Source organism: Helicoverpa zea, chromosome 21 (genome assembly GCF_022581195.2).
Source record: "Helicoverpa zea isolate HzStark_Cry1AcR chromosome 21, ilHelZeax1.1, whole genome shotgun sequence".
In the NCBI taxonomy this organism is placed as follows: Eukaryota; Metazoa; Arthropoda; class Insecta; order Lepidoptera; family Noctuidae; genus Helicoverpa; species Helicoverpa zea.
In genome coordinates this window covers 2,302,120-2,374,208 of record NC_061472.1, presented here as the reverse complement: position 1 = coordinate 2,374,208, position 72,089 = coordinate 2,302,120, and the positions used below count along the sequence as shown (strand labels likewise).

Genomic DNA, 72,089 nt, shown 5'->3' with positions numbered 1-72,089 from the left:
ACGTCTTGGATTTCAATTAAGGTTAGGCCAGTGAAGGTATGTACCAGTAAGTAACACCAAACTAATTACCACAGTATTTGTGCCACAGCTAAATGATTATTATGTAAACGTAGTCTAATTAGACAGCTGGCTAATGAAGATCTCACTGATTAGTGCGTATTAATATCAAGGGCGACACCCAAGTATTTGCTAATTAAGTGTTTCAAGCATTCCAGGTGAATTTGGCTTCATTTTGTAGGGCCCAACGATGTTTCAAAGTTTTTTGTAGTTTTATCAACACTGTAATATTTTGATGGTAAACAATCAAGTAGGTAAAAATTTACTGCGATTTGATGCAAATGGAACGTAATGCAGTGCGGTATATTTTCACGTGAATAAAAATCGCGTTGTAAAAAAATGTCGGACAGGGCCCTAAACATCACTAATTTCCCGATAATTTTTCTCCTACTTATTGGTGACAAAGATATAAGTCATTATTGTTCGCTGTACCTATCTTTGAAGTATCAGTGTATGATCTGAACTACAGCTTTGAAAAATTATTTCGGAGTTAGATAGCTCACTCACGGAGTACCTAACATAGCTGTTTTTCATCCGGTTGGTAAAACCGCCAGTAATACACATACAATACAAATAAATAAACTAAAAGCCCTTCTATTAACACTATCACACTTAAACAGATGCATAGACAAACTCCTTTCAGAAACATCTTAGCACTCAACCAATTACGTACAGAGCTGAACTAGGCATTACCGCCAAGTTCTCAAGTCGCACGAAGTCGCACGATATCGCACAAACTCGTACGTATTCGCAATTTGCACAAATTGCCGTCCTGAACGAATTGAGAACTTCTGATAGTGTTAGCTCTGAAACTGCCTAATGTCGTTTGCGAAACCGCGTTTTAATGTTCAGTTTTGTTTATATCTAGTGTTATGTTAGGGCTTATGAGTACCGGAACGCTTTAGACTTCTACAGCCAGTTTCTTCATCAAAAGTAAAAGGCAAAGTAATGTCACAAAGTAAAAGTAACGATCAAATTAGTTTTTTCAAGGCTAAAGTAACAGCAAAACTAATTGATAAAACGAATTTGACCGTTACTTTTGCTTTATGACATTACTTTGGTTTTTACTTTTGATAAAGAAATTGGCTACTAGTCGGCAGATAGTTTGTAAATAAGAAAGGAACATCTTTATTCCAATCAAAGATTCCGGTCGGTCGAAGGCCGGTTCTCGAAGGAGTCGGTCTGTCATCGGTTATATACCTACCTGATTTTCATAATTTGCGCACATTTATCTACATGCTGATTTATTTACAATATTTTATATCGTTAGATATTTTTAGATACATAATGGGTACCTTATGTAGAAATTAAATACCATACCTCAGTTACAATATGAGATTTTTATCGGTTATGGTATATAGGTAGGTAAGGTATACTTTAAATCTATAATTAGATAAAATATGAACTCAAAAAGTGTATTTTCAAGTAACGATCAATAAATCCCAAAATAGTACAGCGAAAACAGTGGTAGCCTCGAACCTTCCTACCGTACGAACGTATCTTCTAAAACCATGGAAATCAAATCGTCTAGTTTTTTCAAATCATTTCAAAAATGTATGGGCCCTTTATATTTTTATAAAGTGCTCATTTTACTTCAAGTGTTGCTCGGCCGATATTTCAGTCTCAGCAAATCTGAGTTGACCTGTTTCTTTACAAAATTGTACTGCGTTTTTATGTATATTCACATGATTTACAAATGGTATGATGTTGTTTTGGTTTCTCATAAATTTGTCCTCCCACCCTTCCTCATGTCTGAATACACGGGCTACTTCGTAATTTCCATAATATTATCAGAGGATTACTTCTTTAATTTTTGCGACAATCTTCTTACCATTGACAGAGTAATGGGTTTTAAGAATATGCCTCATGTTCCACCAAATGTAATTGGATTTATGATTATAACTGTGATTTCGAGAGTAGCTTTTGTTCTAACACGACATTTTGCTGTGCCGTTACCTTCAGTCCATTTAGTTTATGTAACAGTATTGTTAATAAGCTTAGACTTGAGTCACATTTACACATGTGTAATTTTCTGCATGATCCAACTCCGAATGAAAGTCTTAAGGTGTTTTTTGGAAAACAATCATATCCCTATAAATATTGTTGGTGGAAATGAAGTAGCAATGAGTATCAAAAATGTACGGAAAAGTCTGTATTATTATAACAATTTACTTGATTCAATGGCGGCTATTGATAAGCACACGCAATGTATGGTAAGTAAGCCGTACCTACATCAACTGCTCCGTAAGTTTCTTTCTTAGAAAACGCTTGGAATTTTAAAGCATTTCTTAGCTGTTGAGTTTCAAGGCGTAGTGCCTATGTATGTACCAGATATTAATACGCTTATATCTTTCCCACGCTCTAGAATATCTGAGTCATCATTCATCATCATCACCAGCCTTTTTATCGTCCCACAGCTTGTCACAGGCCTGGTGGTGATTTCAGACATTACAGTCCAGGTTACCTCGAGATGTTTTCCTTCGCCTTTTATCAGTCATTGGTGTTTGGTTCTGAGTACCAAATTCTATTTAAAACGCTTCAGTCAAGTGGGCTATTGGCTCAAGTGACTCACTTTTGCATTTTTAATATGAGCAAGATTCTAATTGAGATACCTATTATTGCAATCAAACTCAACAATAATTTACAGATGGACATCTTTTTCATTTAACTTTTTGTTTCAGTTGCTTATCAAGTTTCTTTCGAACTTTCCAGTATTATTACTTTTGGTATACAGGACGGCCGTAATAGTTTTAGAACAAGTAAGTCATATGTGATAATGATATTTTTATTTGACTTATTCTGTACTAGCTTCTGCCCGCGACTTCGTACGCGGATCCTGTCCCTTATGCCAGCGACTATGGGGTCAGCAAAATCAAAGATCTGAATAGTCGCAATAGACGTGACCATAGGGATAAAAGTAGTGATTCTAATTAGACCGCATTTAAGTTGTGTGTGGCAAAAATATTACACGTAGGTATTATTTCGTAAAAAAACATTAAATAGATGACAAAGTCGTGGTGACTTAGTGGAATTCGTGGTGGTTTAGTGGGTAGAGAACCAATCTCTCAAGTATGAGCGTGCGTCTTTGATTCCAGGTCTGGCAAGTGCCTGCCAATGCAACTTTTCTAAGTTCGTATGTACTTTCTACGTATATTTTGGATACCAATGACCGTTATTTGGAGGGGATGTTAAACTGTAGGTTCCGACTGTCATTGAACATTCTTGGCAGTCGTTATGGGTAGTCAGAAGCCAGTAAGTCTTACCAAGGGGTAACCGGGTTGTGGAGGTCAGATAGGCAGTCGCTCCTTGTAAAACACTGGTACTCAGTTGCATCGTGACTGGAAGTCGACCCTAACATAATTGGGACAAAGGCTCTTGAGATAATAACGACAATAATAATGAGATATAGGCACCGCAAGACATCTGAGGCTGATGACGGGGAGTAGCGACCCCGCGGGGCTATATATACTGAGTTCTCCAGGGAGAGTATACTGTCCCCCATCTCCGGCCGGTCGGAGTGAACCATGACGGGGGTAGGTCTCACGCCTCTGGCTTGGCTTGGCCGTCCAGAGTGGAGTCGCTAGAGCAGGATTAGTGGCCCTGCTCGGAGGGTAGGTGCCTCATGGTAAGCACAGGGAGCGCGTAATCCGCGTTTAAAGTCCGCCGAGGTATCCTCACCCTTCAGCCGCTCATGTCCCTATTGCCCTCTTGTTGCTATTCAGTGACTGGTTACAGTAAGTGAGGTGGCGAGTCTCCACCTGCCGTTTTTACATGTACCTAATACATTGTCATCCACTAACATCCCATCAAAATAGCCCAAGTAGTTTTCCTCCATAGTTAGCAATAGTTTAGCACAGAACCGGGGATTGTCTTTTTTTTAACGACGTCCACCGGGGATTGTCCTTGGGTTCATTTCTATAGTGTATAAAGGGATAATCGTCGGTTTTGTGTCACCATTTCATTAAAGTTGTCTCAAAAGGGCTTCAGCGTGTTGGCTTCGACCCCACGTTTGCCTCCCAAAAATTTGGAACTCTGTAGTCCCGAGGTCTGGAAGAGATATACAAAATAATAATGAAGATAAAACGCAACAAAGTTAGAGAGTGGAGGCTCGTGACGCCACGTCTAGGTATGTAAAATTTGTACTAAGCAGTGACTTAACACGAAATTCAAGCGTTGTTGTATCTTCGTTATTATTTGTTTGTGAGAGAGAGAAAATAAAAATGCGTGTCCATTATTTTAGGGTTATCTAAAAGACGGACTAATTACTTATTTTGATTCACTATACCTATTTCATAACATTCATTTCTATACATTTCAAGTGTAGTATTGCTCTTGAAGTTCCACATCAGGTGTTCCAGATCTTCGATGTTTACACGTCAATAGAGAGTGCTTATCAGATTGAACCACTTTTGCTAAAACGTCATATCTTTATAAGCTATAGTCTAGCTGGGCTCCTGGGTTTCCACATTAGGTGTTTTACATCTTCAATTTTTATAAGTCAACAGAGAGTGCTTATCAGATTGAACAACTTTTGCTAAAACGTCATACCTCTATATGCTAGTCCAGCTGGGCCCCTGGAGTTCCACATCAGGTGTTTTAGATCTTCAATTTGTATAAGTCAATAGAAAGTGCTTATCAAATTGAACAACTTTTGCTAAAACGGCATACCTGTATATGGTACAGAGAAGCTGGGCTCTTGGGGTTCCACATCAGGTGTTCCAGATCTTAAAATTTATAATCTCAGCTGAAAATGCTCATCAAATGAAACAATTTTTGCCACGGCACCATATTTGTATCTCTTATAGTTTTATTGGTCTGTTGGAGTTCTGCATCAGGTCTTCAAGTTTCGAAGATAAATTATAGCCTATATGTTGACCAGGCCTAATACTGATACAACAAAGAAAAAATCATTGAAATCCGTTCAGTAGTTCGGAAGATTAGCGTGTACAAACAAACAGACATACAGACATACAGACATACAGACATACAGACAAACAGACAGAATTTTTTTTTTGGATTTGTGCTCCATTACTGTTTCTAAACCCCACCCAATTATTATTTTTTTAATATATTCAATGTACAGACACAGTTTTTTTACAGATTTATTATATGTATAGATAAATTCTGGTTCTTCCAACCTAACAGACAGAAATGTGTTGCTAGGGAGTTTGTTGCGCCACTTCTTCTTTACAGCAAAAACACATAGGAAGTGGTGAAAAGCGGGCGTTTTGGGGGCTGTCTTTTGTTTTTGACGTTCGAAAAGTGCTAATTTATCAGCCTAATTTGAATAAACGTTTTTGAGTTTGAGTTTAAGGATAAATTCTTGCGAGAACCTTTGATTTCCTTCTTTGACCAGTTTACTTTTTACTTTGTAGAAGTTTGAGACAATTCCTACTCCAATTTTAATGACTGCCGCTGAATGTATTCTGGTAGTAGCATTATTGTCTTACCCGGCGATAATTGTAGAAAAAACTGCATCTGAAGTGGATAGAATTAAGGAAACGCTTATAACCCAACTTGTTAGATGTTCAGGTAAATATTATTTTTCCAGAGTACTTTTTAATGACTTATGACTATTCCCAATATACTATCTATACTTAATACTCTATTTTTAAATCTATATGTGATTTTGCTTACTAGAGATAGGAATTTGACATTACTTGTATGGAGCTTATGTCAGAATTCTATGTGTAGTAAGTAGAATAACAGTTAAGTAGAATATTGAGACCGGCCGTTATTCAATTGAACTTTTGCTCATTGGATTCACACGCTTCCATTAGGATCAAATAGGACAGATTTTTTAAATCGAACGTTTCGAACAAACTTTTCAAACTAGTTACTATCTGTATCAAACTAGATGATGATATAAACAAAGGGCTTATGTTTAACTGATCACCAGATATAGTAAGAAATAGCAGACAAAAATAGTAAATGATCCCCAAAATGAAACTCGCATTTTAATGTAAAATTATAACCAAAGTTTTAACACTTTGCCACCTATTTAAGTGAAATTACTCCAAAATAAATCATGCGTAAGCCAAAAATAGTAAATGATCACCAAAATTGAACCACCATTTTAAAGTAAGATTATAACCAAAGTTTTTAAATTCTGCTATCCTATTTAAGCAAAATGAGTCCAAATAAATCATTGTTATCAAAAAAGTAGTAAATGATCATCAAAATTATACCAGCGTTTTAATATAAAATGATAATCAAAGTTTTTACTTCTTGCTATCCTGTTTAAGTAAACTGACTCCAAAAAAATCAGTTCGGCCTGATACAATAAATGTAATAACATTATGGGGACGCTTTTCCTGCACTAGGGTGGAAAATTTGTCTAGGGCATGCCTCTAAACAGTGCGATAAGAGTATGTTTTCGAGGGAGTGTATTGAGAAACACATTCTTCTTCTTCTTTCTCCTGCCCTGTTCCCAATTTTACTTGGGGTCGGCGCCATATGTCATTTTCTTCCATTTTCCCCTGTCACTCGTCATACTGACACTCACTCCCTTCCTATTCACATTATCTTTCAGGCAATCCATCCATCTTTTCTTAGACTGACTGACTGGGGATCGTGTCCGGGCGGGCACAGCGCGGCGTTCGCGGTGTGGTGGGAGGGTCGCATATTTTGATAGCGCATGCATTACAAGCCGGACACATAACTTAATATGGCATCATAATACTTTATTTGGTAATAAGCCTACATTTTATGGCAATCACAGTGACTTATTTAGGCAAAAATAATACCTTAATCTGGTCGTCAAGAGTTGGTGATCATTTACTAAATTTGGTGGTCGAATACAATTTAAAGTGGTGTCGTGACTAAAATAGCTGGTACTATTACATTTTTAGACTTTTTTTTCTGGTGTTCAGTAGATATTTTTGGTTACAAAACTAAGGGTATCAAAGCATTTTATGGTGGTCATTATATTTGTTCCCTAAACAAAGTAGCCGTGCTTCGTGTGTGTTTTGAGACCAATAAATGAAATAGGTGTCATGTTTTCCAGACGAGTGTCTCCGGTTCGAGCTGCAGACGGCGCTGCAGTACGTGGGACTGCGTCCGTTCCGATACAAGATTTGTCGCACCGTGCCGCATGATATCAACCTGTTGTTCAAAATTATATCTCTCTGCATTACATATGTCATTGTAGCTTTGCAGCTAACGCATTTTAGTATTTAACTCTTTGTAAGCCGATAGTTTGTTTAGGCTCATAAATCAGTACGAAGATTAATGGTAGCACGCACATTACAAAGATCTGGTATGAAGCCGGTATCAGACTGACTGAGATTGGAATTAAGTTCTTTAAAAAAAAAAATTGGCAACCACTGGGTCAACTGTCGGCCGATTGTTTAGTCTGCAGTGTTTTCTTAATGTTCGGCAAGACAATAGATTTTAAGGTTTTAAAATTGGTGTCGTTTATTGGTTTTTGTGTTTTAATGTTAGCTACTTATATTTATGTATGTGTTAACTTCATGTTGTGGTTCTTGAGTAAGACCCGCGGTGGGTGCCCAATTTTATACTTGGCGCCCAACGTGGGACCAGACATTGATGAATGTGAAGAACTTGGTTTCAAAATATTTTATCTTGACAATGTTAAAGATGATATCTCTATTGTACCTATTACTTAAATATTATATGTATTTCGATATACTTTGTTATCTGTTTTTGTATAATCATTATATGACATAGACCTTGTAAACCTATGTAGTTATATCCGTCACATCAGTGTTTCCACGTGGAAATTGTTCGTGAATAATTACTATCAAAACATTTTTAGAAGGACGATTGAAATGATAACGTTATTAATTACATAAAATAGAAGAGTGTATTTTTACGCTCACTTATTTATACTATTGTACCATACTGTACGATCAACGAATTCAGTGCTGTCGTGTACCTTTTCAATAATCAACAAATAAAGAAAACAAAATGGGAAAGTTTTTTAAATCGTTCCAAAAAGTAATCCGATCCTTTAGTTCATTAAAACTCATCATTTTACTTCAAGTGTTATGCGGGCGTTACTTTACCATCACCAATTCAAAGTTGCTCCGTCGTCTAATAAAATTATATTGCATGGTTATTTCCCCCATAATACTCTATAATTGTTATTCATTTTTTCTTGTTTCACATGGTTTGAGCTTACCTCCATTTTACATGATTGAATACACCGGCTTCGTTGTAACGTCCTTAATTTTCTCCGACGAATTCTTCAAAAAATATTGCAATAATCTCAAAACCAATGACAGAATAATGGGCTTCAAGAACAAAGCTGATATTCCACGTCATTTATCTGTAATTTTTTCTTTAAATATAATTATAGATATATGTTTGAGTGTTTTGAGGTATTTTAATATAACAATAAGTTTACTTCATCTATGCTGCATGACGGTTTTAGTAATAAGCATCGATTTGAGTCATATGTACATCGTCATAGTTTTTAACATGATAGAGCGTCGCATACAGTGCTTGCGTTTATTTTTGGAAAGGAATCATATTCCGATAAATATTGTCGGTAGAAATGAAATAGCAATGAGCATCAAAAATGTAAGAAAAAGTTTGTTTTATTATAACAACCTGCTGGATGAGTTTACGACAGTTGATAAACACCTTCAATATTTGGTTAGTAAGTTGTATTTACATAAATATCTTTAAATATTTGGTTTTCGTTTTATGGTACTTTTATCGTTTTGCATTTTGTAGAGAATAAATAGAAATAAAAAATGTAAATTTAGGGCTTTTTAATGATTTTTTTTTTGTTCCAGTTAATGATCCAGTTTCTTGGCAACTTCCCCAAACTATTAGTCGTAATATATGCATTATCTTCGCTTGCTTTTGAAGGAGTAAGTTTGAAGCTTTAAATGATTTCTATTACCATATTTCTTTAACTATTGAAATTAGAAAAGGGTCGGACTTTCAAAATAATTGGCATCTACAGTTTTTTTTTTCAAATTCAGATTTACTAACGATCTTTTTCTTCAATTTACTGCACTCTTTTAGTTTAATTCTTTCTCTTCAAATGTAGGTTAATTAAGTTATAATTTTAATATCTTACAATATTACAGGACCCGGTGCGCCCTCCACTTATTTTCATATCTGTACCCGAGGCAGTTTTAACAGTATTAGCTTTGTCTTCTGCGGCATTAGTCGTAGAAGGAATCATATCGGAAGTGGACAAAATAAAAGAAATTCTAACTGCGCAGCAATTGAAATGTTCAGGTGAATTATGGTTTTAAGACCTCAACTTCAGTCCTAAAAGTTGTAAACAGTTTTTTTAAGAAAAAAAATGACGTTTCTGTTGTCAGTGCACTTAGGCTTAGTGCAAACTTCTTCTTCCCAGTAATAACAAATAGGAAGTGGTGAAAGATGGGCGTTTTTGGGGCTATAAGATAGCCCCAAAAACGTTTTCAGTAGTAATCCTAACATTCCAAAAGTGCTGTTTTCAGCCTACTTTGACTAAATGATTTTTGATTTTAATGACGCCTAAACCAGGCGTATTATTTTGTTTGCCTTCTTAATGAATGTGTTTATTGTTTTTTTCATGAAATCTTTCACAGACGAGTGTCTTCGGTTCGAGCTGCAGACGGCGCTGCAGTACGTGCGCCTGCGTCCGTTCCGATACACGCTCTGCCGCGCGATACCGCTCGATGTCAACATGCTGTTCAACATTATATCTATATGCATCACTTATGTCATTGTGGGTTTGCAGCTGACGCATTTTAGTCAGCAAGGGTAATAGAAAAATTTCAAAATTTCTGTTGTTCAGATAGTAGATTTTTAGTTCCACGATTTTATCAGTGCAGTAGTCGTTAATGTTTATCTATATTAGCATCTATTTTATTTATATTATTATGATCAACTCACATTGGTATTAGAATAATTTTACAGCTTTCGGTGTTCGGCTAGAAAGCGGATTGTAGTGTAATAGTTGTAACGATTTGTTAAATAATAGCTTTTTTGTGATTTGTATTGATGTTTGTAATTTAGTATTGTGCAGTTATATAATATTCTCAACCCAAAAGGGCTGTCAGTGTTTGGTTTGAATCAATATGATTATTGTTATATAAAAAGTCAGTCCCACTGTGGGCGCCAAAATATTTTCTTGGCGCCCTATCTGGGACCGGACAAAAACTTTAGGAGTAGTTTTAACGTGTTTTGTGCTTTCGGTATTGGTTTTTGCACAAATTGTATTTTTTCTTATAGCACATTAAATAAGACACATTTTAAATGAAACTTCGACTTTTAATTGAGTTGTATTAGTATTACGTACACAAGTAACTGTGTGTGTTAGTTATTAAAATGTACTGAAAAATGTATATTGCATTTTATTTAACTATTTCCTTTGAACAAGAATTGTGAGCATCATGTACATAAAAAAAAGCTTTTGACTTCTGTCACATGAAACTTGAAATACTAATACATTTACTACATCCCAATACCTAGATAATAGATGTTACAAAGCTAATGAAGTGACAATCATAAATCATAACGGCGGCCATATATTAGCACGGCTGTGTATTGACAGCAAGCCAAATACATTTATCATTGGACACAAGACATGCACAACTATTGTATCAACTGTAGTTACAAACAAACGTAGCATACAAACTATGTATGTATATCTATGGAGTTAGTTTAATGCTTAAAGTCAACAGAAAGGCTTTATAAAAAAGTTGTGTTCAAAGATTTTTCATGTTCAAAATTAGAATCGATTCTACTTTCATTTGTTTAAAGGGTTACCTTTTATTTTTTGGTTCGCCTGCTTTGTTTTACGACCGAGGTACCGAGATAAAATATAGCCTATGATGCTCGGGAAGAGTGTAGCTTTTCAAAAGGCAAACAATTTTTTCATCAGTTTAAGACCAAGGATACAAACAAAAATATATTTCTTCTTTACTATAATTCAATTAGTACAAAATACAAGGAATTTTGCAGAAGTCTGTTTCAAAAAGAACATAACAATATATCAGTGCAGTAATTACTTAATCACACAAACAGTTGTCATTCGCGTTGCTTACCGATATTTCATGTCGACATAATCTCTTTATTAATATCGACTGCATCGAAATGTTACCGAGTGTAGACTTTTAAATTAATAGAAACGGCAGAATTTTGTGCACCTTTCATTTGGTGAATATCATTATATAGAAAGAACTGTTTTATCGCTCTTTGGTAATGAAATACAATATGTTGATAATATATAGGTACTCTACCAAGTGTAGAGGAATGCATCACAAAGGCTAACTATTGAACTAATTTCACTGTCTGTAACTAAGTAACACTATTTGCGCTAAACATAAGCTGTATTTATCATTTAACAATAGTTGCAGTACATATTTGTTTATGTAACGCCACAGTAAAGTACTTAAAATATAACATTATTTTTAAGTAATGTCTACTCTACTTCATTGTTGAGTCTGCAGAATGAGCGTGCGGTCTTGTCTAGTGGAATTATTGGCAATTGATTTATTTACCGGCGCGTACGTTCCGAGGTAGGATTCAAAGTTGACTAATATCATATTAATGTGGGTTTGTCTCGACGTTCTGCAATATACCACAATTTCACATACCAAACCACAAATATATTCACAAATATAGAGGTTCATAATAGGCTGAGTATAGTAAGTTGTAGGTATTGAATATGTAGGTACATAGTAAACTAATACGGATCGTGACGTATTAACTTGCTACAGTTTAAGTTTAAAAATAATACAAGTAACATTATATTCTTCCCCAACATACATATACGCCCAGATTTGTAATACAGCTGAAAGTAATAAGACAATAAAATGAGTATCTAAATCTAGGTCATATTTTGAACCAATCTGTATTTATCTACAAATAGATACAACCGCATGAACTTCACAACTGTATTTCAAAGAAAAAAAAAATACATTTTCAATCAAAACTCAAAACTAATTTAGGATTTTATAAACAGTGCCACCAAAGCAGATGAAACTTCGGCCATCGATCAAAGTCAAGTTGGTCCCAAAGGCCAAACCGCTCGGTCCTCAAGTTAAATTGTTACCACACTGTCGTTTCATGAATTAATTTAATTTCGGACTTGCCTGGGAGAGTATAAATTCGATTTTGTAAGGTGGTTAGTATTTTAACTAACCTAATAATGTTAAAGTTAGGTTGTCTTGTCTATCTCTTTCTGATAAAATTGATGAATTGAATATCAGGTGATACAAGCTGAAGGAAGACGCAAAAGACATGCAAAAATAATATCTATAAACTCTAATGAAGTAACGTTTATGTAAAGCGTATCATCATTATGAGCATTTTTATCGTCCTACTGCTGGACACAGGCTACCTCTCACACAGAGAAGGATCGAGCGTTAGTCACCACGCTTGCTCAATTGCGCGTTGGTAAAGCGTATTATTTCAATACAATTGAAAAGTTTTTTTTATGTGTATGTACCCACCTGATTAGAAGCCAGCCAATTTCTTAATCAGTTATATCTACAAAATTCAACCCGATGAAGCCAGATGTAAAACAGAATAGACGAAGGGTTAAAATTAGCCCTTCATATAATAAAAAACGCAAGGGGCGCAAAGATAATCCTTCTAAACACTTCTTAAGATTTTATGTCTCCTTCACTGTTAAACTTAAAGATTTTGCACATGTAAAGCGATTCGATACTATAGGAAAGTTTCGCGGAAATCATGTATTTATTTATTTACAAATTTTTGTACACACACATAATAAAGAAAGAAGACAGGAAAGAAAGAATAATCTACAAAGACCTTTTTAAACTCTCAATAATGAATTGAATGTCTATTTAAGATCAATCACGACATTTTGTACACTAACATGCTTAAGACTAATGCTAATAAAAATTCGTGGTTCAGAAAAACACAAAACAATTCGGCATCAACATCATTTTCCTGCTTTTATCCCAATTTTATGTCTATTATTAGTGTTTGACAAATCGTCTTTCACATAATATGTCCATCCTTACTTATTTGGTTCTCCTCCTTCATTGTATCCATACCCTATAATCCTAAGCATTTTTTCTTACAGTAATAATACTTTTTGTCTTCATAGCTTAGCTTGACGGTAGTGCACCAACCCTACGTCGGTTCAATTTTAATATCGTCGTAAAAACAGGATTATATTCATAACAGATAAAATATTTTAACTGCCTTTTTGAGTTTTATTTGTTTATATAATCCCAGTTATTGTTCTTAGGCAATTTTATTGCGTGCGCTATGTTTAAGTGGCCGTTTTCTTAAATCGCTTGAGCTAGTTTATTTTCATCGTTAGGTGAGTATTCTAATATAATTGCAGAAATAAGGTATCTATGTGAAAAATGTCTAAGACCTAATAAAAATAAATTTATTATTCAATATTATAATTTGAGAAATTAAATACTTGAGTGACTTTGTAGGGGATAATCTTTGGATAACCGAACCGACTTACAAAATTATGTTCATATTTCGTATTTATTTGCATACCATAATGTTACAAGGAGCATAAAGCTAGGTACATATTATAGACCCTGTTAGGGCACAGCAAAGAAGGCAAGTTTAATTACACAATTAGGTAGATACAATATAATTCGATGTTAGGACAAATAGAACGCTCTTTTTAAGTGTCACATGTTTTATTTGAATACTGAAAGTAGATCCCCAGGGACGTGGAAAACTGCTAGTATTTTATACACAAAAAACATAAAAAATAAAAACAAAGTACATTTCACAAAACGTTATTAGAAAAAAATCTCATTAAAATTTTCACATCCTGCCCTGACATGACGTCACCGCTGTAATCTTACCCTGATTGATGACATCCTACTGTATACCACCAATGAGATTACACCACCAATACAAGAAGACCTCACTTACAGAACAAGAGCCTAAACCTTGGGGGTCTTTATAACTTGGGCGATTTAGCGCGAAAGCATACACCAGATAACTTTGAGCTCTGCCGTAGAACATTTGTGAAGGTCTCAAGGGTCTATCAAAATTTGTTTATTGTATTGTTTGGGAGGGTCTGTATGAATAATTCATATAATATCGTGTAGATATGCTCAGTTTGATGAGGTGTCACATTATTCACAATTTGCGACTGATACCTTAATACGTTTTTGTGATTATGTATAGTATGTAATTTTCGGATAAATCATGTTGTCATCGATATACGCATACAAGGCTGGGTAGCCTTGTATGGGTATAATGAGGAAACGTGGTGTCGCTATAAATCTTATGTGATTTAAGTATTTTTTTAATAAATTTAAAGTCAGGTTTTGATTTAGTACAAGATTGTTGTTGCGACTACTTATGGTTTTACTATTTTTTGTTTCACAAGTATTTGGTGAAAACCTTACAACCAATCCACTTTCTGCATCCATTGATGTTAAAGTAAGAAAATGCACCAGGAATGCAGAAATACTGTGGCTTGAGAAGATAAAGCCACTAATCCTCAAGCCACTTTAAATTTAGTACTAGACTGCTATATTTACCTGGTACACAAAGAATCAACAAGTCAAATCTGAGCTAGAATAATAAAAACTATGCTAAAACCAGTTTTACGACGGGAGTCGTCTTCACAGTGCGTTTGTGCAGTCCACAGGGATAACTTTATTCTTATCTGTGATGCAAAACCAGGATTTACTAAAAAATGAATAGGTATTTCCTATGCTTTTTGTTTATCTCTACTATTTGCTTACACCTACTTGAAAACTAGCTCACCTAGGTTGAACTGTCTTAAACGTTTCATAGTATTCAAATTTCATGGCATTCGGGGGTACATTGTTATCGGGAATATGAATATAAACTTTCACATTGAGTACATTTAGTATTGGCAGCTTCTTTTCTCATCAGTCTTTCTTCATAGGCCGTTTTCCGAAGCTACACTGTCCTCGGGTAACATGGGTAGATGGGATGTTTTATCTGGGTACGAGAAGTTCCCTTGGGTTATTGTAAGAAAAATGCTTTTAAAATCTGATTATTGACTACTCTGTATTATAGAGTAATAATTTTCTTAAAAAGTTTTATCTTCCAAATCCAGTATCCTTGCATTCTCACATCCTGGACGATTGTAGTAATAAATTATGTATTCGTGTTATAAAACCATCCGCGCCAATGGCTGAGATTTCACTGATCCAGCTTGTTTTAATGGCGTACTCCGGAAACCTAGCTTAGACGTGATATAGTGCTTTAGAAACTGAAGAGCATGTTGGGTGTTATTTATTTTTGTTCCCTGCTTTTGCTCAGAAGATGGTGAATATAGTGAGCCGGATATACAAAATTATTAAAAAAGATTTTGGACGCAATAGATTGATACAAATGTTGCATTTATATATTTTTGGTGCTGCTGTATATATTTGGTTCTTGACTATGTGGAGAATTATAAATGCATTAAGTATTTTTGAGAAGACTCTAAATTCAACGCCGGGAAAACTATACTAACCGATAAATCGATTTTTTTACTTTTCTGTTTATTTTTTGAAGCCGTGTGTGACTAATGTCACTATGCATGCGCTCGCTTCAGAATTATTCATGAACACTTCAGGACTTCGAAAATTTGATTTGAGTGTTGTAGATAGAATGGACATCTTATTTTCATATGCTTCATAAATTAGCCTTTCTAACTTTGAGCATAAAACGTAGATACATGCTAATAAATTACTTCTTCAGTAAAAACTAATTACCAACTCGCATTACTGCTCAATTCTTTTCTGTGTGATAGGAGCCCTGTGCCCAGCAGTGAGATGAAAGAAACATGCTGCTGATGACGATGATGATGAACTAATTAATAACACAGGTAATGCTGTGTATTAGCAGCTTGAGAACCTGTCTATTGTAGCGAACTAAGGACTCATTAAAACTATAATGACAACGATGATGAATCATTTTAGTATCGAAAGGATCTAAAATTGAACATTTTATTAAACATGCTAAAACTTGAAAAATATGCGCAAACAAGGAATATATCAAAATGAAAGCTTATTTCTCCATTATTTATGACATCATAGAAGTAGTACAATCTAACTTTCTGTTACATTAGCTCAGCTTCGCAACCTCGGCCTTGCCCTTCAGAAGTTCTATGTCAAGGAGAAATGCATCCGCGAGCCACGCCACGTGTAACTTGTTCTAGAATATTATTGCGTATTATTTTAAACATTGTTCAGTACTTTGGTGAATGAACATTTTCTTATTGTTGAATTTTGGATTTGGCGCTAAAATTACATTGGTTGGTTAGGAGCGATTAGAAAAGTCAACGTTATGTTTAAGTGTCAAAATTAAGTAAGCATGGAAGTAAAATCAACAACAAGGTTTCCACCATGAGTCATGGCAGGATGCCTTAACTAATGATATAGAACAAATCAGTAAGTCGACAAAAAGTGATAGGTAGTGGTAAAATATTTATTAAAATAAACGGATAATATAACACGGTGCAATTAAATGTTTTTGATAACGTTAAACCCCACACAGACGTATTAACAGAAAAAGCAGAATACAAACTAGAATTAGGCTTTTGATTTAGATTTTAAAATAATAAAATATTCACTAGAAGCTGCTGAAGTGAATCAACTGAATGATAACAATGACGTAGGTAACGCAGAAACTGATTATAGTAATCGGCATGTTGATATCGACGGGCACGGCTCTGCAGATCACGATTTTGAACGGCCGAATGTGGATGTAATGCAGAGCAACCTCCAGCTCAGACGAGAGAGACGGATCTGAAAGCCATTGCAACTGTGTTGTTATTTAGCTCTTGTATCCATTTGTGAAGACGTGGTGGCCTAGGTCTCGAGTATGAGGGCGCGGGTTCGACTCCAGGTCAGGCAAGTACCAATGCAACTTTTCTAAGTTTGTATGTACTTTCTAAGTACCTATGTCTTAGACACCAATGACCGTGTTTCGGATGGCATGCTAAACTGTAGGTCCCGGCTGTCTTTGAACATCATTAGCAGTCGTTACGGGTAGTCAGAAGCCAGTAAGTCTGACACGAGTCTAACTAAGGGGTACTGGAGTTAAGTTTTGTTAAGTTAAGTGTTAAGGGGTACGGGTTGAGGAGGTCAGATAGGCAGTGGCTCCTTGTAAAGCACTGGTGCTCAGCTAAATCTGGTTAGACTGGAAGCCGACCTCAACATAGTTGGGACAAAGGCTCGGAGGATGATGTGTCCGATTGTGCACCCCATCTTAAAAACATGTTACTTGTAGTTATAATTGTGTTACCTGAGCAGCGAACCAACTGAGTAACAAGCGTCGCCTTGATTGCGTCTATTTCGTTACTGATCAATTCTGAGACAATAGCTGGAGACGTCGACACAATTAAAGACGCCATGTTGATAATTGCCAAAGTTAAGCCACGCATTGGGTTACTCTGTAATTGAGTTAGCTTTTTTTAATATGCCGGATTTGCTGAATAATGCTGTGGTAAATATTATATGACCTCTGCACTCTTGTTAGTATTAAGTAAATAGTTTATTCAATTAAATAAATAAATTAACGTGTACTCAGAAAGAGAAAAGATAGAAAAGTTGTCTTACTTGAGTTTGCAGCCAATACTGTACTGAATAATAATATCCAATTAAATAACATGGCACGCGGCAGAGCAAAAATACTGCTACCTACAAAATACAACTACTATTGAATATCTGGCTGAACCGCATAACAACTTCGGATCCTGAAACTTTGGCTTATTATATTAAAATAGAACCCGTTATATAACCCGTTACAACTTTCATATATTATAAAATCACTCACCGCAAATTGAAACTCTAATTGAATAGCGTCGAGACTATCTAACAGGTTGCTGTAATAACCGACGCATTTTCTGACAATCTTCACGTTTTTCTGCAGCTGATCTTTGCCGACAATATTGACAGGAACAAAATTGTTCTCCAAGGCGTTTTGTATGACACGCATCTAAATATATAAAACTCAAAGGTGACTGACTGACTGACTGACTGACATAGTGATCTATCAACGCACAGCTGAAACCACTGGACGGATCGGGCTGAAATTTGGCATGCAGGTAGATGTTATGACGTAGGCACCCGCTAAGAAAGGATTTTGATCAATTCTACCCCCAAGGGGATAAAATAGGGGATGAAAGTTTGTATGAAACTTTGTCAATTTTAAACCGATCGGACTGAGACTTTGCATGCATAAAGCTACTATAGCGTAGGCAACCCTTAAGAAAGGATTTTGATAAATTTCATCCCTAGGGGATAAAATAGGGGATGAAAGTTTGTATACATCTTCTTAGATTTGTACACGCTAATCTTCGGAACTACTGAACGGATTTCAATGATTTTTTCTTTGTTGTATCAGTATTAAGCCTGGTCAACATATAGGCTATAATTTATCTTTGAAACTTGAAGACCTGATGCAGAACTCCAACAGACCAACAATACTATAAGTGATACAAAAATGGTGCCATGGCAAAAATTGTTTCATGTGATGAGCATTTTCAGCTGAGATAATAAATTTTAAGATCTGGAACACCTGATGTGGAACCCCAAGAACCCAGCTTCTCTATACCATATACAGGTATGACGTTTTAGCAAAAGTTGTTCAATTTGATAAGCACTTTCTATTGACTTACACAAATTGAAGATCTAAAACACCTGATGTGGAACTCCAGGGGCCCAGCTTCTCTGTACCATATACAGGTATGACGTTTTAGCAAAAGTTGTTCAATTTGATAAGCACTTTCTATTGACTTATACAAATTGAAGATCTAAAACACCTGATGTGGAACTCCAGGGGCCCAGCTAGACTATAGCATATAGAGGTATGACGTTTCAGCAAAAGTTGTTCAATCTGATAAGCACTCTCTATTGACGTATAAACATCGAAGATCTGGAACACCTGATGTGGAACTTCAGGAGCAATACTACACTTGAAATGTATAGAAATGAATGTTATGAAATAGGTATGGTGAATCAAAAAAGTCATTAGTCCGTCTTTTAGACACGTATTTTTCTTTTCTCTCTCTCACAAACAAATAATAACGAAGATACAACAACGCTTGAATCCACTGCTTAGTACAAATTTTACATACCTAGACGTGGCGTCACGAGCCCCCACTCTCCGACTTTGTTGCGTTATATCTCATTATTATATTGTATGTCTCTTCCAGACCTCGGGACTATAGAGTTCCGAATTTTTGGGAGGCAAACGTGGGGCCGAAGCCAACTCGCTGAAGCCCTTTTGAGACAACTTTAATGAAATGGTGACACAAAACCGACGATTATCCCTTTATACACTATAGAAATGAACCCAAGGACAATCCCCGGTAGACGTCGTTAAAAAAAAGACAATCCCCGGTTTTGTGCTAAAATATTGCTAACTATGGAGGAAAACTACTTGGGCTATTGTGATGGGATGTTAGTGGATGACAATGTACCTATTAGGTACATCTAAAAATGGCAGGTGGAGACTCGCCACCTCACTTACTGGGCCCCCGGGAACCAGTCACTGAATAGCAACAAGAGGGCAACAGGGACATGAGCGGCTGAAGGGTGAGGATACCTCGGTGGACTTTAAACGCAGATTACGCGCTCCCTGTGCTTACCATGAGGCACCTACCCTCCAAGCAGGGCTACTAATCCTGCTCTAGCGACTCCACTATGGACGGCCAAGCCAAGCCAGAGGCGTGAGACCTACCCCCGTCATGGTTCACTCCGACCGGCCGGAAATGGGGGACAGTATACTCTCCCTGGAGAACTCAGTATATATAGCCCCGTGGGGTCGCTACTCCCCGTCTCCCAGCCTCAGATGTCCTGCGGTACCTATATCTCATTATTATTGTCGTTATTATCTCAAGAGCCTTTGTCCCAATTATGTTAGGGTCGACTTCCAGTCACGATGCAACTGAGTACCAGTGTTTTACAAGGAGCGACTGCCTATCTGACCTCCACGACCCGGTTACCCGTTCAACCCAACACCCCTTGGTAAGACGTACTGGCTTCTGACTACCCATAACGACTGCCAAGAATGTTCAATGACAGCCGGAACCTACAGTTTAACATCCCCTCCAAATGACGGTCATTGGTATCCAAAATATACGTAGAATGTACATATGAAAAGTTGCATTGGCAGGCACTTGCCAGACCTGGAATCAAAGACGCACGCTCATACTTGAGAGATTGGTTCTCTACCCACTAAACCACCACGACTTCCACTAAGTCACCACGACTTTGTCATCTATTTAATGTTTTTTTACGTAATAATACTTGTGTAATATTTTTGCCACACACAAATGCGGACTAATTAGAATCACTACTTTTATCCCTATGGTCACGTCTATTGCGGTTCAGTTCTCAGCGTTTTGTTTAGTCTGCTGTGCCTTTGCTGTTAAAGTACAAAAATTAAGTATATAGAACGTTTCTCTTCGGTCCCTTAAAATTCAATATCAGACTATTCAGATCTTTGATTTTGCTGACCTCGTAGTCGCTGGCATAAGGGACAGGATCCGCGTACGAAGTCGCGGGCAACAGCTAGTTCGAGAATATAATCCAAAAAGAAGTAAGCTTACTGTCAATAAAGGACAATGGGCGATTCCGGTCCAAATGTCCACCACGAACGAGTCCTATATGGCTAGATAGTCCGTTAAATATAGAACATTTTTTGTTATGAAAGTAAAAAAAAATATAATGCCAGAAAAAAGTTATAGCAAAATCAAATAAAACATTTTTTAGATTTTTTCAATTTCATTTTTTCAATTACTTTTCGTGATGTTCGATTTTCGTACTTTCTGTAACTTCTGACAAAATAGAATTGTTCATTATTAGAGAGAAGACACCACCAGTTACATCGAACTTTCTTAGATCCAGGCACCGCTGAGTATATTCAAGCACTTCGCCTTCGCCGGCGCTTCTGGCGCCTAAATTGGTTAGTGATTCGTACATCCATCGGGCAAAAAATATGGGTTGTTTATATGCAAATGTGTTTTACTCATCTTAGTTTTAGATAAAGTGCGGAAATGGAAGTGGAATAAAACAAAAAATAATAATGATAACATACAAAAAGTACCGAAAATTAAGAATACATTTTTGGCTATAACTTTTTTTTGGCATTGATTTTTTTTTTACTTTCTTAGTAAAAGTTACTCTAAATTAAGTGGACTATCTAAATATATAAAACTCAAAGGTGACTGACTGACTGACTGACTGACATAGTGATCTATCAACGCACAGCTGAAACCACTGGACGGATCGGGCTGAAATTTGGCATGCAGGTAGATGTTATGACGTAGGCACCCGCTAAGAAAGGATTTTGATCAATTCTACCCCCAAGGGGATAAAATAGGGGATGAAAGTTTGTATGAAACTTTGTCAATTTTAAACCGATCGGACTGAGACTTTGCATGCATAAAGCTACTATAGCGTAGGCAACCCTTAAGAAAGGATTTTGATAAATTTCATCCCTAGGGGATAAAATAGGGGATGAAAGTTTGTATACATCTTCTTAGATTTGTACACGCTAATCTTCGGAACTACTGAACGGATTTCAATGATTTTTTCTTTGTTGTATCAGTATTAAGCCTGGTCAACATATAGGCTATAATTTATCTTTGAAACTTGAAGACCTGATGCAGAACTCCAACAGACCAACAATACTATAAGTGATACAAAAATGGTGCCATGGCAAAAATTGTTTCATGTGATGAGCATTTTCAGCTGAGATAATAAATTTTAAGATCTGGAACACCTGATGTGGAACCCCAAGAACCCAGCTTCTCTATACCATATACAGGTATGACGTTTTAGCAAAAGTTGTTCAATTTGATAAGCACTTTCTATTGACTTACACAAATTGAAGATCTAAAACACCTGATGTGGAACTCCAGGGGCCCAGCTTCTCTGTACCATATACAGGTATGACGTTTTAGCAAAAGTTGTTCAATTTGATAAGCACTTTCTATTGACTTATACAAATTGAAGATCTAAAACACCTGATGTGGAACTCCAGGGGCCCAGCTAGACTATAGCATATAGAGGTATGACGTTTCAGCAAAAGTTGTTCAATCTGATAAGCACTCTCTATTGACGTATAAACATCGAAGATCTGGAACACCTGATGTGGAACTTCAGGAGCAATACTACACTTGAAATGTATAGAAATGAATGTTATGAAATAGGTATGGTGAATCAAAAAAGTCATTAGTCCGTCTTTTAGACACGTATTTTTCTTTTCTCTCTCTCACAAACAAATAATAACGAAGATACAACAACGCTTGAATCCACTGCTTAGTACAAATTTTACATACCTAGACGTGGCGTCACGAGCCCCCACTCTCCGACTTTGTTGCGTTATATCTCATTATTATATTGTATGTCTCTTCCAGACCTCGGGACTATAGAGTTCCGAATTTTTGGGAGGCAAACGTGGGGCCGAAGCCAACTCGCTGAAGCCCTTTTGAGACAACTTTAATGAAATGGTGACACAAAACCGACGATTATCCCTTTATACACTATAGAAATGAACCCAAGGACAATCCCCGGTAGACGTCGTTAAAAAAAAGACAATCCCCGGTTTTGTGCTAAAATATTGCTAACTATGGAGGAAAACTACTTGGGCTATTGTGATGGGATGTTAGTGGATGACAATGTACCTATTAGGTACATCTAAAAATGGCAGGTGGAGACTCGCCACCTCACTTACTGGGCCCCCGGGAACCAGTCACTGAATAGCAACAAGAGGGCAACAGGGACATGAGCGGCTGAAGGGTGAGGATACCTCGGTGGACTTTAAACGCAGATTACGCGCTCCCTGTGCTTACCATGAGGCACCTACCCTCCAAGCAGGGCTACTAATCCTGCTCTAGCGACTCCACTATGGACGGCCAAGCCAAGCCAGAGGCGTGAGACCTACCCCCGTCATGGTTCACTCCGACCGGCCGGAAATGGGGGACAGTATACTCTCCCTGGAGAACTCAGTATATATAGCCCCGTGGGGTCGCTACTCCCCGTCTCCCAGCCTCAGATGTCCTGCGGTACCTATATCTCATTATTATTGTCGTTATTATCTCAAGAGCCTTTGTCCCAATTATGTTAGGGTCGACTTCCAGTCACGATGCAACTGAGTACCAGTGTTTTACAAGGAGCGACTGCCTATCTGACCTCCACGACCCGGTTACCCGTTCAACCCAACACCCCTTGGTAAGACGTACTGGCTTCTGACTACCCATAACGACTGCCAAGAATGTTCAATGACAGCCGGAACCTACAGTTTAACATCCCCTCCAAATGACGGTCATTGGTATCCAAAATATACGTAGAATGTACATATGAAAAGTTGCATTGGCAGGCACTTGCCAGACCTGGAATCAAAGACGCACGCTCATACTTGAGAGATTGGTTCTCTACCCACTAAACCACCACGACTTCCACTAAGTCACCACGACTTTGTCATCTATTTAATGTTTTTTTACGTAATAATACTTGTGTAATATTTTTGCCACACACAAATGCGGACTAATTAGAATCACTACTTTTATCCCTATGGTCACGTCTATTGCGGTTCAGTTCTCAGCGTTTTGTTTAGTCTGCTGTGCCTTTGCTGTTAAAGTACAAAAATTAAGTATATAGAACGTTTCTCTTCGGTCCCTTAAAATTCAATATCAGACTATTCAGATCTTTGATTTTGCTGACCTCGTAGTCGCTGGCATAAGGGACAGGATCCGCGTACGAAGTCGCGGGCAACAGCTAGTTTAATTATATAGGTCTCGTTCGTGGTGGACATTTGGACCAAACTTCATACATTCTTGCCCAATCTCCTTTACATCTGAGGCTACGGCTAAAATATATCTTGGAAGATATGAGGAATCAATCCAAAAAAGATAAACAAACAACATCCATAGAACAACAGTAATATGAATGGGCACTAACACAGCTTTACTAACGTACGGCAAATTCTTAAGGCCCATGATAGCATCGCTTGTTTTAACGCTAGTATATAATCTTACAACATGTTTTTCGGATGTTACAATACTGTAAATAGCGTGCACACTATATTGTATAGCCATGAGTAGTAGTACCACATTAAATTTGTGCCAAAATAAAGATCCAGTAGTAGAATATATGAAAACAATGACGGAGTAAAGCTTAGCGAAGAAGCAAACGTATTTAGAATCACTAATTCTAGAGTAACATCCCAAACCAAGTCTTAAAGCTGGTAGAAAGTATTCTACACATGTTGAAAGAAATAATTTTAGTTTCAAAAATGCCTCCATTTCGTATGATCCAAACGCAGACTGCTGTGTATTCAAATTTAGGTGCACGTTAAATATCATGGCATAGTGCGTGTATTTCAGTCCTTTCCAATTATGTAATGAAAATACATATATTAATTAAAAAGACTTCAGAATTTTCTAGAGCCAAATATTAGTTTTAACAGTGTATCTACGCGATGAAAAAAGTCATCGAATCTAATAATACGCGGCATCCATTTCGAAGCAGGCAAATGTTGTGTGTGACCGACGATGAATATAGCTCACGTCAGATGCCTGTGTCGACAGGGCTTTACTTATGACCTCAGACAAAACCGTAGAAAGTAAAAACAAGAAGATAATATTAGAGCAATGTTTTATTGAAATACACACAACAAATAACATGAATACATAACACATACACTCGTGCTATTTTGATGTTGATACTAAAAAGCAGACAGAATTATCAATCGACAAAGCTTAGCACAATTGCAAGATAAAAATAGATTAGAATAACACAAGTGTTAGAAAAAAAACTTTCTTACAACACAGGCACAAGTAGACATCCTTTGATTCGGATATCTCTTTTGGAAACTCGACCAAAAATTCAGCAGCTTCATAATAATTATGCGTGTGAATAAAAATTGAGACCGTAAAAGAGTAACATATTCAATTACAAGTTGCTAAAGTGAATAAACTGCATGATAACAATGACGTAGGTGATGCAGAAACCGACTGTAGTAATCGGCATGTTGATATCGACGGGCACGGCTCTGCAGATCACGAACTTGAACGGCCGAATGTGGATGTAATGCAGAGCAACCTCCAGCTCAGACGAGAGAGACGGATCTGAAAGCCATTTTAACTGTGTTGTTATTTAGCTCTTGTGCACCATATCTTATAAACATGTTACTAGTAGTTATAATTGTGTTACCTGAGCAGCGAACCAACTGAGCAACAAGCGTCGCCTTGATTGCGTCTATTTCATTACTGATCAATTCTGAGACGAAAGCTGGTGAAGTTGTCACAAATAAAGACGCCATGTTAATTAGTGCCACAGTGAAGATATCGCTTGGGATACTCTGAAATTTAATTTCAATATTTAATACGCTAAATTTGCTGATGAACTATTAAGTGGGCTCCGATTGTACATTTATGTGACATTTGTACACTTGGTAATACTCAACTAAGACGACTTATTTGAATGAAATAATATTACGTGTTTTCAGAAAGAAAAACAATAGAATAGTTGTCTAACCTGAGTTTGCCAGTACTGCAGTACTGCATCATAAAATCGAAACACCCAGGATGGCACGCGGCAGACCAGCGATACTGCTAACTAAAACATAATTTACATAACTGTCAATACTAAAACTTATTCTTTTTAAATCCAACCCAACAGAAAACGTCGGGTCAAGAAAGAGGTATTGTACTTCTATACATAGTAATGTTAGCTGCCAGTAGTTACAAAGAGGGCAGCAGAGACGAGCGACTATAGACACCTCGCCATTCAGCGGCGCATCTATGCTTGGAGGATTCTTTTTTCGAACGTCATTGTGACAAGACATGTTATAGATTGACGGAATAAGATTTTGCCGCGTTTCTGATTAATCTTAGTTGTTTTTCATGTTAAAACTACTTCTTGTTATTTCCACGTTAAACAAACCTGCTTCTAGTTTTTAAGAGTAATATATCGCGTTTAAGTGACGGTTATTAAGAAATAAGTTATATTATGCATAATTCATAAAAACACTCACCGTAAATTGGAACTGTGTATGAATAACGTCGAAACTATCTAGCAGGTTGCTATAGTAACTGATGCATTTTCTGACGATCTTCACGTTTTTCTGCAGCTGATCTTTGCCAACAATTTTGACAGGAACGAAATTGTTTCCTAAGGCGTTTTGAATGACACGCATTCGAGAAAACAATCCAAACACGGATAAGCTAACTGTCAATGAGTTTAAATCTGAGCACATGACCATAATATATATTGAAAGATATGTAGCATCCACCCAATAGTGATATACGATGAATATCCATAAAAGGAAGGTAATATAAATGGGTACTAACACAGCTTGAGTAATGAACGGCAAATTCTTAAAGCCCATGATAGCATCGCTTGTTTTAACGCTGGTAACATACCTTAAAGCTGATTTTTCGGATGTTACAAAACTGTAAATAGCGTCCACAATGTATTGTGTAGCAAGGAGTACAGGAATTACCTTAAAGCTGTGCCAATATAAAGACCTAATAGTTAAATATATGAAAATAATGACAGAGTAAAGCTTAGCGAAGAAGCAAACGTATTTAGAATCACTAATTCTAGAGTAACATCCCAAACTAAGTCTTAAAATTGGTAGAAAATATTCTACACATGTTGAGAGAAATAATTTGAGTTTCAAAAATGTCGCCATTTCGATCGATTTGAAAATAGACTGATATTCAAACGGTAGCACCGCGCTTCGTATGGTACCAACACAGACTGCTGTGTATTCAAATATAGATGCTCATTAAATATCATGGATTAGTATACGTATTCAGTCCATGAACAATTATGTGATGTGAACATCAACAAAAATTATACCCTGCAGAATGTTCTAGAACCATACATTATTTTTAACATCATAAACAGTATAAAAAGAAAACTAATCTGGTAATTGATGTGTCCTGATGGATCGAGGAACTAGTTTCGAGTGTCTGTCTCGTGTGTATGTAGGGTAAATTCCAAATTCCAGGTTGTCTTATACATTATGTGATTTTGGACCGTCGGAGCCAGGAAGAAAACCCACTCTTGCTTACAGCAGTCGCGCTATGTGACTACAACGAAGCAATATACTAACCATACAGGTCTCAAAATAGTCATGTGGTTACAGAAAGACTGAGATAATGAAACAAAAAATATTCAGAAGAAGCTGCTGAAGTGAATCAACTGCATGATGACAATGACGTAGGTGACGCAGAAACTGATTATAGTAATCGGCATGTTGATATCGACGGGCACGGCTCTGCAGATCACGAACTTGAACGGCCGAATGTGGATGTAATGCAGAGCAACCTCCAGCTCAAACGAGAGAGACGGATCTGAAAGTCATTTCAATTGTGCAATTATTTAGTGTGTCTCTTTTGTATCCATTTGTGCAGCCCAGCTTATACATAAATGTTACTTGTAGTTGTAATTGTGTTACCTGAGCAGCGAATCAACTGAGTAACAAGCGTCGCCTTTATTGCATCTATTTCGTTCCTGATTAACTCTGAGACGAAAGCCGGTGTTGCCGTCAAAATAAATAACCAGACGTTTTCTGTTACCAAGGTGATGGCATTAAATGGGATGCTCTGTAACGTATATCAATAATTATAGTATCATTAAATATCATTTAATAAATCCCGTACAGTATTAGATCTGGCGTTTGAACTACTAACATTTATTTATGTGTATGATATGGGCAAACGAGTACCCGGATCGCTTGACAGTAAGTTAGGAAAGTGATGGCAAACTCTTTTTGATCTTTCCCAATTTCATACTTTGTACCATAAACGTTATTAAGAAACACAGATAGATATAATACAGATAACTCACTTGTGCTTGCAGACATAAGTGTACAGCGAAATAATATTGTATCAGCCAGCACGGCACGCGGCAAAGCAACGATGCTGCCATCTACAAAATATATCACGTACACTCTTGTTGACCTTCATACCCACTGGCAATTTATACTTGAAACAGTTACATCTTGCATCAGTACCAGTTACAGTTAGCATCAGTTACAGTAATATCTTGTCGAAAGAAATAGTGATTTGAATGCACAATTCGCATTTGTGGACACAAAGGAGTAATATGAAATTAAATTGTGGTTAAAAACTCACTTTAATCTGAAGGTGCGAGTCAATGAAATCGAAATTATCCAGCAAGTTACTGTAATAACCGACACATTTTCTGACAATCTTCAAGTTTCTTTGCAGCTGCTCTTTGCCGACAATATTGACAGGGACAAAATTGTTCTCAAAAGATTTTTGTATTAGCTGCATTCGCGAATAAAGTCCAAACAGAACGATGCTTACAAAAACTAAAGTGAAATCTAATGACATGGCCATAAATATCGTTGTTGGGTGCAGATCTTCAATAAAAAAATAGTATGCGAAAATTATCCGTAGCAGGAGAGTAATATGAACGGGTATTAACACAGCTTTACTAATGTATGGCAAATTCTTAAAGCCCATGATAGCATCGCTTGTTTTAACGCCAGTGTAAAACTGTAAAGCGTGTTTTTCGGATGTTACAAAGCTGTGGATAGCATTTGTACAGTACTGTATAGTTACGAGTACATAGACGTCGCTATATCCGGGGCCCCAATAAAAAAAGCCAGTAGACGAGATTATGAAAATAATGATACAATACAACTTAGCAAAGTAGCAAACGTATTTAGAATCACTAATTCTGGAGTAGCATCCAAAACCAAGTCTTAAAATTGGTAGAAAATATTCTACACATGTTGAGAGAAATAATTTGAGTTTCGACAATATATCCATTTCGTTCGATATGAGGAAGAACCGCACTTCGTATGATACCAATACAGACTGCTGAGTATTCAAATTTAGATTCACATTAAATATATTCAATGTCATGTAGCAGTAGGTGTATTTTAGTACATTTCTAATTATGTGATATTCTAGAGAAGTCCTTGAGAATGTTCTAGAATCATAAATTATTTCTAAATATTTATACTATTAATTGTACCCTGGTGAGGCCTGCAATTTTCGTCTGTCACCTATGTCAGCAGGAGTCCTATCCCAATCACATCGGAGAAATCTTTAAAAACAGATAATAGTGGTGCAAATATTTATTATAGTATATATCAATTCACGAAACACGGTGGAATCTTAATGGTAACTTAATGCAAAACACTAAACCGCAGATAACCGACAACAACACATGGGATTTAAAGAATATGACTATTATGGGTGATACAATATTCGTGGTTGTAGACTTTAATTAGATTACTGTTGGGGTGCATCGACCACGGATGAGAATTCAGCACATGAAGTCACGTGCTTAGTAAATAAAGGTAGAAATGCAGATTATGACAATAAAAGAGTTAATATCCGTTTACAAGTTGCTGAAGTGAATAAACTGCATGATGACAATGACGTAGGTGATGCAGAAACTGATTATAGTAATCGGCATGTTGATATCGACGGGCACGGCTCTGCAGATCACGAACTTGAACGGCCGAATGTGGATGTAATGCAGAGCAACCTCCAGCTCAGACGAGAGAGACGGATCTGAAAGTCATTTCAACTGTGTTGTTATTTAGCCCTTGTAACCAATTGTGCACCTTACCTTATAAACATGTTACTAGTAGTTATTATTGTGTTACCTGAGCAGCGAACCAACTGAGTAACAAGCGTCGCCTTGATTGCGTCTATTTCGTTACTGATTAATTCTGAGACAATAGCCGGTGACGTCAGCACAAATAAAGACACCATGAATATTATAGTTCGGCCATTCAGAGAATGCGTTCCTGACACGTCGCGATTGAACTGACGACGTAACTTTGCAATGGCGTTGCAGTTACGATAAAAATATTTTTGCTGGTTGTTTACCGTTTTAACAATTGAGGAGCATTAAAACAACATTATTATATCAATAATCAATGAATGTTATTACGTCGTCAGTTCAATCGCGACGTGTCAGGAACGCATTCTCTGAATGGCCGAACTATAGTGTCAAAAAATGGACATCAATTGGGGCAATCTGTAATATAACTTGAATATTTAAATGTGCAGAATCTGTTGGTGAACTATTAAGTGGGTTCCGATTATTAAAATCGGCGATAAGGCAAATAAAGTATTATTCAGAAAGAAAAATAATAGACTAGCTGGCTTACCTGTGTCAGCAAACACTGTTGTATCGAATAATAAAATTCAATCACCAAGCATGCCACGCGGCAGAGCAACGATACTGCTACCTACAAAACATAACACCTACTATATATCTGGCTGAATTACATGAAAAAAATTCTGTCGATTCAAAAACCTCAGCATATTAAATTAAGTCGATCACGCTATACATATAAGTTACTATACTATGTAGAGACAACTGGCACATTTCATAAAATCACTCACCGTAAATTGGAACTCTGTATGAATGGCGTCAAAACTATCTAGCAGGTTGCTATAGTAAACGACGCATTTTCTGACAATCTTTACGTTTTTCTGCAGCTGATCCTTGCCAACAATATTAACAGGAACAAAATTGTTCTCCAAGGCAATATGCATGATACGCATTCGAGAATAAAATCCAATCAGTTGTATGCTTACAGTCACTGTATTTAAATCCGAGCATATGGTCATAATATATTACGAAAGATATAAATCATAAATCCAAAAGTAATAAACATAGAACATCCATAGAAGGACAGTAATATAAATGGGCACTAACACAGCTTTGCTAACGTACGGCAAATTCTTAAAGCCCATGATAGCATCGCTTGTTTTAACGCTTCTAAAAAACCTAAAAGCCTGTTTGTCGGATGTAACAAAACTGTAGATAGCATGCACACTATATTGTGTAGCAAGGAGTATAGAAATGACAGTTAATCTATGCCAATACAAAAAACCCGAAGTCGAGAAAATGAAAATAATGACAGTATAAACTTTAGCGATGTAGCAAACGTAATTAGAATCACTTATTCTGGTGTAGCATCCAAAACCAAGTCTTAAAATTGGTAGAAAATATTCTACACATGTTGAGAGTAATAACTTCAGTTTCAACAATATCTTCATTGTCTTTGAACGGAAGAACCGTGCTTCGTAGAAAGATAGACTGCTGTATATGTTCCAAGACAGACTGCTGTGTGTTCAAGTGTAGATACACATTCACTATCTTCAATATCATATTACATTGGGTGCATATCATTCCATTTCCAATTAAGTGACTTGAACCTTCAATCATTTCAACCATCGGAATAACTAGAACATTCCTATGATTCCGTACATTATTTTTAACATCAGAGGTATGACAAAAAATCTAATCTGATAATTGAAGTATCCTGACGAAGCAAGCAACTTTCGTATGTCTGCCACCTGTGTCGGCAGGGTATTTTCATTAATGACATTAGAATAAAATCATGTAAAGCTGTTAACAATTATATAACATTTATTTCATTATAATTTCAATTAAAAAAAACTTACACTCAGTGCAATATTTAATGCTAACACTAAACCGTACGCAAATATATTAACCGACGAACCAGAGTACAATTCAAAGGCAAATACAAACTATGGTGGGAGGCAACAATGATGTATATGCTTAAAACTATTTATTAGGTAGTATAAGTGGTACACTTCAATAAGGATTATTGTTAACGCGCATTCTTAAGAAAGATTGAAATGCAGATTATGACACTGAAAGAGTTAATATCCGTTTACAAGTTGCTGAAGTGAATAAACTGCATGATGACAATGACGTAGGTGATGCAGAAACTGATTATAGTAATCGGCATGTTGATATTGACGGGCACGGCTCTGCAGATCACGAACTTGAACGGCCGAATGTGGATGTAATGCAGAGCAACCTCCAGCTCAGACGAGAGAGACGGATCTGAAAGCCATTTCAACTGATTTATTATGTAGTTTTCTAATCCACTTAGTGCATCCCGTCAATCTTATAAATATGTTACTCGTACTTATAATTGTGTTACCTGAGCAGCGAACCAACTGAGTAACAAGCGTCGCCTTGATTGCGTCTATTTCGTTACTGATCAATTCTGAGGCAATAGCTGGTGACGTTGTCAAAAATAAAGACCCCAAGTTTTCTATTACCAACTTGAGAACATCAAATGAGAAACCCTGTAATACACTCATAATATAAACGTTTTGCTTTTAGTAAATAATACAAATTATGGCAATGATTTTCGATTTTCAATTTTGACCTTTTAGGTTCAAAATTTAGTGAATTTTATTTGAGGCCAAAAAGAATTTGACTAACCGGAGCTTGCGGGCTTAGCTGTACAATAATATGAAATTCGAGCAACCAAAACGGCACGCGGCAAAGCAACGCAACTGCTACCTAAAAAATAACAATACACTTATAAAAACAACACGACTTCTCAGTATGTCTAAACTAAAACAACGTTTTGTCAATATTGTGTAAACTGCTACATCTGCTTTGTCTAGTTGCTACAATTTTCATTAAAACACTCACCATAACCTGTAACTGTGTTTCAACAGCGTCAAAACTATCTAGCAGGTTGCTATAGTAACTGACGCATTTTCTGACAATCTTCACGTTTTTCTGCAGCTGATCTTGGCCAACAATATTTACAGGAACAAAATTGTTCTCCAAAGTTCTTTGTATCAGCTGCATGCGCTCGTATAGTCCAAAAAACAGTATGCCTGTACACAAGGCATTGAAATCCGTTGCTAAGAGCATAATTATTGTAGGCAGACGTATAAGATCTACCCAGCGATAATATAAAACGAACCCCCATATAAGGTAAAAAATGTAAAGAGGGACTAGTGCTGCATTACGTAGAAATGGCAAATTTTTAAAACCCATGATGGCATCGCTTGTAATAACATGTGTGAAAAAGCGTATAGCATTCTTTTCAGATGTTATGTAGCCGTAGATAACAGTGACACTGTATTGTATCGTGATAAGAATAGCTAACGTGTTAGTAAATCTGAACCAGTAAATAGTACCACCAGCTGCATAGAAGAAAAGAATGATGCAATAAATCTTAGCGATAAAGCAAATGCGATTAGATTCACTAATTTTGCTGTAATATCCAAAAAGAAGTCTTTGAAATGGTAAGATGTGTTCGACACAGGTTGAGAGCAGTAATTTGAATTGTAACAGTTTATCCATGTTGCTCATTTTCGATACAAACAACAACTGATGAAATAAATTGTGGCACGAGAGTTGAATTGACATTAATTTAAATTATTTCGAGGTCTAGAAACACATTAAACTATATGAATAAGTTTATTTTAGTCCTTTACCTAATGTAAGCCACGAGCACATTAATTATTCCTTCTTATTTAGAAAAGTTTCCAGAACATTCTAAAACTAAGTAATTTTTAACAAAGTTTACATCAATCAATGCATTGGATTCGGTAGAAATGGAACTTAATTTTAACTTATGAATTATGAATACAAATATTATCAAGTAGTTTTAACATGCGATAATGAAACCAAAGAGTAGCAATACTACATTTACTGTAAAACACTCAAAAACGGTCAAATCTAAAATTGATAAATATCAATCCAAACACGAATAAATACAAAAAAGTTTAAAAATAACAACACAGGGTATTGGGGGACAGGGTGTATTGACAATGGGTGTATTAATTTTGAAAGAGCACCGGAAACATAACAGGTGCAGGACCCACATTGACGTGCTCTCTTTTGCAAGGGGGTTTATTCATAACCATTTTCCAGACTCCGACTTGCTTTGTGAAAGTTTAAAAAAGATAAAGCTCTTAAAGCGATGTCGGCTCGACCCGGGAATCGAACCCGAAACCTTGCGCACAGCGTTTGCTCTATGCGATAACTCAAACAGACCCATGGAGCGGTTAAAATAGAATTAGATTATAAATTGTGAAATCATCAATGTTAAGTCAGAAGCAGGTAAGAAAGAAACGAAAGATTAGCAAGACAATATTTAATTGAAAACACTCAAATACTATCTATTAAGAAATACTCGTACAATAGTAGTGATTTAAACACGAATAAAAAGAAATAAGTTATAACTAGAACAAGACAGAGTGATTTATCAGAGCAAAGACCAAATTATAAATTGTGTGTCATACTAAAAATTTATTTAATGATTGAAACCACAAAGGATTAAAATATTCATTACAAGTTGCTAAAATGAAGAAACTGCATGATGACAATGACGTTGGTGATGCAGAAACCGATGATAGTAATCGGCATGTTGATATTGACGGGCACGGCTCTGCAGATCACGAACTTGAACGGCCAAATGTGGATGTAATGCAGAGCAACCTCCAGCTCAGACGAGAGAGACGGATCTGAAAGCCATTTCAACTGATTTATTATGTAGTTCTCTAATCCACTTAGTGCATCCCGTCAATCTTATAAATATGTTACTCGTACTTATAATTGTGTTACCTGAGCAGCGAACCAACTGAGTAACAAGCGTCGCCTTGATTGCGTCTATTTCGTTACTGATCAATTCTGAGACAATAGTTGGTGATGTTGCCATAAGTACTGAAAGAATATTGCCTTGTGCTAAAGTAACCGCTTCTTGTTGACCCTGTAAAAATGTTTCAAGCATCAGTGGTAATCATTGTGTGACAAAGAGTTGTTCATTGTGTGACTTAATGTTGATTACTTACTTACCGTTGGTTGTAGAAATATCTTTACAACGGCGTAGAAATTTAGTATCCAAATTGGCGTATTAGTTAGTAGAGCTACTGCAAGCTATAAATGATAATCATGAATTTGGATTTGTTTAGACTATGTTGATCATCTACTTTTTAGATGACCATCATTAAGCTTTCATTTCTAACATTGAAACTGAGGCCAAATAAGATCCGAAAGTAAATCGACGGGTAAAAGGCAAAAGGGGTCAAGCACCACAGATCATATTGTTCAGGAGAGTAAAAAGAAAGTTTTAAAAAATAATATCTCTTTATTGCTTTATTGAATCACATCACAATCTTCAGAAAAGTTTACTAAAATACAATGTTCTTTAATAATTTTACATCAGAATAAGCCTGAGATCAATAGTTTCAAAGATAGATGTCGCTTGACCCCAGGTTTTAACCATGTTTATCGCTTTCGCGAGGGGTCAAGCACCAATATTTAATGTTGGAATATTTAGATTTTGGCCTAAGCTCCAGGCGCTGGCGCGCGCTTAGTGGATCAAATGCAACGTAATGAAAATAAAATTATTTAAGAAAGGGGCCAAGCGCCAATTATGTTTTGTTGTCAATTTTTACTATTGGTGTAAGCGACGTTATAGTTATTAAACAAATAAAAGAAAAATGGATACAAACGACATATTTACTTCTTTTTTTTATTTATGTTTTTAAAATTATGCCAAATGACAAGGCGATACAAAAACGTAATACACAAAATGGTCCTTCAACCAAGCAAGGTAAAGTTGGTGTCGCTTGAGCACTTTTGGCAAGTATCGATTTGGCACTTCAGTACAAATAATTCTTTTGGTGCAAGTGACTTTTTTTCGTGCTAGGAAAACGATATTACGACCATTCGAAAGAGAAAAAATAGTGGAGTTGGGGTCAATAAAAAAGTTAAAATCGCAAAATGTGGCGCTTGACCCCTTTTGCCTTTTTACCGTCGAAATGGTCAGTGGATTGCCTAATTGAGATTTTAGCTTCTGGAAATAAGCTTTAAAAATAATTTAAAACCATATTTTTAACCGACTTCCCTAAAAGGAGGAGGTTCTCAAATCTTTTTTTTTTATGTATGTTCACCGATTACTCGGAGATGCCTCGACCGATTTGCAATTTTTTTTTTGTTAGATAGGGTTTACCTCCCAGGTGGTCCCATAGTCACCAGGTCAGGAGCTGATGATGGCAACCCTGAGAAATCGAGGGCAACTTTCGAAAATTGTAGGCATACGTAGGGTAAAAACTTGACACTAAGACGTATGTCTGATAACACTATGCAATGATGAAGGATTGGAGCTGACCTGATGATGAAGACCAAAGAAGGTCGAGGGAACTTGAACAATGAATGTGTAAACTACCTCGTGTTTGGGCTTATTTTGTTCGTATTGACGAGACCTTTGCAACAGTGAAGGTTTGAAGCTGACCTGATGATGGAGACCAGCGAAGGTCGAGGGAACTCGACAATTGAATATGTAAACTACCTAGTGTTTGGGCTTATATTGTTCGTATTGATGAGATCTTTCCACTGCGGATATGACATGCTGATAGTGACAACTATGCTTGTCACTGAAAAGCTAAAAATAAAAAAACTTTTTACAATCAAATAAAACAGACTCCCAAAAACACTGAAAAGCAAAAAAAAAACTATTCTTAGGTGCATCGGCCTAGAAGTCGGTGGCGTTATAAACTTAGTTATATCCATTAGACACTGACTTCTAGGCCGATGCACCTAAGAATAGTTTTTTTTTGCTTTTCAGTGTTTTTGGGAGTCGGTTTTATTTTTTTGTAAAAAGTTTTTGTAATAAAATGTAGTTTTCGTTAAACAAGATCCCTTTTCCTTAGAAATTTCGCAGAACTACTTACCATCGGTTCAGAAGTTGTGTCTTGAAGTTACTTTCGCGTATATAATATTAGAAAATATTATTACCCGTAGTCATGAGCCCGATCACATCAAGTAACACAATATCACTTATGTATTAGCACACAAACCACAAACCTACTTAGCTGAGTAGCGAATTACAAAACATCTTTACCCACTGAACGAGTGCCTGCGGTGAGGTACATCACATTACCTAATGGATATAACCGCTTAATTATTTAAAGGTTAATTAACATGGCTTTTGCTGGTTTGTTAATTTGCTTGAATAATATTAAGTATGTGGTATAATATTATATCATGTGGGTAAGATTTAAGAAAGCAACACTTGCTTGGCGCGGTCATTCATTTTTTTCTGATCGATACGGATTACTATATTAATCAGTCCTACCTTCGGATCGGATTGGCAAGGGAGTTTGAGAAGATCAGATAGGCTGTCGCCATAGTATTGTAAATCGACATAACAATTACTATTACACAGCTTCTACAAACTTTGATCGGATTGGCAAGGGAGTTTGAGAAGATCAGATAGGCTGTCGCCACAGTATTGTAAATCTACATAACAATCACTATTACACAGCTTCTACAAACTTTAAAATCATATAAATTCAGTGATTTTATATTAATGTACCTTGGCAAAATGTTGAAACTCTTTTGAACAGATTATCTTCCAGATAACCTTCTCCAAAGCACGTTTAAACAGAACCTTTAGATCTCTATACTACCCCATCTTCAAAGCACCTATGTAGTGAAATGGAGTAACAAATCGCCCGCGGCCACAATTTGTCTAATGCGAAACTATAGTGAATACTGTTTGCTTAGCAACCTGGTATACAGTGTGTTTATCATTAATCTGTGTTATTAGTGTGTGGTTTGATTGCAATAACGGAGGAAATAATGCGAAGAGGTTAGTTATGTGACTCTTAATTAATGAAATTATCTACAAGGATCAGATTTTTTAAAGTTGTCTGTAGCTTATAAAAACTTCAAACAATAATTAATATCGGTTTCTTAATAAGTCTGTCTATTTTTTATCGATTAAACATTAATCGAGGTATGGTGAAAGAAAATTTTGAAAAGTCGCACAAAAAATCCGACCATTAATAGTCGCCCTCATCTAGCTAATAAAACTAGCACAAACTTAAATCACATTCACAAAATATTTTGGGAAAATAAATAAGTACAAACAAGGCAAACAGTTCCAAAACAAACTAATACATTTAATCCAACTCACAAATAACTCAACTCCAATGAAAATACGTAGGTGAATATGAAAAGAGATGATATGCCAATTCTCCATGACGAGTATTTGCAAGACAAAGCGCTGAAACAAATGACGGCTATCAATCCCCTTCAAGAGTAAGGAAAAATGAACGGAGATGCCATAATGCAGGTAGGTCAGGCGCCTTCTTCTAGGTCAAATATGTACGGTGGGCAAGACCGAAATGATCATTTATGAAAGGCCTAACGAGGCGTTGGGGTTCTTTTTGGTATTCGTCAACGATAACGATCATCTACGAGTTTGCTAACGAGGCGTTCGGGTTTTTTGAGATCTTTGGTATAATCTAATAATATATATGTCGTAGCGCGAACATCATCAGTATGGCAGTATCATCCGACATCCGTTAGGGTAATCGTACAAAGAGATAACTCAAAACTCAAAAACGTTTATTCAAATTACTAAGAACAAAAGACAGCCCCCAAAACGCCCGCCCTTCGCCACTTCCTATGTGTTTTGGCTGGGGAGAAGAAGTGGCGGAACAAACTCCCTAGCAACACAAGTCTGTCTGTTAGGTTAGAAGAACCGTTACGTTCAGTGACCGTACTATTGACTATCTCCGACATATATATATAGTTGGGCGAAGATCGAGAACGTTCCTGAGCCTCCGAATACCGCATTTTGGCGCACTACTTTCTTAGGAGATATTCCGTCATGGCACCTCCGCTAGTCGTTTTGTACTCCATGCTCCCCTTCCACATCGGTGGGAAATGAAAGCCTAATGTGAGCCATCACATTTGCACACACCCGTTCAATTTTATTTATACGTGAATAGAAGAAGAATATTGGAAATTCTTGAATTTTATTCATATTTTGTTCATGAACTTGCATGGTTAGAAACCGAATGGATGGCCAATGCAACAATTCATAAGATATGCTTATGAGATGACGTGAAAATATGATTAAAAGAGAAGAGACAAATAAGATTCGGAAAGGATATTTGAGTTCTTGAAAAATATTCTATGGGGACTATTAAATTATAAGATTGCAAAAGAAAAAAAACTAAAAGAAAAGGGTATATCAAACGGTTGTAATTTTCTCTCTGCGTATAATAGCTGAGCAGAGATTTATGCCACATCCATCCATCACGAATGTAATGCTCCTTGTACATTTATTTCAAACAAATAACGTCAATTTCTCATACATGTGTGTTGATCATAGTACTTATTTGTCTCTTTTTATCAAATTTAGTATCATTGCCATACATTATCATAGTCAGTGAGAATGAATTTATTCAAACGTCTAATATATTACTGATGTATATTGCGTTTATTTTCTTTCGGTAAGCTTTTCGTATTTGCATAGCTGATGCTTTAAAAGCTAAAAGAAATGTGTTCTTTGCAAGGATGATGGTTCAAGTACATTTAGACCTAAAAGCAGTATCTTTTATTATTATAAACACCAGTTTCTTGCTGATACCTATCAGCATAAAACCAGTGCATTTTGCATTTAAGTATATACACATATTACAAATATGAAGACTGGTTGGTCTGTTTATTTGCTAATTGTTGATCTGGTCTTAACAATTCTTCCAGTCAGTGATTACAAAAGATATTTAGCCATGCTTTCAACTGATAAGATTAGAACTATGTATGTATTTTGATGCAGTATTTCAAGGATCATGGACTTAATACATACGTATTTATTAGTTTCTAAATCCGAAACCGTAATAACATTGTTTTAGACCACATTAAATATGTCTTCCATGACATTGTGTTCTAAAATGAAATACAAGAGTGTATTTAATGTATATGTTACAATCATTCCATGGTCTTGAACCATTCCGTCAGTCTTATTTGATCCAAACAACATGGATACATCGAAAAAACTCAAATTTATTCTGGAAGTTTCCATAGACATCTTTCTCCCACTTACAAGAAACTTACTTGGATATTACACAAAAATTGTTGATTCCAAATACGTTTGCTATTTTTGTAGGCTTTATTGTGTTTTTGTCAACTTTTATTTGGTAACTCAAACTTATTATTTGCATGGGTTTTTTTCTGTGAGAGACCTTATTGTTTTCCAATATAGTGTAGGTGCCATCCTTAGTTTTTTGAAGGCTGACGTATGTGGCGTCGTATTCTACAAGCATTTGATTACAAGCGATGCTATCATGGGCTTCGAAAACGTATTGTTTGGCAAGAGATCTGTAATAGCACTTCTTTATTTTCTTTACATTGCTAGGCAGATAATGGTTTACATTATTTGGTTTGATGCAATGAGTCTCCCCATATATTTTATGTGTGCGGCTTCAGACTTAAATTTTTTGCTTATAAGCATATTCCTAATTAGTATTTTTGGGCGTATGAAGCTATTGAAGAAAGCGTTGGAGAACAATCTCGTCCCGTCTCGTCTCGTCAATATTGTTGGCAAAGAGCAGCTCGACAAAAATGTGAATATTGTTAGAAAATGCGTCGGTTACTATACTAATATGATAGACGCTTGGAACATTGTTGATAACGACATGCAGATTATGGTAAGTAGTTCTGCGAAATTTCTAAGGAAAAGGGATCTTGTTTAACGAAAACTACATTTTATTACAAAAACTTTTTACAAAAAAATAAAACCGACTCCCAAAAACACTGAAAAGCAAAAAAAAACTATTCTTAGGTGCATCGGCCTAGAAGTCAGTGTCTAATGGATATAACTAAGTTTATAACGCCACCGACTTCTAGGCCGATGCACCTAAGAATAGTTTTTTTTTTGCTTTTCAGTGTTTTTGGGAGTCTGTTTTATTTGATTGTAAAAAGTTTTTTTATTTTTAGCTTTTCAGTGACAAGCATAGTTGTCACTGAAAAGCTAAAAATAAAAAAACTTTTTACAATCAAATAAAACAGACTCCCAAAAACACTGAAAAGCAAAAAAAAAACTATTCTTAGGTGCATCGGCCTAGAAGTCGGTGGCGTTATAAACTTAGTTATATCCATTAGACACTGACTTCTAGGCCGATGCACCTAAGAATAGTTTTTTTTTGCTTTTCAGTGTTTTTGGGAGTCGGTTTTATTTTTTTGTAAAAAGTTTTTGTAATAAAATGTAGTTTTCGTTAAACAAGATCCCTTTTCCTTAGAAATTTCGCAGAACTACTTACCATAATCTGCATGTCGTTATCAACAATGTTCCAAGCGTCTATCATATTAGTATAGTAACCGACGCATTTTCTAACAATATTCACATTTTTGTCGAGCTGCTCTTTGCCAACAATATTGACGAGACGAGACGGGACGAGATTGTTCTCCAACGCTTTCTTCAATAGCTTCATACGCCCAAAAATACTAATTAGGAATATGCTTATAAGCAAAAAATTTAAGTCTGAAGCCGCACACATAAAATATATGGGGAGACTCATTGCATCAAACCAAATAATGTAAACCATTATCTGCCTAGCAATGTAAAGAAAATAAAGAAGTGCTATTACAGATCTCTTGCCAAACAATACGTTTTCGAAGCCCATGATAGCATCGCTTGTAATCAAATGCTTGTAGAATACGACGCCACATACGTCAGCCTTCAAAAAACTAAGGATGGCACCTACACTATATTGGAAAACAATAAGGTCTCTCACAGAAAAAAACCCATGCAAATAATAAGTTTGAGTTACCAAATAAAAGTTGACAAAAACACAATAAAGCCTACAAAAATAGCAAACGTATTTGGAATCAACAATTTTTGTGTAATATCCAAGTAAGTTTCTTGTAAGTGGGAGAAAGATGTCTATGGAAACTTCCAGAATAAATTTGAGTTTTTTCGATGTATCCATGTTGTTTGGATCAAATAAGACTGACGGAATGGTTCAAGACCATGGAATGATTGTAACATATACATTAAATACACTCTTGTATTTCATTTTAGAACACAATGTCATGGAAGACATATTTAATGTGGTCTAAAACAATGTTATTACGGTTTCGGATTTAGAAACTAATAAATACGTATGTATTAAGTCCATGATCCTTGAAATACTGCATCAAAATACATACATAGTTCTAATCTTATCAGTTGAAAGCATGGCTAAATATCTTTTGTAATCACTGACTGGAAGAATTGTTAAGACCAGATCAACAATTAGCAAATAAACAGACCAACCAGTCTTCATATTTGTAATATGTGTATATACTTAAATGCAAAATGCACTGGTTTTATGCTGATAGGTATCAGCAAGAAACTGGTGTTTATAATAATAAAAGATACTGCTTTTAGGTCTAAATGTACTTGAACCATCATCCTTGCAAAGAACACATTTCTTTTAGCTTTTAAAGCATCAGCTATGCAAATACGAAAAGCTTACCGAAAGAAAATAAACGCAATATACATCAGTAATATATTAGACGTTTGAATAAATTCATTCTCACTGACTATGATAATGTATGGCAATGATACTAAATTTGATAAAAAGAGACAAATAAGTACTATGATCAACACACATGTATGAGAAATTGACGTTATTTGTTTGAAATAAATGTACAAGGAGCATTACATTCGTGATGGATGGATGTGGCATAAATCTCTGCTCAGCTATTATACGCAGAGAGAAAATTACAACCGTTTGATATACCCTTTTCTTTTAGTTTTTTTTCTTTTGCAATCTTATAATTTAATAGTCCCCATAGAATATTTTTCAAGAACTCAAATATCCTTTCCGAATCTTATTTGTCTCTTCTCTTTTAATCATATTTTCACGTCATCTCATAAGCATATCTTATGAATTGTTGCATTGGCCATCCATTCGGTTTCTAACCATGCAAGTTCATGAACAAAATATGAATAAAATTCAAGAATTTCCAATATTCTTCTTCTATTCACGTATAAATAAAATTGAACGGGTGTGTGCAAATGTGATGGCTCACATTAGGCTTTCATTTCCCACCGATGTGGAAGGGGAGCATGGAGTACAAAACGACTAGCGGAGGTGCCATGACGGAATATCTCCTAAGAAAGTAGTGCGCCAAAATGCGGTATTCGGAGGCTCAGGAACGTTCTCGATCTTCGCCCAACTATATATATATGTCGGAGATAGTCAATAGTACGGTCACTGAACGTAACGGTTCTTCTAACCTAACAGACAGACTTGTGTTGCTAGGGAGTTTGTTCCGCCACTTCTTCTCCCCAGCCAAAACACATAGGAAGTGGCGAAGGGCGGGCGTTTTGGGGGCTGTCTTTTGTTCTTAGTAATTTGAATAAACGTTTTTGAGTTTTGAGTTATCTCTTTGTACGATTACCCTAACGGATGTCGGATGATACTGCCATACTGATGATGTTCGCGCTACGACATATATATTATTAGATTATACCAAAGATCTCAAAAAACCCGAACGCCTCGTTAGCAAACTCGTAGATGATCGTTATCGTTGACGAATACCAAAAAGAACCCCAACGCCTCGTTAGGCCTTTCATAAATGATCATTTCGGTCTTGCCCACCGTACATATTTGACCTAGAAGAAGGCGCCTGACCTACCTGCATTATGGCATCTCCGTTCATTTTTCCTTACTCTTGAAGGGGATTGATAGCCGTCATTTGTTTCAGCGCTTTGTCTTGCAAATACTCGTCATGGAGAATTGGCATATCATCTCTTTTCATATTCACCTACGTATTTTCATTGGAGTTGAGTTATTTGTGAGTTGGATTAAATGTATTAGTTTGTTTTGGAACTGTTTGCCTTGTTTGTACTTATTTATTTTCCCAAAATATTTTGTGAATGTGATTTAAGTTTGTGCTAGTTTTATTAGCTAGATGAGGGCGACTATTAATGGTCGGATTTTTTGTGCGACTTTTCAAAATTTTCTTTCACCATACCTCGATTAATGTTTAATCGATAAAAAATAGACAGACTTATTAAGAAACCGATATTAATTATTGTTTGAAGTTTTTATAAGCTACAGACAACTTTAAAAAATCTGATCCTTGTAGATAATTTCATTAATTAAGAGTCACATAACTAACCTCTTCGCATTATTTCCTCCGTTATTGCAATCAAACCACACACTAATAACACAGATTAATGATAAACACACTGTATACCAGGTTGCTAAGCAAACAGTATTCACTATAGTTTCGCATTAGACAAATTGTGGCCGCGGGCGATTTGTTACTCCATTTCACTACATAGGTGCTTTGAAGATGGGGTAGTATAGAGATCTAAAGGTTCTGTTTAAACGTGCTTTGGAGAAGGTTATCTGGAAGATAATCTGTTCAAAAGAGTTTCAACATTTTGCCAAGGTACATTAATATAAAATCACTGAATTTATATGATTTTAAAGTTTGTAGAAGCTGTGTAATAGTGATTGTTATGTAGATTTACAATACTGTGGCGACAGCCTATCTGATCTTCTCAAACTCCCTTGCCAATCCGATCAAAGTTTGTAGAAGCTGTGTAATAGTAATTGTTATGTCGATTTACAATACTATGGCGACAGCCTATCTGATCTTCTCAAACTCCCTTGCCAATCCGATCCGAAGGTAGGACTGATTAATATAGTAATCCGTATCGATCAGAAAAAAATGAATGACCGCGCCAAGCAAGTGTTGCTTTCTTAAATCTTACCCACATGATATAATATTATACCACATACTTAATATTATTCAAGCAAATTAACAAACCAGCAAAAGCCATGTTAATTAACCTTTAAATAATTAAGCGGTTATATCCATTAGGTAATGTGATGTACCTCACCGCAGGCACTCGTTCAGTGGGTAAAGATGTTTTGTAATTCGCTACTCAGCTAAGTAGGTTTGTGGTTTGTGTGCTAATACATAAGTGATATTGTGTTACTTGATGTGATCGGGCTCATGACTACGGGTAATAATATTTTCTAATATTATATACGCGAAAGTAACTTCAAGACACAACTTCTGAACCGATGTATAGGGAAAATAGGGATTGGGCTACTTTTTATGTAGGTGCAGAAAGTACGTAGTTCTCTCGTGACGTGAATTTAGCCTATAACTTGCCTCGGTAAATGGGCAGAACACTGTAACGTTCTTTAAATCGGATCAGTAGTTTCTGACATTAGCGCGTTCAAGCGAACAGACTTTTCAACTTTATAATATTACTAGCTTTCCGCCCGCGGCTTCGCCCGCGTGGAATTCGGTTCACCCCTCCCGCTGTGGGTTAGCAGCGGTGAGGGAGTGTCAGACTCTTACTGACTAAAATCGTCGTGTTCCGTCCTAGGCCTTTTATATACCAGGGCCGCGGTACCTCTTTCGAACAACCCGCAGCCGCGGCTGGCCCTGGCGCTACTGGGCCCCACTGATTTCAAAACAGACTAATTCGCGGCGAACCTTAACACCACGATACAGAAAAGCACAACGCCATCTATCGAGCTATCGGGAAGCTCGCGATTGAACAATGAGCTACAGGTTAAAGCGCGAGATATCATTGCACTTCTTACGTATCTTAAAAAAAACAACGTCACCACGTTTTAAAAAGCTATCATTCCACTTCTTATGTATTTTAAAAACACATCGTTACCACGTTTTAAAAACACCCAGCGCCATCTATCGCATACCTCAAGAACGAAATAACTTAACTAATACTTATACCAATTAGTAATTCGTTGAATTATAGTTAATTCAGGATAAGTAGATGTAAAAAAAACAGTTAAGACGATAAAACAAATCGTACGTCATCCCTCGGGAATTCCTCATTTTCGAGGATTCATTATCGTATCATTTAGCTTCTAAATTTATATGTTCATATTCGTTTGCAATATATAAGTAGATGTAAAAAAAAACAGTTTAGACGATTAAACAAATTGTACATCATCCCTCGGGAATTCCTCATTTTCGGGGATTCATTATCGTATCATTTAGCTTCTAAATTTACATGTTTATATTCGTTTGCAATATATTACCTTGTTTTAAACGACACACAGCGCCATCTACAATCCATCCATCAAGCAAACAATATTTTTGTTTTCCCTCGGGAATATCTATTTTTTTCGGGATAAAAAGTACCCTATTATTTAATCCGGACTTCTAACTTTACGTCTGCAAAATTTCAAAGCAATCGGTTCAGTAGTTACGGCGTGAAAGCGGAACAAACAAACAAACAAACAAACAAACTCACTTTCCGATTTATAATATTAGTAAGGATTATTGCTATATCTGTATAAATTATACAAAAATTTCATGTTTACCCTACGAATGATCCGTGTGTGCTCAAATATACGATCGAAGGCAATAGACAGTTTCACGGGTGAATGGAATCCCATAAAATGCTATGAATGCATCGAATTTGAGATGGTGACGAGCTTTACGACTCGCTCAATGGATTTTATGATATTCGCTTATATAGTTATTGCCTAGTTTACATGTCTGTAAAATATGGATTAGTTGAGTTCGATATGGATAGGATATCCGCAGTTGCCATTACAACTATTTTACCGACTTCCCAAAATGAGCTCTTCACCCAGATTTTTAGTGGCTTAGCATATAGTTTTCTTTCTTGTTTTGAATAAAACGAAAGGATCATCATGAAATTAACTGTTAAAACTTTGTTTATATTTATTCTTAATTTCGTAAATTGCAACGAACGTCGGATAACCCTATCAGTACCATGATTACCTACAAACATACATACATATTGTTATTCATAGTGGTAGCTAAGTACTTCACAATAAAAAACGAAGCGAAAAATAAAATCCCGCCTAAACCGCTGCACCTGCGTCGGCCATTTTGAATTTATCCCGCGCCATCTTGTTTCGCCGCCGCCTGACGGATTACTCTGCAGATTTTAATTTGAAATAATAAAGCATTCTTTTCCTCTGAAGTTTGTAATTATTTTATTAGTGTTATTAGCTGATGGGGGCAATTAGAAAGAATGGGATGGATTAAGTTCTAATTAGTGGCGTTTTATATTTCTTTGTTTTGGTATTCTTTTTTTGAAATGTGAATTTAAAATATGAATGTAATATTCCTTTTTTAGGTATAAAAACACAAAGATCCCGACGAATTGAGAACCTCCTCCTTTTTGAGAAGTCGGTTAATCAATTTTTCACTTATGATAAAACATATTTGGATAAGTAAATACACAGGACTTTGTAGATAAGGGTATTAAAACTAGTAAGTTTTCTAAAAGTCGACTAAACATATTATTTACCTTTACACACTCACAAAAAAAAAACAACCAAAGTTTTAACATAGAATTTTCAAGTAAATAAATAAATAAATAATGTCGGGACACCTTTTCACACACGGTTGGTTAGCCCCATGGTAAGTTATTAATTAACTTGTGTTATGGGTGCTAACACAACTGATAAACTACATATAGCTACACATATACATATTTATAAATACATATTGTAACACCCAGACCACGGCCAACAAGCATGCTCATCACACAAATGTCGACCGAACCGGGAATCGAACCCAGGACCTCAGATTCGGCAGTCCGGCTTGGTGACCATTGCGCCATAGAGGTCGTCAAAGTTAAAATAAACATTTGAAATAACTTCCTTGGCGAACAATTCATCAAAACTATTTTATACACTCTCTTCTCAGTGTTTTCTCGCCATTTTTAATCTGAGGATCGCATTAAACTTGATACTTTGTTTCAAATTGCATTTTCTGACGGCTCTTGTAAAAACTTATACATAATGCATGTTTTGCCTGCAGCTGGATAAATCTGCTACTATGAGTCTTGGAGTAAATAAAAACAAGTGTGTACTAAAATGAGTTGTATGCTTCCATCTTTGACAACTTCATAAAGAAGTAGAAAAATATTGATATGAGACCACACAACACGAAATAATAAGTTATGAAGTGACAAGAAAAATTAAAAAGTGAGAAAGCGAGTTTCTTATCCCCTTACATAAAAAAACGGCCAGCTGAACCAATTGAGGTGATATTTTAAAGTAAAGTATTTTAAAGTCCCGAGGTAGTTACAGGTTATTCATGCTTACATACTTACTGGCTATTTTTCCAGTTACGAAAAAAAAACGCGGAGAATTTTACACAGTCTATTTCTATATTGTTACAAAAGAGAGTTTTCATGATTCAAGTGCTTGCGTCCATTAGTAGGAACCAAGGTGGTGTATAAAACAAAGATAGCACTACCCGTGCAACTGAAATGCAGTCGGCTTATCGGACTGCACCGTTCTCGATTTCACAGCGCCCCGAGCTTTGCTCGTAACTCGAATCGTTTCTTATTATCTAACTGACGTTTATATTAGAGTTTAGTACCTAAATATGGTATGTGGAACTTGTGGCTAAGTTTCAGTCAAGACAGATCGTAAAGTTAAGCAACGCTTGGCGTGATCGGTCTATAAATGGGTGACCATATTGTCATGAAGAGTTCTTCTGTGTTTTGGAATGGGTGCCGGCTCTCATTTGAACAACTGTGATAGTCAGTAGTAGATCAACAAATAATAACAACAATTGCTTCAAAAGTTTTTGTAAGACAAACTAAAAATAAAAAAGTACCTAAGCTTAAATTCATTTCAATTCAATTCAAGTGGTATTTAAGTTGCCTTGTATCAAATGTTTTTTATTTGTAAAGAACATGAAATATGAGAATAACTTAAAGCTACATTATTAATGCATAGCTAAATTAAGTACCATCAAAATTACTTAATGAACAAATAGTAATTTTGAGAAACCTAAGTACATATTTTCTGAATACATTGTCCAGTCTAATATTTGAGAATTGAATAATTTACATCCACATTTGTGTTTCGAGTTAATTATTTATTTAGGATAATGTGTGGGCTCTTTTAATTTGTGCAAAAAAGATTTGTTAATTAGCTAATGGGGTATTAATTATTATGAGCTTTGTTCCCTTCTTCGCGTTTATTTGTGGGATAAGTTTTTTCTGCTGTAATACGTGATGTAACATTTGGACAAGATTTGAAACGTTATAAATAACAATGTCCCTTTGTTCATTTGAAGAGAAAACAATTATTTGTTGGTATGTTAAGTACACCGAAACTCTTGAAGAGTTAAAAAAAACAACCCCTATTGGAAAGCTGCTCTCTTCGCGCGTAGCGTAGGCTATATTTCAATGCGGTACGGGCAGAACTTCTCACCGTATGTGGGTGAAATCGCAGGAAAACGGCTAGTAAAGCAAGTATATTATATCTATCACTGTTGGACACACAACTAAATTTAGTTAAGACTGATTCTCCATCACACAACCAATCATTACATTAGCAAAGTTATACTTGATATAATCTAAAGACAAAGCGGTCAGTTACACAATATTACTATAATGATGTCCTGCGGGTCTACAAACGATCCCATTACATAGTTTGTGGTATTGTAATTAATCTACGTACTTAGTATTACCTTGTTAAACAGTATCTATATTGTAAGGATTAGATAATTGTGTAACTTAGACAATACAAACTGTTTCTCCCGGTTTTAGAGTAGATTTTCAACAGTGAAAGAATTTTAAACAGTGAATAGGTTCCGTAGCTAAGGTAGGTAACTTTTTGCCATACCAAAGTACTATGAAACTTTACTTTGATTCTTTCAACATGGCTCAACAGTGGCAAAACTTCATATGAAAGCCCTTGAGCACTTTATTTCGATTCCAGCGCGAACATAATACTTTGGACCTTTTAATACTGTTACAGCCTTTTATCGTCCCACTGCTGGGCACAGGCCTCCTCTCACAAGGAGAAGGATTACCATATAACATTTAAAAAAAATCGATTCACTTGATTATTTTTCTTTCATCATTATTTCCTAAACAACAGATCCGCTGAAATTTCAAAAACGAACGCGCAAAAAATATACAACAATTCGTCATTTTTTCTGCTTACATTCAACAAAAAATATATAAAAAAATTATCTGTATCATAAAAATCATGAATATATCATGTTTTATGGGTTTATAACCTAGCAGGTAGTTCTATTGTGCATCGAAGGGTTAGCAGTGATCTATGACGTCATAAAGGTATGTTAGGGTTAGTTTTGCTGTGTCGGCAGTAAATATTTTTATTTACGAACCGCATTTTAAGTACGCCATATTTTTATGGTTACGATATATTTATTTGCGTAAAAAGATTTGTTGGGTTCAAATATTTTAGTTTGTCCTGGTTCTTGAATTCAATCTCTGCATCTAACTTGAGTATACTTAACTGTTGTAGTAAAATGTTGAGAGTAAAATTGTAACATAAGGTTAATTATTTGTCGTGATTTTGATCTTCTTCACGTACCTACCTACATGGATGAAAAACCCATTTTCTTTTATAATTATATGACGTGTCAAGAAAAATAATCATTGATATTAAATTTAAACGGAAAGTAATTCACGGAAGCTACTATTATACATCATTTCTCTGAGGGATGGCATCAGAAATGAGGTAATCCGTCAGAGAACCAAGGTCATCGACATAGCCCACCGAATCAGCAAGCTGAAGTGGCAGTGGGCTGGCCATATTAGCCGAAGAACCGATAACCGTTGGGGTAAACGAGTTCTAGAGTGGAGACCACGCCTCGGCAAACGTAGTGTAGGACGTCCTCAGGCACGGTGGAGTGATGACTTGCGCAAGACGGCTGGCAGGAGCTGGATGCGAGAAGCCGAAAATCGATCTCAGTGGCGTGCACTTGGAGAGGCCTATGTCCAGCAGTGGACTGCGATAGGCTGATGATGATGATGATGACTATTATACAATTCAAAAAAAATATCATTGATATCAAATTCAAAGGGGTGAAGTAAATCACGGAATCTACTATTATACAATTCACGACTCAAACAGCTGCTTTATTAGACACACACTTACTCCTTACACATAAGTAATTAACTATTAAGTTAACTCAGACAGTTAATCCGTCGTCATTACTAAAGATTTAACCCTTACACTTTATTACCTGTGCAGTCCTCAATGGCTAACCCTGCCGAGACTAACTTTATTTCGGTCCATTCGACCCTTCAAATCCCTATTTAATGACCAGCCTTTGGGGGTGTAGTCGGGTTGATGTTGTTGCGTTTGTCCCTTTCAGTATTTTTCTTGAAGCCAACGCAATTATTAAATAACGGTAAAACACGACATAATAAATCAGTCAACATTAATTTAATTTGAGTTAGTGTAAAAAAAGTTTCCTGAATTGTAGATAACTTGAGAGTATTTTGATGGTACCTATTTCTAAAAGATATTTGAACTACATTTTTTATTATTATTTAATCATCTTATTTTCAACTCAATTTTTGCACAGTCACATAAAATAAAGTCTATTTTATGAAGGCACATAAAAGGCATTCAGCTGTCGTTGTATTAAAACAATCGTCAGTCGAAAGCCACTTACAACATTCTCGAACAAACTTCAAAACAATACTACTCGCATCTAATCCAGTTACCTTAACGCGAGCACCCTAATACGCCGTCCGTATAATTTTCACATACGTCTGTCTGTCCACACAATATCACTATATTTACATAGTCCCTTTGTTTGACGCGTAATTACTGAGCCCCGCCTGATGTATCCGGGACTGTCAACAGTATCGGTTACTTTGCCCGGTATTACCGTGGAAATTACCGTGATTACAACACTGTTAGGCATATAGGACTGATAGTTAAGCTAACGATGACGATTTAGTGTTAGAGAGCTTTGTTGTTAAGTTCTCGTCATATCGATCTGGATTTGACATGGAAACCTTTTTTTTTTCGAGCAAGGTTGCCCACGAATACCATTGCAAAGTTCCGCTTCAATTTCAAGTGAGCTACGAGAGTCTTGTCATTCATATTTTTTTTATACTTGACTCACTTTAAGCGGTAACTACATATTTAGTGTTTTTGCTATAAAAAAAACTTGAGATTGAGATTGAATGCGTTATTTGGCCACGGCTGTGGTATTCAAAGGAGATATGCCAACTAAGTGCTATCTAAGAGTTGTTATAATTAAACGTTGACTTATCGTTGTAACCGTCAAAACGTAAAATAACACAATATAATTATAATATTAATACAATTAGGAAAAGATATAGGTAAGTCATATTTATACAAATAATCAATGCTACAATAATCGGATCGCATCAACCAATTATCTAAAGAGGGTGACACACATGCACACACACACACACATGTCTAATTAGCCGCATGATTGACTTATCCTTACCACTAATTGCCCGTGGCCAGTGGGTAATGAAAAAACCTTTGCTGCCTTTTGAATAAAGTCATTCGCTGGAAAATTGTCATATATTGCCTCCGGCTTGTTTTGTGGAATAGAATAGAATGTAATCGATATTTTTTTGTTGTTATTTAGTAAGTTTTTTCAGTAGAAAAACTGTTAGTCTACGAGTGAGATACTTAAATAGAAATTAAAATGGTTAAAGGGAATGTTAAATTCCCTGATAAGACCAGTAGTGAGATATCAGAAAAAAATATATAGTGTTAAAAAAACAAGTTATTGTGGTTTCGAAAACCAATTCCAAGACTGTTTCCTACTTTACATGAAATTCCTTCAGATATTTTTCTGTGGTAAAAATTATAAATTATTTTTCGAAAGTTACACAATCGAACACTGGCAAACTAAATGGTAGTTTTTGAAGCACATCCACAACTTGGCATCTAAATATTAAATACCCAAAACTAAAACAAAACGAAAGTTCCTCGAGTATTTAATACGAATCATTAACTAAATACAATACGGTCTACCATCAATCATTATTTATTTAGAGAAAACTTGGTAAAATATATTGTTTTATCTCTTAGAAGCGACGAAAACTGAATGATTAATGCGACCTCACTATCGGAACTAAGAATCTTAGCTACGGAATCCTTTCATTTAATGCCTGTATTGTTGCTAAGATTTTAAATTAATGAACTGTACCGTATAGCTTTTGTTTGCGAAACAATGCTGAGTTAATTAATTTTTTTCGTCTTCTTTTTTGCAAAATAAAGCTACCTTTTTTATATTTTTGTTTTAAAAAAAATGGGCGTGGTAGGAAAGAACTTTAAAGAAGAAGGTTTAAATAGAATGTGTGCAGAAAAGTAGCTAGATGATAAAGATAAAAATAAAATAGCAATCCAATAATTTTGCGGTCAATTCATAAAAAAAAACATAAAACTTCTATATATTCCTTACAAAATAAGAATCATAACTTTAAGCCAATATTATAATTCTCGTTTAATAAATAAAAGTTAAGTAAGTAATGAAAGTTATGTTTTATAAATAAAAAAATGTACCCGAAACTGACCCAAAATAATTGCACTCGAGTGTACCCCCTCTTAACCGTACACTTCGTGCAGTATCAGGGTAACAGTAATGCAGAGGCGTGGTACCCGTCAGAACACATGATTTATACCCTGAAGCCGCTGTTTTGTGCTAATGCCTTCAGTTTCAGTATAAATAGCAAAAATATGAGACTTTGAGAAATACTGGAGATTAATTAAAGAGTAAGATGAGTTTTTATTTGAGTTTGTTTTCTTAACTATAAGTTCGGCCGTTCAGAGAATGCGTTCCTGACACCTGTCAGTTAGTCACGACTAGTGATGGGCACAACATAACACTGAGTTCGTTACCGTTCCTCCAAAATGAACCGCCAAATTATTTTAAGATTATTTTCGTTTTAAATTGGCGGAATCATTTAAATTTTTATTTTAGTTATTTAAGTGGAAACCAAAAAAAGGTAATATTCATATAATAAAATTGTTTTATTTATTCTTTGTTACAAAGTTACAATTTCTATGCAATAAAGTAAGTACATTGAATTGAATGTGCGTACAGAATATTAATCAGACTCCGATTCGCTTGAGGAGGTGGTGTCTTCATCATCATCTTCCCCTACATGTATAATTATATTATTATCAATAACAGAATCAATCCTGATATCTCGGTCAAAATGTTCCAAAATCAGGTTTTTAGTCTTCTCAACAACCCTTGCCCAGTCATCTCTTGTGACTTCCCCGCAGGCTTCTTTTAATAGGGTCATCATCTTTTTCGTGCTGAATGGCGGGGAAGTATTGTGGCGGGCGGCGTAACCTTTTATTTGAGCCCAGATTAGCTCGATCGCGTTATATTGGCAATGATACGGTGGAATTCTTAGAACGCGATGACCGTACTCCAGAGCCAGTTCATCGATTTCGTATCGCACATTTGCCGCTTTATTTTCTTTAACTAATTTAATTAGCTCTGCTTTTAGCATCTGCATATTTGCGTCAATGCCTTTTGCTTGTAACCAAGCCACCATTTCTTCTTTTTTATTAGCTTGGGTAGGGGGTTTCTGTATTTGAACCGAGTGATAGGAGGCATTATCCATGAATATTACAGAAGGCTCTGCTAGGCTGGGCAAAAGCACGTTCTGGAACCACTCTTTAAATGTAGTGGCATTCATTTCCTCGTGGTAGTCATTTGTGGTTTTTGATTGAAATGCCAGTAACGCGTTCTCCACAAAGCCGTATTTTGCAGAACCTGCGTGGCATATTATCAGACGGGCCCCCTTACCCATTGGTACTTTTGACGTTGACGCTTGTGTATCATCCGTCCAGGAACGGGAAACCGTGTGATTGGCGTTTAGCCATGTCTCGTCAATGAACACGACATTATCCCAGTTATCAATTTTTTTTGCTTCCCTCAAAAAACTTATCCTTTTTAAAATTACGTCGTATCGTTCTAATAAAATTTTTCTTTTGTCTGTTTTTTTATACGAAAAACCTATATCTTTTAAGATTTTGGTTAAAGCAGTTTTACCCCCCCTAAACAGTCCAGCTTCTCTTAAGGATGCCAAAAGCTTCTTCCTGTTGAGATATTCATTTCTGGAATAGTAACCATATATATGATTTCTGATTGCATCGGCGTCAAAGGTGTCAATATCTGTCACGGGTTTAGTTCTACGTTTCTTCTTCGGAGTACGTAAAATATTATCTTCCATGCCAGTCGAGCCGAACTTTTCTTTATTAATATTTGTTATCGTTCGTTTGCTAACTCCAAGCGCCTGAGAGACGCGTTCTTGTACTTGTTCGACAGGTATCAGGGGTCCGCAATTTTGCCGCTCCCGCTCAAAGTAATCTTGCAGCTTGATGATTAACTCACGGGCTCCACTTTTCAATGTTTGTCCACGTTTAGGCATTATTATGCACCAAAAGTAAAAAGAACGCAATAAAAAACACAATCGAAGTCCTATTTAGCGCCGATGTCAGTTTGAAAAGCAGAAACAGTCTTAAGGAGATGAGTTACGCACGAAGAATTTATGTCGACTAATTTATTTATACGGGCGGCGCCCTATTTATATGTGTACGCCTGCGACAACGAAAATCTGATTTTGAAAATTTAAAATTTTGAATTTGACATTTGAACTTCATTGTATTTTTCTTCATGACTATTGAAGGTTGCGAGTCGAAAAGGTTGTATGCGTTTCATGTCGCTACAAGTCCATTAAACATAAGCCGGATAATCAAATAAAAACCATAGACATAATATAGTAAACAGGACTGCGCACATATTATACTACTTACTTATTGGTGTCTATGAGATTAAGCTATGTGAGACAAATCCGAATTTGCTAAGATTATTAAACACAGATTGGTATTGAAGTTTTAACTTACGCAGTTTGTTACCTTAAGATACTAATATAAGCTTTTAATAATTAGCTGAAATTAGCTGTATTAAATTCATAAAAGTTATCTTATAGTCCATTATTTTCAAATTTTAAAAAAGAAAAACAAATCTTTTATTTTATAATATAAGTATAACTGTAAAATAACTGATTACGATACTTGCCTGTTATTTTTAGCACAGCACTACAAATATAAAGCGCTGACATAACCTTGTAATTGCGCAGTATAGATTTAGAAAAATATTGTTTACCAAGTTATTTGACACTCAGTTTGGACCAAAATTATAACATTCATTGATTATTGATATAATAATGTTGTTTTAAATTTATTTCATCAATTGTTAAAACGGTAAACAATCAGCAAAAAATTTTTATCGTAACTGCAACGCCATTACAAAGTTACGTCGTCAGTTCAATCGCGATGTGTCAGGAACGCATTCTCTGAACGGCCGAACTTATAGAATAAGAGACTTTAAAAGTTTATTAAAATTTTTAAATTATTATTTGATAGTGCAAAATTACTACAATTTTGTATTTTGATTGAAACTGAAAGATTTCATCGCATACAAAATCGGATACAAAAACAATAGAAAATCAACTGTCCCTAAAGCAAACAAAAGTTTAGATATCATTGCTGTATGTCGCATAGTTTAAGATATTATAGGTTACTTACAAATACAAAAAAAAAATACCGATGAACTACACTCATCACCATCATTATTCTTCTGCCCCAATCCCAATTTTTTTATTTGAGGTCGGCGCATCATATTTTTCTTCCATACTCTTCTGTCTGCCGTCATCTCACACACAAGTCAAGTTCTTTCAACGAATGAACTACACTATCACGCCAAAAAATCCATATCACCACCATCAGTATCAAAATATAATTAATCTACGAACATACATTAATCACGCTTAACCATCGGCCAGTGGTGACACGTCCGCGCAACCAACCAACCAAAATGCGGTTAATATTCATCTGATTAATTCGTTAAACACTTGATTTATGGCAACCCCGAAAATGACGTTCAATTTACTGGTCACACTAGTTCGATGTATGTAATGAAGATTTATTTTAATGCGGCTAATTGCGAATTTGTGAGTAATAAGGAAATTATTTTGGTTTGGTTTATAATATCCTCGCTATAGAGAGACCTACTTATATTCCACTTATACTTAGAACCTACTAATAAACACTAAACCCATTTTTTCCTTATTAGTCACAAATTCTCAATTAGTCTTATTTACGTCAATTTTGTATATAGAGGTTTATTTTTGAGAGCTATTGCACGCATTCGGATTAAAAGTAGCTTACTGGATATTCACAGGATAGCCCCCCTGATAACATAACAAACTTGGATAGAATTACGACATAAACGCTATACAAATAATGTCATATTAATATCTTTAGTACAAAAACAATAGATAGATAGTACCTATATTCGGAATGGTTTTTTTCATTCATAAATGTGATTTGTTTTTCAATATTAAAACTATCTTTACTAAAGTCCTAAATTAGAAGTAGTATTTTTTTTGTGTGGTGTGAAAATTCTTTTTAAATAACAATTATTGTTAATATTTCACATAAACACGGAAAAACGTATTTAATTAACTGAATTACGTTCGTAGCAAATACTTTAGATTACCTGTTATTATCTGACGTACCTCGTGTATATTCAGGATAGTTAAGGCATTAAACCATTGCGAGATATTTTTCAGATTTTATAAAAAAAGGAATTTATCTTTAAGCATTGCCATCCAACGTGGCAATGCTGCCAGCCTCTTGGGTTCGCTCCCGGCGGGCAGCGATGAGGACTTTTTTGATGCCTTGTGATTATTATTATTCAATTTATTTATCAGTAGTAAGTTTGTATATATGTACATATTAACTATAATAATGTTAATTTTGTGTAGACCGTCAATGTGTTGTAAATTATATTAAAGTTCCTTAAAAAATATCCTTATGACATCTGAGAGCCACTGATTAACTAATGACAACTCGTGACAGTTTTTATTTGGTGTTGCCATTTAAGACATTGCCCAACTGTCTTTTAAATTAATCATCATTACTCTCCAAATTATATATTAGTGCATCAAAGATACTTTTTGTGGTGCACCACGGTCACATAAGCTGATGTGACCAAAAATCATATCGAGGAAGACCCACGAAAGTCTACTTTTTCTCGTCGTCCCCGAAACACGGGTGAATCGCCTAGTGGAAGCTAGTGTCATAGTGCATATAATTTATCGCTTGGTACCTACTGTGCTGTCATCTTTATTACCAGGAAATTCGATTGAAAAACAAACTGAACGAAAACAAATTAATAAATTGTAGGCATCCTGAAACGGACGTATTTATTATTAATTTAATAATGCATTGCTTAAGTCAGGCCTTTTAAATCTATAAAATTACAAAAAAAGTATTTGTGTCTTACAAAAAAATATTTTTTTGTGTGTGATTTTGTTTGCAATCATGATTATAAATGCAGTGTTTATTTGTTATTTATTTTCACTCTGTTTGTCTATTGAAGTGTCTTTTTATAAAGATGACGATTATTTCTTCGGTAAGTAGGTATGATAGTCCACATCTGTCTATCAAACTGATTTCGAAACAATATTTAAGTATCTAATCTATAAACTAGTGAGAACTTCTTCCCGTAAAATACTAAGTTATTATGCCTTTGTTACTTAGACATAGTATATCTCCACACCAGTGAAAGAATTTTTCAAATCAGTTCAGTAGTTTCGGAGCCTTAGAGTACAAAGAAAAAAACTATTTCCTTTATTATATTAAGTACTATAAATATGTAGTATTAACCAATTAAAATTGAAATTTATTTTTTCTTTTTTCTTAGTTTCAGAAGGAATAGAACCGGCAGAAGTTGAAGATCATCAAGTTTCATATCAATCCAATGATAAACTAGATATGATTATTTATTTTGTCAATATATCCCCGGGGTCGACGTTTGAAGTCATCGAAACATATTATAGAGGTAGTGAGTTATTTTTTTTTAATTAATCACCCTTCTATATAAGTACTAATGTTTAAGTACTAATAAACTGTTCTAGCTTATAAGAGAAAACTATTGTATATTGCACAGACGAAAGAAACTGGGCCCTACACACACAGGCACAGACAGACACAGGCTATCCTAGTGTGGGGTTCAGTGTCATATATATCATGCTTGTTTAGAAAAATTAAAGCTGTTTTTGTCTTGTTCTAATATACCTAATAAATTATCTAGAAAATCTGTTCCTAGACCCGAAGAAAAAGTGACATTATAGCCTTTTTCAATACTACATATTTAAAGATTTTTTCAAATTCCTGCGACAAGCGCGTTCAACTATACTATTGAGATATATTTTTGTAAAAATTACATCAAATATAATATGTACTTTTCAGGTAAAATGACTGACGAAAAGAAAACTACCTTTTCGAACAAAAACTTCGTGATGCAGAAACACTACGTAATATCTACTAGAACAAACTTTACTGGATTCGATGTTGTCATACAAGAGAAACAAAACAGTCACGTGCGAGAAAAAAACTATTGTCTCTGGTTTTCTCTCCGCGAAAGAATATGGAGTAAACCGTAAGCAATAACTTTATACTTTTTTGTTAAATTTTAATTTAGAAGGATCCATATTTGACCACTATTTTTGGAGAGCTTGATGACAAAAAGTTATTTTTTATTTGCATGCAATTGAAAAAAAAAGTATATGGGGCTGGTTTCCTAACATCACATTCTGCCCTGGTAGCAATTGGAACGCCTCAGTGTTTCCAAAAAAATCAAAGCAGGTGCGGCATAAAAAAAACCCATTAAAACGTGGTAACATCTCCTGTTTTCGCTATACACAATGTATGTAGACTGGAAATAAAAAATTGACACAAGTTTTTTTTTCAGGCCATAACGATATTTGTTTAGAACCAAATTCTTGTACTGTTGTTGTGAATATGAAAAACGAGTGTACTGGTAAGTTCTTTTTTCCATTTACATAAGACTAGTACAAAAACCAGCATACAACTCGATTTGCTGATCCACTAACCTACTTCCTAGGGACCTTTTTCTTAAGAGCGCGCGCATACTACAAACTTTTAGTCGGCCGATAGTTGATTTGGACTCATTAATCAGTATGAAGGTGAATGGAGCAAGTACCTATCTGACCTCCTCAACCCAGTTACCCGGGCAACCTAATACTCTTTTGTTGACTGGTGTCAGACTTACTGGCTTCTGACTACCAGTTACGACTGACAAGGATGTTCAATGACAGCCGGGACCCACAGTTTAACGTGCCATCCGAAACACAGTCATAATAAATGTTACATAGGTAATTATAATAATAAATATTTTTATTTCAGTTGATGTTGATACACAGAAAGTCGTGATAATTGGGTTGTTTTCAACAGCATTAGTTGGGGTTTTAATAACTCTTCTTACTAAGTCAATAGTTACATAATGTTAATAGAGAATGCAGAAAAAATAGTGTAGAACAATCATATATTTACAATGGAATATACACTTTACAATGGAAGGCGATCTAGAGGAAGACTAGAGAAATGCTGGTGAGAAGATCTATGTAGATACTTTCCTAGCTGATTGTGAAAAGTATGGTGAAGCATTTGTCTAGCAGTGGGACAGCGCAGGCTAACAAAGTAGCGTAATATATAGGCATTATATGTACTTACAAGATAAGCTATTGTTAACTTTTTTATATAATAAATATATGTTACGGGTAATGCTAGAAGGTAGAGTAAACCTAGGTTTACCCGAGTTGACTTAGTATTACCCAAGCTTCTTGGGTAAAGTCCGAATAATAAGTAAAATAAATTTTAATTCGATGTTTACCCACGCTCGCCTAGGTCTACCCAATTCTGACTGGGTAATGTTAGGTGCTGCGTAATTTTCGAGCCCATGGCGTAATTCTAAAAAGGTGTAATTGCAAAACAAAATATGCCACATAGAAGTGTTCATGCAAAGCTGCAGGAAAATTGTGCAATTCTTTAGAATCACACAGCAGTTTATCTTGCTCAAATAAATAATAATAAAAAAAAAACAACCGTTATTAGTTTTTTCTATTAAAGCTATAAAGTTTATGCTCTTCAAGAGATTACGATCGCCTTTGTATGTTTTTTTTAAATAATACATGTTTAAAATGACCTTAGATTTTAATTTCACTAATTAATTTGTCAATTTTTTAACATTACCCAGTCAGAGTTGGGTAGGCCTAGGTGAGCATGGGTAAACCCCGAATTAAAATGTATTTTACTTATTATTCGGACTTTACCCAAGAAGCTTGGGTAATACTAAGTCTACCCGGGTAAACCTAGGTTTACTCTACCTTCTAGCATTACCCGTAACATATATGTACATAATTTAATAGAATCCCACTTCCAGTTTTTATTTATATTTTAAGTATGTACGTCTGCTTAAGACAACATAATCTTGTTTAAGGGAGATAATTAAAGTCTTGGTGACTCCGAAAAACAATTAATATTGTGTCTGGAACCGATGACAATTATGTAACTTTTCAATTTCAGCTTCAAAAATGAAACTTTTATTTTTTATCGAAATTAAAATGTTCCATTATTAAAAGTGTTTTACCATATTGCAACATATATTTTCGGGCTTACATTAATATTTTAATACAAGTCAGTTTGTACATTAGCATTCGAAATTAACCCGTCAGTGAGCGCAGCTGTCGCGCGGTCCATATGACCACTCTGTTGATTGAAACTGTACCTACGTGTTACGTGTATGTACGTGACAGGGTTGACTGTATTGTACCATTAATTTTAACATCTACTTGGTATAAAATTGAGAGATTCACGTTCTTTTTTTAGCTCTAAAAGCATATCGATTATCTTGCTAACAAACCCACAAAAACAACCCTCAAATAATATAATTACACTACATTCCAAAAAAAAGGTAACAGAAACACCCAAGCAATAGCGTCCATAGCCCACTTAAACACGATTAACAGTCACAGCGCGTGCCAGTTAAATTTGCCAGACAGTGTACTGCTAACAGTCACGGAGCTACTCTTAAATAACCCCTAGAGCCATAGTCGTAGGAATAAACCACAAGAGTAGAGGCGTTTCTGCAAAATTAACAACTGGCTCGGTGGCTGGTCCGAAGTGAGCTACTGTTAGTGCGTACAGTGGTGAAATGTGGACCGAGTGGTACGTGGTCTAAGTTATGATGGTTTAGCGTGTGCTAAGTTAAAAGATGTAAAGGTTTTTAAAGTTTCGGGTTTTGTACACATATGTATGTATTTATACATAATTGGGACTTATTACTATAAGGGCTGATTTTTCAATCGCCAGATAACTCCTATCTGAGGAGTATTTTTAACGTTTTGACAGCTTTTGTATGGAAAATATGTCAAACCGCCATATTTATTCCTCAGATAGAAGTTAACCGATGATTGAAAAATCAGCCCTAAATAATCTAAATTATATATAGATGTAGAAGTAAGAGAGTGTCTTTTTTCTAAATAAGGATTTTATACGTAACCGTTACTTTGCAACAGCATTTTATTTCTTTGTTTCCTACTGTGACCAAAATACACAATCTGTGAAGTCAAAGAAGTTAACGTCAAATTCACTGCTCAAACACTTGCTCAAAATTGTACATTTTATTTATCGCCCATCATTTATAACTTGTACCACACAAAAGTGCTGAAGCCCAATGGTCAATTGTACAGAGCACGGCAGACGAGGGTTATTGGAAACGTAGAATAAATATTCATCTTTAAATATTTTCACCGTGGCAGGTTTAAAAGTGGGCCTATGTGGGTATTTTATTTACAGTTTGAAAATAGAACGGTGAAAGCTAATGTTTGGAAGTATATGCAGCGTTAATTTCTGCGAGACAGTTAATCACTAGGTACATAATATAAGACAAAATCTTCAATACTACGCAACCGATTTTCATGCGGTTTTTTTAACAGATAGAGTGATTAAAGAGGAAGGTTCATACATATGTATAATAACATACATTAAACAGTAGGGAAATACTGTTGCCCGTGCGAAGCCAGAGCGGGTCGCTAGTATATTATAAAGTTAAGGGCTAAAGTTAAGGGATACTCGATACGTGTTTTGCTCCTCCACACTTCGCTCGGTAGGCTCTAACCGGGAGTAAATCAATTTGAAAAAAAAAATAATGAATGGAGCCTTTTCACAAGCTTTTATTTTTTCCTTAGCTAGTTACCTAATGAGGGGCAAATACTGCGAGCTTTGTTTGAATCACATCCTCTGGAGTTAGGACTTTTATGGCCTTACTACAAAAACTTTAACCCCTGTTTTACACTTGTCTAAAAAAATTTTGGCTGCAAAATGAACCATATGTCAACGTCATAATTTGACATTTTTTTAGACAAGGCATAAACTGACGTTTAAAAGTTTTTGTGGTAAGGCGGTGAATGTTTGTAATAATACATATATTTAGTTCCGATGAAAATACCATTTATAAAAGAAATAAATGCTTGAGCTAGAAGTTAGTTGACAGTTAGAAAATGATTATTTGTACCTCTACATCAACTTAAAACCCAGAAAATATTTTATCCTACAACTACAATGTGAAGGTAAAGATACTCTAACAAGATATCTACGGATTGTGTGTTAACGAAATGCCCAATTTATATTTATTTACGTGAACGCCGTCTCTATTCAATTTCCTAACAAAATATCGTATGATATAGAAAGCAAACGAGTGTACCTTATCTAAATATTGTGATGTTTGAATAGAAAGTATATTTTTACATGTGTGTATTGCTTACAATACAATGTTTACATGTGTGTGTAACATACAATAGTTTGTTCCTCTTATCCCAATTGGATGTATACTTCCACGTTTCGTTTACCTAGACGATAGTATCATCTTTGGGTATTTATGCTAAGGGATCCGGCAAACTGTAAACTTTTAGTCAGCCGATAGTTTGAGCCGGCTCATAAATCAATATGAACATATCAATGATAGTGTGTCGTAATAAATTCTTCTCTGTGTGAGAGGAGGCCTATGCCCAGCCGTGGGACGGTAAAAAGACTGATGATGAGGAAGAGGAATGATACTGAATTAATTAATAAAAGTGCTTGTGAAAATTATAAACATTGTAGTCCCTGCATAATGTGTCAAGGAAGAAAAAAAAAGCATTGGTACAAAATAGTTGTATTCTTTACAGTTCTTATTGCTTCGTGCTCAAAAAAGGTTCGATGTCTTAAATATCTCTAACAGATTTAACATTAATGATGAAAATTATAACAGTCATTTATCCGACCAGTATCAGATCGAGTTTGAGCGGATTCACAAATTACCTTCAAAATAAACTACCGGCCGATAGTTGGCCGACATTTAGTCTGCAGTGTGCGGGGGATCTAACTGTTTTGGGATATTTTTGTATAGAGTTTATATTCAATCAAATGTAGGGTTTGGTTGACATTGTAGTTTTGTTATTCAGTCGAGTCTAGTTGTTTTAAACAGGTGACTCAGCCTTTTGGTGTTGTCAAAGAAGATATTGTATATCGGGTGTGTCGTTCACAATCACATTAAATTCTATCGCATATACTTTATGATATTCTATGGCGAATTGTAAAAAAATTACCTGATCCATTCAGTGGTTTAGCCACAGGAGTCATTTTTCGTTTTTATAATTTACAACATCATGTGTAAAGCAGAGATAAAGTTAGGAGTATCGAATGTTTTGATCAGTTGACAGCTGTCAGTTTCCAAGGGAGAATTACAGTTGTTTGTAATGAATGACTTTTAAATGGTGTTCTAATTTTCGCACATTTTTATTCTATTTACTTTGTTTGAAAAATGCATTTTTTTATTTTTACGTATTTTTCTTTTTTCTTTGTGTCAATGGACATATATTAACGCATTTAATTTAGTGTGATTATGGACGACACACCCGATATAAATAAAAGAAACAGATTCTGCCTCACCGTCGTTTTTACTTCAACAACTTATTTATATTTTCCATATTTTTTTACTTAGTTAAGTACCTACATAATCTACGAGGTTACTAAAATTAAGTTGTTTTGTGATCAGTGAAAAACAATTTACCTTTTCTTGTTGTCATATTTCAATTACAATATACTCTTTTTCTTCTTCTGTCTCACAGGCAACACATACTTCCCTCTTTCCAACCACGGGCTCATACTAATATTAGTATTATTGATAGCATCCAAAACAGTATTCACAGAGATATAAATTAATATAATAAACAGCGCTATTATTAACCTATCAATCATTTTCATATACTTTTCAATGTACAAAGCTATACCATAGAATGTTGTTATATTATTTTTCTTTAAGACTTCAAAGGGTTTCTCTAGAGCTGCAAAAGGTATAGATATACATACTAGAGCACTTATAATAGATAGTAATGTGGAAACACAGAGATCCATGGTCCTGTTGGCACGTAACTTGGTTCTGTACACTTTTTTGGGCTGCTTATGAAGAAGAATGAGGCGTTTCTCGTCATCTTTGAAGAGTTGATCGAGCTTGAAGTATTCGATTAATCTGTGGAGATAAGATTTTTTTTTAAACTTTGTAGGAGAAAAAACTTATGTATTTACAACTCATATTTACATGATAAACAAAAACAAACAAATAAAACACATATTTCTCACTACGAAACGAAAACCCGACTGTTTTGACAAGTCTTGTCTTCTAGAACGTAGCTGTCAAACCAGCCAGCCGGTACCAATGAGTTTTCACAAAAAGGTAGGTCACTTACAACTTGTACCTTGTACTTAGATAAAGTACCTAATAAGTTTGGTAAAATCCGAAACAGACAATTTTCTAAAACAATACAATTTTCGCGTTAATAAGTGTGATGTGACTGTGTTATACCCCAAAAATAACAAATAGTGACATAATAGAAGTGCCATATCAAGGTTTCCAAATAATCTTTGGGCAACACTACATGGAATAGAGACGGTTAAATTAAATGGTGAGGCAGCTATTGCTAACCGTTTTATGCTAAATATAGCAGATTATAATGTTCATAGTAACGTAAATGTACTTACTTTTGTAATCCTAAGCGGTAGAAAATCATCTCAAACTGTTAAAAAAATCACTGACACTGTATAGTTTGTAAAAAAAAAGATCCCGACGAATTCAGAATCTCCTCCTATTTGGGAAGTCGTTTAAAAAGAAGTAAGTATAGTTGGTACTGCAATAGTAACTTTTCTTTTTCTTGATAGTTTTGACAAAGGTATAAACGATACGAAAGTTATACAAATACTAACGTTTATAATAGACGCAATGTCAGATAATGTTGTAATTAAAGAGTCATTAGAAATATGAGCCATTCAATATATTAATTAAGAAAATGATGCCATTTAATGTATTACAAAGAATATTTTGAATCATTTGAATGAATTAGGACAGTTGTAGAGGGTCTTAATAGACAGAGAGAAAAATTACATACAAAATGGTAATCGACATGAATTTGATTAGCTTATTAAAATTTGAACCATAAGTTGCTGAACGTAAAAATGAAATAAATTTTCAATCAAATAATTTTTTGAGTAAAATCAGTGTTGCATTTAAACACAGGTCCAAATTACGATGATACATTTTCATATATCTCAGTATACAGTTTTAATCACATAATGTCAATGTCATGTAATGTCAATGGCCTACCTACATAAAATGAATCAACATTATTCAAACAAGTGCTTTTATTTACACCTCAAACCAAATAGTGACCAAACCAGTGATATCATTGTAAATACTCCAGAAAAATTACTCTGAGAAATGTGTGATCTGCATCAGAAAAATCAGATAAGTGATGCAGATGCTGACTATAGTAAATGGCAGGTTGATGTCGAGCGGCACCGAGCGGCAGAGCATGTATCGGAACGGACGCAGGCGCACGTACTGCAGCGCCGTCTGCAGCTCGAACCGGAGACACTCGTCTGGAAAGAATAGGTACTCAAAAGTATGTTAATCCAAAAAAATACTGGTTTACCATCTTAGAGATGTCATCGAGATAAAAGGAGTGGATGTTAGTACGACGGCTGACAGTGAGAATAGAAGCGGAATACATATTGCGCCGACCCCAAATGACTTAGCAACGTGACAGGAAGAAAAGAGGATAATTTGGAGCTGTGGGATACCTATGGGATTTCGTCAAACTTACCTGAGCTCCTAAGTATCTGAGTAGTAAGTGTCTCCTTAATTCGGTCCACTTGGAAATTAGTTGCTTCAGCGATGATGGCTGGTGCACTCATCAACATTAATGTTTGTATGATTTCAAGTAGAACAGCTACTATGAGAATAAGGTCCGACTGTAAACATATAATTATAATACTAGACAGTTCTCTCTTGAATTTGATCAGTTTAATTGATATGATATTGAGCATTGTTAAAATTAATGGTTACCTACATAAGAAAAAAAAATGAATAAAATGCGGTTTTAATTAATATAATTAAAGAAAGAAAAACATATTGTAAAAAGATAGAAAATAAGTTGGCTTTATGAGATATTGAAATGAAAAGGAAGCTAAGTTAAAATTAGTGTTGAATGGGAACGGATCCATAAGTTACTACTGAATAGAAGCATATAAGTACTCACTCCGTGAAATAATGAAGTAAACATGAAATAGCAAGAAACAATTGTCTTGGCAGTATTGCATAGCAAATGAGAGAGTACCTGAAAGTTAAAGTGGACATCACATTGGAAGATACTCGTACTTTTGTTGTAAGAAGAAAAAATAACAAACAAACGGGACATTAGCTGTAAGGAAATTTAAGAATATCTTCACAAGTTATTTTAGTATAACTGCTAAAAGGTATGCATATATTTTCAAAATTGTTACAAACGTAGTTACCAAAAACTGCATCTGGTTATTAATATGTTGCAAACTGTCCAACAAGTTATTGTAATAAAGCATACTTTTCTTCACATTTCTCATGCTGATGGCGACTTCATCTCTACCAGTGATATTTACGGGCACAGAATTGGACTCAATAAATGTACTGACAGTTTTAATGCGATGCTGAATTATCGAAAATATAACGATGACTGCCGCTTGGTTTATATCATTCGATATTATTGCAGAAGTAATGCTATAGTATCGTAACTTATAACCAACAATTGGTATATGTGTAACAGATACGGCGATTCTTAACAGCAGACCAGCAAAAACAACGTGGTACACATAATTGGGAAGGCAAATTTCCTCAAAGCCCATGATCCTGTCATTGATTTTAACATCGCTGAAGAACGACATTATGTAATTATCGCCACAAACTAAATGAAAGAAGACAGTAGCAACGTATTCAAGAATCACGATATAGTTAGTGATGTTACTTGAATAATGACTCAAATAAAAAGAAACTACGATCACCGAGCAGATAAAAATACAGTAAAGTTTAAATAAATAGCAGATGGGTTTCCATTTGCTGACTTCTCTATAGTTTCCTAACAAACAACGCAAAATTGTAATGAATTTGTACAGCCATAAAGATGGGTTGGGGTTTTGAATGAAATTATTTCTCTTTATAATCATGTTGCCTAGACAGACACTGCTCCAACTGAAGGCTCAGAACACAATGTAGACATTTCATAGTAGCTGTATTATCGATTTGTTTTAGTAGTCCGAATAATAATAGAAAAGTTATTTTTAAATAATATTGGTTGTAGCAAATATTGCTATGCAACGGTATTTTTACTGGATAACATAATATATGTAGGGTAAATTCATATACAGTGGAAGCAATTTTGTTGTACGTAGTTATTGGGTGTCCTTCCAATTTTGCAATGCGAGTGGGTTAGGGAGAACTCTGGCCCAGATTATACGGACCAGGAAAAGCTGGGCAGCGTGCGGGAGATTTAACAAAATCACGAATCATTATTTTAGCAGACATTTATTTTGCAAGAAAAACTCAAAATCACATCACACATATGACCTAAAAGATTTTTTTTTGTTAGATTAACAAATAGCAGGTTTCTTAGAATGCAATTACATCACTGTGCTTCACTCAGAATTACATGGAGAAATGAGTAAGTTGCAATAACACAATGACGTATGTGATAGAGATGCTAGCGGTGGTAAACAGCAGATTGATGTCGAGCGGTATTGCGCGGCAGAGCGTGTATCGGAACGGACGCAGGCGCACGTACTGCAGCGCCGTCTGCAGCTCAAACCGAAGAGACTCGTCTGGAAAACGTCATTAGTCTGTTAAGCTTGGTCTTACTTTGTTCACAGCTCATCTTTAAAGAAATGAGCGAGTAGACGTTTCACGTGACTTATTGTTCTGGTTTGCTTGTTCTTCTGACCAAGAATTATCATTGTCCTACAACTTGCAATGCAGGAAGTCCTTTGAAGTGTTTGTGCTGGGGATTTCCCGGCATCATCTGATTCAAACTTAACCCAAAATGCTGTTACAAATACCTGAAGTTCTCAAAAGCTGTCTAGTGAGCGTCTTCTTAATTTGATTCACTTCGTGGGTGCATGCCTCCAGAACAAACGCAGGAGAAAACAAAATTGTTAATGTCTGCACTATATCAATAACCGTGATCAGCATGTATGAAGTATTCGACTGAAAATGAATATCAATTGTTACTTAAAAACTGATCTAATCATGAGCGATAACTTAGTGAATGTGATACAGTAAACGGGACCTGTTATCGTTCCTTGAGGAAAACCTCTATTTACTTTTGAAACATCGGTTATACTTACGCGATTAATATGTAGCGATGTAGGGATGATAGCAATAGTATAGTATAAATAATAGATATATGGCTCTTTTTGGTAAATTCTACTTTTTCTAAGCAGTGAATGTATAATATAGTATGAAATGTTCAGTATTATGAAAAACTAGCTTCTGCCAGCGGTTTCACCCGCATCCCGTGGGAACCTCTGCACGAACCCGGATAAAAAGTAGCCTATAGCCTTCCTCGATAAATGGGCTATCTAACACCGAAAGAATTGTTCAAATCGGACCAGTAGTTCCTGAGATTAGCGCGTTCAAACAAACAAACAAACTCTTCAGCTTTATAATATTAGTATAGATATGGGATAATACTCGCAGTCGAAAGCTTTTTGTAGATCACAAGTTCTAATTGAATCTTTCTTTTATCCATAAAAAAGTGCTTTATTGAAGAAATGCTTTTGACAGTTAATGTCAAGAAGTGTATGAAATTAAATAATCCTACTTCCTACTTATATATATCGGGTGTGTCGTTCATAATCACATTAAATGAAATGCGTTAATATACTGGTTAATATTATGTCCATTAACACAAAGAAAAAAGAATTTTTCAAACAAAGTAAATAGAATAAAAATGTGAGATAATTAGAACACCATATAAAAGTCAGTCATTACAAACAACTGTAATTCTCCCTTGAAAACTGACAGCTGTCAACTGATCAAAACATTCGATAAGGGCTTATTACATTTGACTAAATTCAGTCGTCTTATAAGGTTTGTCTAATTAGGTTTCTAAATGATTCAATGAAACCTACCTTCCTAAATGCGATTACATTTGACTGAATTTAGAGACTGAATCATTAAGACGACTGAATTTAGTCAAGTGTAATAAGCCCTATACTCCTAACTTTATCTCTGCTTTACACATGATGTTGTAAATTATAAAAACGAAAAATGACTCCTGTGGCTAAACCACTGAATGGATTAGGTTATTTTTTTTACAATTCGCCATAGAATATCATAAAGTATATGTGATAGAATTTAATGTGATTGTGAACGACACACCCGATATACAGGGTTACTGGTAAGTAGACCGCATCCTTTCAGGAGGTGATAGTATAGGTCAATACGGACAAATTTGACCCTGGGATACACTGGGCAAAAGTTAACCCATTTCAAGATAATCGAATTTTAAGATCTTTTCTTTACAAGTCGTCTAGGTACATGTATACATTTTTATTACTAGTTAAAAGTCTTGTTTTTGCAGATTTTTGTGTGTTTTGTGGCTGTTTGGATAGCTAGATAAATGTAGATGTTTTTTAAGTATTCTGCACAAAAAAATGAAGAGTAATATTTTTGAGAAAATATCTACTAAAAAAGTAATTGCTGTTCGCTATAATTTCCTCTGTGATTTGTGCAGTTTTATGGTTTGTTATTATGTAATGATTCATCTTCTATCCAAAAACACACAAAAATCCACAAAAACGAGACTTTTGACTAATAATGAAAATTTATACGTGTACCTAGACGACTGATCTTGAAACTTGATTATCTTGAAACGGGTTAACTTTTGCCCAGTGTATCCCAGGGTCAAATTTGTCCGTATTGACCTATACTATCACCTCCTGAAAGGATGCGGTCTACTTACCAGTAACCCTGTATATATATATATATATATATATATATATATATATATATATATATATATATATATATATATATATATATATATCGGGTATATATATATATATATTATTTATTAATACCTTGTGAGAATGTATGGATGTATGTTTGTTATTCAATCACGCAAAAACAGGTGGACCGATTTGATTGAAATTTGGTATGTAGATAGGTGATACCCTGGATTAACACATAGGCTACTTTTTATCAACACACCACGCGGGCGAAGCCGCTGGAGGAAGCTAGTACATAATATATCTGTGTGTGAAAATAACGTTACATTCCATCAATTATATTGAAACAGTTGAAAAAGGTACAAAGCATTCAGTTTCAAGGTATTAATAAATAATAAATTAATATTAAAAGCTCGAATGCGAACAATAAAGTGAGCTCACAGTAAGTCAGTCTTTCAGTACGTTGAAGTAACATTAAATAGGCGATAAAAAAAACATCTAAACACACAAAAAAATTCTTACCGCAACGAATACCCCTTTGATAGTAAAATAACACATAGTGATAATTTGAACAGTTTGAGTTATCCAGTACAAAGTAAACTGCAATAAACATGAAGTAGATATGAAAACAGAAAAATAATAATCTTGTTTTTTCACAAAAACTTAGATCATGTAGCGATGATAGCAATAGAATAGTATAAATTGCAATATCAATAGTATAAAATACAAAAATATTAAAAGCATTAACCATTATTTGTATTTGCATGTTAATACATTGCAGACCATCCAGCAACTTGTCATAGTAATACAAGCCTTTCTTGACATTTCTGACGCTGACGGCGACTTCATCCCTCCCGGTAATATTTACCGACACTAAATTGGACTCCAGAAATTTCCTCAACAATTTTATACGTTCATAAAAAATGGAGAAAAGGTAATAAAATCCAAACATGTTAATTTCGATAATGAACAAAGCGCCTCCAATACTTAACCTTTGAAACCAATAACTAAAAATATAAGTATTGCGAGAGAAGCCTGTGGCAGTTTTTAATATGGAATTGCACATAAAGAACATAAACACGTGGAAGGAGAAGTATGGTATTTCCTTGAAGCCCATGATTCTGTCGTTTATTTCGAGATTACTGTTAAATTTAATAAAACTGTCATTATGTAGAATGATAAACACCACAACTGCAGAAACGTATTTAACAATCACAAATACGTAGAAGATTATTTTTTTAGTATAGGTGACACAAAAAGCCCAAACAGTTATTGAAGAGATGAAAATACAATAAGCCCTGAGGAAGCCGCAAATAATTTTGGATTCACTGATTTTTGAATACAGGCCAAACAAAAGACACAGATAAGTAGCTAACTTTATTATCCATTTTGATGTTGAACGCTGTTTCAGTATATATTTGATTTTAGCTATCATGACGACTACTGCAACTGAAGACTCGGTCCATACAACCGTGGTCTACTTTTTGTTGCCGTATTGATTTTGTGCGCTGTAAATCTATGA

At 35.4% G+C, this 72,089-nt stretch overlaps 3 protein-coding genes, 1 long non-coding RNA gene and 1 pseudogene across 4 annotated transcripts; 2 read left to right on the top strand and 3 right to left on the bottom strand.

Moving 5' to 3' along the window:
• Positions 1-8,793: 8,793 nt before the first annotated feature.
• Positions 8,794-10,047, top strand: LOC124640923. The gene is made up of 3 exons (XM_047178885.1): positions 8,794-8,897; positions 9,120-9,273; positions 9,612-10,047. The coding sequence occupies exons 1-3, from the start codon at positions 8,799-8,801 to the stop codon at positions 9,788-9,790; spliced, it is 432 nt and encodes a 143-aa protein (XP_047034841.1). The 5' UTR covers positions 8,794-8,798; the 3' UTR covers positions 9,791-10,047.
• Positions 10,048-27,472: 17,425 nt separating this feature from the next.
• Positions 27,473-28,303, bottom strand: LOC124641006. Its single transcript, XR_006985623.1, has 3 exons — positions 28,100-28,303; positions 27,813-27,893; positions 27,473-27,568 (listed from the first exon to the last, which is right to left on the bottom strand). It is a non-coding gene; the product is annotated as an uncharacterized LOC124641006 (long non-coding RNA).
• Positions 28,304-31,659: 3,356 nt separating this feature from the next.
• Positions 31,660-32,704, bottom strand: LOC124641023. The gene is made up of 3 exons (XM_047179031.1): positions 32,439-32,704; positions 31,936-32,083; positions 31,660-31,835 (listed from the first exon to the last, which is right to left on the bottom strand). The coding sequence occupies exons 1-3, from the start codon at positions 32,664-32,666 to the stop codon at positions 31,660-31,662; spliced, it is 552 nt and encodes a 183-aa protein (XP_047034987.1). The 5' UTR covers positions 32,667-32,704.
• A 1,228-nt stretch (positions 32,705-33,932) lies between these two features.
• On the bottom strand, positions 33,933-40,906 carry LOC124640912. Its single transcript, XM_047178872.1, has 4 exons — positions 40,862-40,906; positions 34,599-34,679; positions 34,368-34,512; positions 33,933-34,267 (listed from the first exon to the last, which is right to left on the bottom strand). The coding sequence occupies exons 1-4, from the start codon at positions 40,904-40,906 to the stop codon at positions 34,092-34,094; spliced, it is 447 nt and encodes a 148-aa protein (XP_047034828.1). The 3' UTR covers positions 33,933-34,091.
• Positions 40,907-58,119: 17,213 nt separating this feature from the next.
• On the top strand, positions 58,120-60,560 carry LOC124640861 (annotated as a pseudogene).
• The last annotated feature ends 11,529 nt before the right edge of the window (positions 60,561-72,089 follow it).

Excerpts from the sequence above, each read along its gene's own strand:
- LOC124640923 (XM_047178885.1), top strand. The coding sequence starts at position 8,799 with ATGATTTTTTTTTTGTTCCAGTTAATGATCCAGTTTCTTGGCAACTTC. Across the intron at positions 8,898-9,119 it reads CTTCGCTTGCTTTTGAAGGA|GACCCGGTGCGCCCTCCACT; the intron begins GTAAGTTTGAAG and ends ACAATATTACAG. Across the intron at positions 9,274-9,611 it reads GCAGCAATTGAAATGTTCAG|ACGAGTGTCTTCGGTTCGAG; the intron begins GTGAATTATGGT and ends AATCTTTCACAG.
- LOC124641023 (XM_047179031.1), bottom strand. The coding sequence starts at position 32,666 with ATGCTCTTAGCAACGGATTTCAATGCCTTGTGTACAGGCATACTGTTT. Across the intron at positions 32,084-32,438 it reads AAACACAGTTACAGGTTATG|GGTTTCTCATTTGATGTTCT; the intron begins GTGAGTGTTTTA and ends AGTGTATTACAG. Across the intron at positions 31,836-31,935 it reads TCAGTTGGTTCGCTGCTCAG|ATCCGTCTCTCTCGTCTGAG; the intron begins GTAACACAATTA and ends AATGGCTTTCAG.
- LOC124640912 (XM_047178872.1), bottom strand. The coding sequence starts at position 40,906 with ATGATAGACGCTTGGAACATTGTTGATAACGACATGCAGATTATG. Across the intron at positions 34,680-40,861 it reads ATAACGACATGCAGATTATG|CTTGCAGTAGCTCTACTAAC; the intron begins GTAAGTAGTTCT and ends TATCATTTATAG. Across the intron at positions 34,268-34,367 it reads TCAGTTGGTTCGCTGCTCAG|ATCCGTCTCTCTCGTCTGAG; the intron begins GTAACACAATTA and ends AATGGCTTTCAG.